Source organism: Camellia sinensis, chromosome 12 (assembly GCF_055761805.1).
Source record: "Camellia sinensis isolate YWXY chromosome 12, ASM5576180v1, whole genome shotgun sequence".
NCBI lineage: Eukaryota > Viridiplantae > Streptophyta > Magnoliopsida > Ericales > Theaceae > Camellia > Camellia sinensis.
Genome location: NC_138972.1, coordinates 51600894 through 51661841, shown reverse-complemented (window position 1 = coordinate 51661841; position 60948 = coordinate 51600894). Strand labels below are relative to the sequence as shown.

The 60948-nt window shown below is 36.3% G+C and overlaps 1 long non-coding RNA gene and 1 pseudogene across 3 annotated transcripts; one reads left to right on the top strand and one right to left on the bottom strand.

Annotated features, from left to right (window-relative positions):
• Nucleotides 1–669: 669 nt before the first annotated feature.
• Nucleotides 670–6768, bottom strand: LOC145804495 (uncharacterized). Of its 2 annotated transcripts, XR_014346300.1 has the most exons (5): nt 6630–6768; nt 6088–6168; nt 1643–1832; nt 1155–1544; nt 670–1046 (listed from the first exon to the last, which is right to left on the bottom strand). It is a non-coding gene; the product is annotated as an uncharacterized LOC145804495 (long non-coding RNA). The 2 variants fall into 2 exon arrangements; XR_014346301.1 differs by lacking the exon at nt 6088–6168 and having other exon boundaries at nt 671–1046; nt 6630–6766.
• Nucleotides 6769–30886: 24118 nt separating this feature from the next.
• LOC114323906 (uncharacterized) lies at nt 30887–42961 on the top strand (annotated as a pseudogene). Its single transcript, XR_014346298.1, has 6 exons — nt 30887–31375; nt 38050–38156; nt 40461–40569; nt 40757–40918; nt 40996–41169; nt 42730–42961. The product of XR_014346298.1 is annotated as an uncharacterized LOC114323906 (transcript).
• The last annotated feature ends 17987 nt before the right edge of the window (nt 42962–60948 follow it).

Genomic DNA, 60948 nt, shown 5'->3' with positions numbered 1-60948 from the left:
CGGGATTCGAATCGTGAATCGAATTCGCCATGTATCAAATCACGAATTGAATCGAATCGTGAATCGTAAAGATTCAGTCACTTTGTCTAAATTACATAGAAAAACATATTTATACACTTAGATATTATAAACATGAAATATTTAAACTTAAATTCATTACAACAAATAAGAGTTTTAGAGACTAAATGTTTTGGTCTCTAAAAGTGAAAATTTTGTTGCAAAAGATACTTAGGGACTAATTTCTATCATCGTGAGGATAGTCGCTAAAAAATCGTTCCAAAAAATACAAAATAGGACTTTAAGCGACAAAATTTTGAAAATGTCACTAATAAATAGACTTTCAGGGATAAAATAATTTGGTTTCAAAATGATTTATTTTTTGAGACAAAAAATTTAGTCCCAAATATATAATAATTCATTACTAATGTCCAATTTTCATTGCTAAAAATATAATGACGACATTTTTTACAACAAAAATATTTGGTACCTAAAAATTAATTTTGTATCTAAATTTTGGTCCTCAAAACCTTAATTTTTTGTAGTGATTAATGAAAATGTTATTTTACATGATGATCATGTGGACTAAATAGGTAAGATATGGGTTCGAGCCCCATTGTGATCTATGATCCTGTATTATCTTTATACATTTATGATATAATTTATGTAAATCCACATCATATACGGCAATCCACATTCATTTAATATGAATTTATGAATATATGGTCTTGAACAAAGTTCACAACTTCACAGTTCTAAACTTTTCAAAACTCTAATCTATACTTGTAACTTATGTCAAAAAGAGACCATACAGAAACAAAGAATAGATTAGACAAATTAAAAAATTCCAAAAAGCCTTCATTTATTCATTAGTCAATCTTCATCATCTCCAAGGTCAATATCGGAGTCATCCTCTTCATCATCATCTACCATACTCACTTCATCAAACCCTTCTATCTCTCCCTCTTCTCCACCTTCAATCAATTCAACTTCATCATCATCTTCAAATACATTTCTTTTTCTTCTATCGGCATTTAAATTTCATGGTCCTACATTAAAAAAAAAAAAAAAAAAAAAAGGTTATGAATGAGCAAGTAAAGGTGAAAACATAGAAACTAAATCTTTGAAATTAACTTATTTCAAATATAGAATTATACCTCTTTTTCTCTTTTTGCTACTTGTTGCTCCTTCATCATCTTCGAAGCTCTCTTGGATGTCCATCCATGAATGATCTTCGGGTAGACATGGATCCTCTTTCTCGATAACCCATTCATCATCGGATTCCATATCCGATAAATAAAGAGGATCATAAGTCTCACCCATTTCTTGTCTTTTAATTTGCCCCAACTCAAGTTGAATGTTATACTTCACAAAAACCAAAGCATTCAACCGTTGTTACTCCAACCGGTTTCTTTTCTTGGAGGGCACATGATCAAAAGTGCTACAATTTGTCTCTCACTCGGTGGCAGTACAAGTAAGGCTTAGCACTCTAATAGCTAACTTTTGAAGCTCTTTGCACTCTTCTCCATAACTTTCCCACCATAGAGCTATGATAAAATGATAAAGAGATGTTAGAGAATAATGCATGCCAACATAATTATTGTGAAATTGTAAATAAATATACAATTTCATAATCAAAATTTACCTGGTTGCTTCTTTTCGCTTGTCAAGATGGCCATGCTCATACCAAACATACCCTCGGCCTTCTTGAACTTTTCTAATTGCTCATCAACCTTTACTCTATCCTCTATATCCGGATACACATAATCTCAATGGTTCTAAAAAAACCAATTTTCACCTCCGTATCTGTAGTGAAGTTTTCTTGATAATGAAACCTAGAAAGAAAGATAACTTCATAAATAAATTTCATTACACATTTTGTAAATAAGTCACACAAATAATTAGACAAAAAGAGTAAAAAACTTACATGGGATTAAGGTAATATGCCATTACATGGGATTTACAAAATGTTTGAAGTTTGAAGCAATTTATTCCTTCGCTCTATCCATAGCTTCATAAATAAATCCCATTGCCGGCTTTGCATCACCATCCACAAGCCTCGAAATTTTCACCAAAGGGAGACAACACTTCAAGCAATACTTGACTACTTTCCAAAATCTAGCATCTCCCAAGATTGTTCCTTGTGCCTTTTTTGCATTTACAGATGTAGAATAGGTGCTTCTAGCCCCCTCTTCCGATGCAAACATAGCTCTAAGTTGGAGCTTTCTATCGTGGAAATTTTTTAAAGTAAGGAAGGCAATGACAAATCTAGTAACCGCGGGTCTTGTCAACTCCCTGTTCTTTGTAAACTTTCTAAACAAATCAAGCACAAAAGCATGCCTATAAATGTACACAGCGATTTCCTTGGCTTTAGTTATTGTATCTTTGAAAACTGTCAACTCACCTATGTCACTTAACATTAAGTCAAGGCAATGTGCCACACATGGGGACAAAAACAATTTAGTCCTCTTCTCTTCCAATAATCTGCCGGCACCCACATAGATCGATGCACTATCGGTTACCATTTGAACCACATTTTCTTTCCCAATTTCGTTTACAATATCATCAAGCATCTCAAATAATTTCATAGAATTTTTAATTGCACCGGAGGTGTCTATTGATTTAATAAACACCGTTCCACTTGGACTAAAAACAAGGAAATTACTAAGAGAGCGAGACTTTCAATCGGTCCATCCATCGGACATTATAGTGCAACTCGTCTTCTTCCATTCCTTCCATACACTTCTAAACTTGCAGTTACATGATGAATCTCTTTTTTCAAAAAAGATACTCTCACTTCATGGTAACTAGGTGGTTTGCATCCCACACCATACTCACCAACCGACTTTAACATCTTTTTAAATAAGGGGATTTTCACTAAATTAAAAGCCAATGCATGCCTATAAATGACTTTACAAATATCTCTAATCACGGGCTCCCTTTGCTTTACCATTTGATTCAACGGTTGCTACTTTGCCCTCCCCTTTGTGACATATGCATCTATTGTCCCCCTTACTTTTCCCCTCAACATTTTTTTCTTTAAAACAATCAACGTCTAACATTGTCTTTGTTTTTTCCATATTCATAATATCTTCAGAAACTTGACTACATGCACCAATATTATCATGAGTTTCGGCTAAATGATTTTTCATTCGAATCACCCCACCCCCAGTAATCTTTTCCACAATAATTACATCTCAAATGCATTCTATTGTCATCTTTGACACAGGTACAATGGTCCCACGTCGGATCCTGTTTCCCATTTTTCTTTTTTTCCTTCCATATTTTTCTTATCCACCAAAGAAAGCAAAATATTGATTTTATATGACCAAAAACACAACAAACAGCAACTCCGATAATACCACAGGACACAACAATACAGTAATAGAAAAGTTTGAAGTCAATAGCAATTTATAATACCATAAAGATTGTCTACCAGTAGCTGTGTCCTGTAGCTCAAAGTTGAAGACCAAGAAGACCACACTTTAATAAAGTTCTACAAGTTAAAGACCCAAGAAGCACCACCGAATGAAGCAAAAAGTTGAAGAGGGGCCACCAAACAGTGACAGAGCGAGCATTGTAAATAGAGAGAAAGACAAAACAATAATTTTCTAGGGCCCACCAGACCGAGCATGTGAAAACCTCAAAACATTCCCACATTTGTCGTCCTCACACGACAGGGCAAGTGGGCACCCCAATTTCCCTGCGCAGGTAATACCATATTACACAACGAGTAAATCATCCAAAACTCAATCTTTATCAAAATAAAAAGGATTTCAATATGTCTCCAATCTACCCACTAATTCCTCTTCAACTACCAACCAAGACCCATGAACAACAAGTAGTGTTTCATAAGAAAATTAGGGTTTTTCCTTCCATTCTTTCATTTTCCTTGATTCATGCTTTTTACATTATCTTTCATTAGTAAATAATCAAATATTTCACCAATTTTAGACGAAAATAACTATCACCATTAATGTCCATATATCATGAGTGCATCTGGTGGTGACCTTATGTTGATACTTTGCTCTGCTAATCTTGTGTTTGACGCACCAATGTTGACAGGTGGCCCTGCCTGCTGCCTCATTAGTGGCCTTGGCTGCTACATCATTGGTTGTGGCCTTGGCTCCAACAGTTGTCAACAATTGGCCCTTATATGGACCTCTAAGATGGCATCCATCTACCCAAATGTATGGCTTACATCTTGCTAAAAACCCTTGTTTTAAGTCCCAAGACAAACATAAATCCTATGAAACCTTTCCTTCCCTACATCATCTATATCTGGATCATCATCCACATCCTCAGTGTCATCCTCATCATCTGCAGCCTTCAACACAATGGCGGTCCCAGGATTAGTTCTTCTAATCTCTTCATAGTAGTCCCATAAGATAGCATATTACTTTTTAAATTCAATCAATCGTTGTGCCTTTTTCTTTTCCCTATACAATTGACTTCTAGATACACAAACTTTATGTTCTTTTTGCACAGTTTGTTGGAAAGAGTCGTAAAGGCCAAGTAGGGTTGGTCCTTAGTGTGTCCACATACTTACTTGACAGTCATGTTGAAGTGGCATTCTTGTTGTAATAAATCCTGCCACAGTTGTGCACAGGGTTATAGGTCTTGACTTGGAAACTCAATTGTCCTTGCATCTTAGATGCAAAAGTCATCCACTTGCATGGATCTTGACAACCAGCACTCACTCTAGTACTTTCATTCTTCACAAATTTAATCTGTTTTCACTTCTTATGGCATGCTTTTTGACAGCTTCTTTGAATAGTTTTGGTGAAGCAAAAATCATTCCAACTTTGAATTGTGGGTCAACCATGTTTGTTTTAACATTGAACTCTAAATATCTAGCCCTGTTTGGTCTATGATCATCATCTAAAGAACCACTACGACTGAGTAAGTCATCAGATGCAACCTTATTATCATCTAGGTGAACCCAGCTTCAGATTGATTTTCTTCTCTTCCAACATTTTCCTCAACATTTGTACCTGAGTCAGTCATATTCTGAGTGCCCAATTCAGCCCATTCATCATTTTTGTCAACATTGCATCAAACAACAAGTCATCATCATCATCATCATCATCATCATCATCATCATCATCACCATCACCATACTCACTATCTTCATAATCCTCAAGATCAGTGCTATCAGTGCTTGAGTTATTGTATTCATAGTCCCTCATCTCTTGATGTTCATCTCCATGCATCATAGCCTCAAACTTATCCTTAAAGCCAGTCCCCTCTAAATCAACTTCAACCCCACCTCCCACATTTTCATCCTCAAAACCAGTCCCTTCATCATCATTAACTTCAACCCCACCTCCCACATTCTCATCATCAACAGCAGCACCTTGCAAATTATCCACTCCAACCCCACTTCTTTGATCATATCTCATTCCATCACCTAGCACAGTAACTTGCAATTTTTCTTCTCTTTCATCAATTTCTTCAATCACAAGTTTAGACTGACTACTACCAACATCAAACTCAATTTTAGTTTTGCTTATCAAGTTCTGGGTGATGTTCTAGATAAATTTCACTAACCCTATTAAACTTATTCACACACTTCAACATGTCTACTACATCTTTGTCATTCCACAATGGCCTTAATCCTTGATTTAAATCCATATCAGTCACTTTAGGTGTGTTCGGTTTGTGTTTTGAAACATGTTTTTGGAAGAAAATTTCCAAAAACATGTTTGGTTACAAATTTTCTCAAAAAATTTTCCAAAATTACTTCTCTCTCTATTACACATAAATCAATCACTTTTTCTCTCTCCTCTCTCATTTTCAATCACTTTTTCTGTCACGCATATCTATTCAACTACAACAAAATATCAAATCATCTCAAACTCTCAAACTCCAAAACTATTTTCAAAATATACAACCAAACAAATCAAAAAAATTTCTATAATCTCTCCCCAAAATGTTTTTTGAAAATTTATCTCAAAACACAAACCAAACACACCCATTATATTGGTAACTTATAAACCCTACATAATCCAGTTTCTAAGAAATCATTGTTTTCTATCTCAATCATGCTCATTTTGTTAACACTACAATAGTCAAAGTAGTTTACTTTACCCCTTAGGTATGCCCTGTTTGGTTGAAGTACAAATGCCCTACCATGGTGTATCTTTATGGTGAAAAGGTCACTGTCTGGGCCTGTTAAAAAATTGCAAAAAAGAAAAAAAAAAAAAAAACAAACAAACATAAATGCCCACCAACTTGACCGTGTCCAAACAAAAAATCTCTATTATCAAAGGCAAACAAGGGGACCATGTTACCAAAAGCAATCAACTTTATATATATATATATATATATACATATTTATGGACCACATTCATCATTATTAATATATATATATACATATTTATGGAGCACATTCATCATTATTAATATATATATATATATACATATTTATGGACCACATTCATCATTATTAGTATAAATACATATATATATATATATATATATATAAAATATATATCAACACACTACATTGGGCCATGAACAATAAACAAACAAAGAAAGAAAGCAACAAAGAAAAAGCCAGTGAAGACTTACGTACAGTGCATCAAAGAAACCAACCAATTTTCAGATAAAAAATATGCAAAAACACTCACCATAATCGGGTACTTCATCTGCACTATCGCCTATTGCCATGTTGAAGGATCTCGTTCGACTGAGCAATTTTTTTGGCTGATTCTTAGTTCCCCTTTGCCCATAACTCAAATCCCCAATCTTTTGAACCCTAATTCGTCGTATTAGACAATTACTGAGAACTCCTAATCGTCTTTTGTTGACCTAGGGCTCGTGTAATGGGGGAAGACGCAAATTGTCCACTTTGCCCTTCAATCTTGTGCATGTGCGTTGCACATGAGTGGTTTTGGATGGAAAAGGTAGCTTTCATTACGAATTGGCCATTTGTGAGACAACTTCATAACTTAGGGAGTTAAAGTGCCTAATTTCAAAGTATGGAGATTAAAGTTCAACATGCGTGAAAATACAACGATCGTTTGTGTAATTTATTCTTTAATTTAAATACCACTACATATGAAATATAATCAAATATTTCATTAATTTTAACTAATATATTTTAGTACAATTTTTTTTTATTCCTTATAAATAATCTATATACATAATATATTTATTGTTTATTTTTCACCAAAAAAAAAAAAAGGGCCCACTAGGCCATGCCCGGGCCCGAGCCCAGACCCTAGGCCCTAATCTAAGTGGGCCTAGGCCTGGGCCCCACTTTTTAGCCACCAAAAAGGAGAGAGCCTGCAAGGCCTGCCACCAGCCGGCTTGAGCCCAGGCTCGAGCCTGGGTGGGCCAAGCTAAGCCATTATTACATTCCTAAGGTGCGGGTGTAAATTTGGCCCATGACCCCGTGGCCCACTCGAAGCCCATCTACAGCTTGGGTAGGTCTGGCTCAACTAGGCCTGGTTAAGACTGGGCCCGAGCCCAACTTGAGATCTTGGGCTTGGGCTTGGGCTTGGGCCGTGTGTTCTGGAGCCCGACCTGTGAGCCCGTCCCGTGGCTCAGCTCGACTCGGCTCAAAAAAATTTCCCCCACCTGGCCTGACCTGGCTCGGCCCAACCCCCAACAGCTCCTTTCTCCAACGGTCAAAATTTTGAAAATTTTCATACGGTCAAAAATTTCACCGTTATTCACACAACGGCCCATTTTATTTTAAAATTATAATTTAACCCATCTCCCTTGTCTTATAAATGCCACCCTCTCTCTCTTTTTATTTCTCACAAACAAATCTCTCTCTCACCTCTCACCTCTCTTAATTAATTTTGAAGTCTCATCCCTAAGTGGCAATTGCAATCGTGCAAGAAGAAACTTTTATCAGAAGAAACTAATTTTTATATCAAATTCGCCAATCAGTAACATTAATTATTTGAATTGAGATTTATTAGTTACTCATTGTTTTCGTTAATTATTTCTTAACATATATTACTTGTTATTATTTACTCATTATTTTAATTAATTGTTAGTTGATATATATTACTTTACTTACATTATTATGGATCCTAATATTTCTAATGTTTATGTCGATATTGATGCATATACACAATATGAATTTGTTGATTCTCCTTATATTGTACCTAATATCTCTCTTCTAACAGCAACATCATCATCTGATGGCAAGACTAGTACTATGTGGGAGCATTTTGAAAGAATATCTGTAAATAATCCTGATGGGACAACTATAATTAAAGCAAAATATAAATATTGTGCACATTTACTTGGTGTTGCATCTGCAGGAGGTACTACTCATCTAAAAAGGCATGCTAACAAACATTTACAAAGTCAACAACCTGAAATTATAACTCAAATGCAATTAGGCAGTTCATCAACTGGTAATTTGCAAACATTTTCATTGATCCTATACATGCACAAAATTCTGTAATTGATTATATTATTAAAAAGTATTTTAATCAATTTTTTTAATTTGTAGACACACCTAACATAAATACACTTAAAAAGCATAATATTTGTGAAAAAAATATTTTAAAAATTCACTAAATACCAAAAATACAAAAATAAATATAAAAATTCAATACATTTTTCGTATTTTTATATATTTATTAACCTTTTACAATATTTTTCCGCAAATATTTCACTATTTAGATACATTTAAGTAAGGTGCATCTAAAAAAGTAAAAAAATTACTCAAAATTTAAAAAATATTCACTAAAAACAAAAAAAAAATATGAAAAACAAAAAATTCAATTTCTAGAAAACTGAAACCAAACAATGATTTTTTTTTTGTTGAAAAAATTGAATTTTTTTTATGCAAAACTGAAAATTTTGTGTCTATAAAGGAGTATGATGATGGAAGATTGATGTGCAAAACTGGGGGAAAAAAAATTTTAAAAATGAAAAAATTGATAATGTTCTCAGTTTTAAAACTGGAAAAAAACTGATAATCTTCTTGGTTTTATTAGATAGTTAGATCAAATCAATAAGTAGAAGGGCAAAAACGTTTAATCTCATGTTCTGTTTTTTTCATCAGTTAGTGAAACAATTATCTGGAGCATTACTATGTGAAACTGATAATATTCTTAGTTTTAAAATTTGAGAAAAATTGATAACATTCTCAATTTTACTAAATAGGACTTATTTGTTCAAAAAATCTTAGATATGACCTGAGCTACCATAACATCTGTAAGGACTTTTAGGTAATTAACTCTAGAATATTTTGGTTCGTAAATGACCACATCATTAACATCAACTAACTCAATGATATTTTTGTAAAAAAAAAAATCTTACATTGTCAATTAGACCAATTTGACAAAAAAAATTAAAATTAAGGGTCAAAATTGAACTAATTGAAAGCGTAGAGAACAAAATGACACATGGAATAAAATGTAAGGACAATCGGGGTAATTTGCCCTTTTTAGAAAAGAGTAATATTAGGATGATCATATTTTGATATTATATTTGAGTATCATGTAACGTCACACCTTAATAAACATCAGCCACATGGCACATGTGGTTAGTATTTAAGGTAAGACCAAATAGTATGAAATGTGGTCATCCTGTGAGACCAAATAGCATTACTAAAATTTTATTTTTGATTTTTTTAAATCAAAGATTTTACAATTTGAAATTAGATAATTAAAATTTTATTTTAGATTTTTCATTTAAATATTTTCAAATGATATGTGGTTAAAATATGAATAAGAATTTGTTTTGGATTTTGCAGTAAAAGGTCTTCAAAATTTCAATTTAGAATATGGTTAAATGAGCCAATAGTTTTATGTCAAATATATTTCTTAACTTTCAAAAAAAAAAAAAAAAAAAAACACTTAAATTTAAATTTAAATTTAAATGAGTTGTAATTTAAATATAAATGTTTTAAATTTTTTAATATAATTGAATAGGCCAATAGTTATATGTCATATATGTGACATTTTAAAATATTTAATTAATCTTAATACAATACAAAAAAAAAATATTTAATTTTATAATCATATGTGTTAAAATTTAATTTAAAATTAAGAATCATTGTATTTTATTAAAAGAAAATAATATAATATAAAAGTTTTAGGGCAAATATAATTAGGGGGAAAGGTTTGCAATTCATGATAGCAGTGACCTGTGCAATTCACTGATTGCATTGCATGATTAGGGAAATGAGGCGAAAACGTGGCATGCTAAGCTAAGAAAGAAGGGAAAAACGTAGGAGTGAAAAAATGGCTCGTGGCCCGTGGGCGGTTCAAAATTAGTCCGCGGTTTAGGGTGGGCCCGGCCTGTTTAGACTCAATTGAACCCGGGCTTGAACCCAGCATGAGACCTTGGGCCTGGGCTTGGGCCATCATTTGGAAGTTCCGCTTGGCTCGGCCCACTTGGCCTTGTCCATTGGCCCGCTTAAAGCCCTCTCAAGGCCTGACCTGAGGCCCGGGCTGCCTGAGGCCTAGTGTCTTTTTTAGTGAAAAATAATAAAATTTTGGTTGAAAAAATTAAAAAAAAAACAAAAAAAAATGTCCAGGCCCGCCCAAACTTGGTCCAAGCCTGAGCCCAGGCCCAGGCCCTCCCAAGGCCCGAATACCTCGTAGGCCTAGGCCTAATTTTCTAGCCCATGGGCCGCCCTGGCTCGGCCTAAATTTTGGCGGGAGCCCACGAGACCTGACATGAGCCGAATTGAGACTAGACCCGGGCCTGGGTGGGCTAGGCCGAGCCAAATTTACACCTTAGGAAAACGTGGTATGCTGAGGTAAGGCACGTGTTGGACTTTGACACTCATGAATAGGTGAGTTTCTGCTCAAATGAAAACACGGAGAAAAATAAAACAACAAACCAAAAGTAGTCAAGGAAGTGAGCTAATGAACCGTGAAATAAGTTCTAAATTATTTTATATAAAATATATTTTGTAAATTATATTAGTTTTTTAAATATATTATTTATTTAATAAGTTTTATTTGCTTAAAAGGAAAATTTTTATGGATATAATTATTTATTAAATGTATTTTTGAGTAATTATTTTATAAGTATCACTACGAAGGTCCTATACTTTGGGAGATTTAAATAATTATTGGCCTACTGATTAGTCACTTTAGTGACCTTGTGATGGTCTCATACATTGGGAGACTTAAATAATCATTGACCCTTTGATTAACCACTTTAATGACCCTCTGACGATCTTATGTCTTGGGAAACTTAAATAACCATTGGTCATATGATTAGTCACATGACCCTCTTTTTGTCATAGATCCATTGATCATTTGTTCTATTTTGTACCGTGGTTATGATTATTCTACTTTGATTTCTACATTATATATTTGTTATTTAAAATGATTTATACCAAACTATTCATTATTTATTCTAAATAATTATTTATGATGACTTTTATACCTTTATACTCTCAATATAATATTTCTCACTCTGCCACGTATTTATAGTTGTTAAAAACTTTTAGATGATAAGGCTTAGGGAGAAGTTTTAACCTTTTGTCCATAAGTTGGAAGTAACAGGGTCAGGGCGTGGTGTAGGCACAAGGCACTTTGTAATCATATTCTAGCTTTAGCAATGCAAACAAACAAAAGCTCAAATGTATATTTTTAATAAAATATATATGTTGGTACCCTTTTATTATATTCTGTTGTGCTATTATTTTGAATTGACCTTTGATATCATGACTTGTCGCGACGCTTAACCCCTAGGTAGTGGGGTTGGGTCGTGACAACATATATTTCTTAACTTTTATAAATAAAATAACAAAAATTTAAAATTATGATTTATTTTTCATTATAATAATGTCATAAATTAAAGTTTTTTTTATATTTATTTTCACATATCAAGAAATTTGAAAGGTAAGAATTAACGAATTTAAAATATATTACCATAATAATAAAGCATCAATAATAGAGCCAATGATTTTATGACACGTGTATTTTTATATTTTCTTAATTCAAAATATTAAAAAAATAAGTTAAGTGTTTTGAGTTCATACACCTATAAATGTTTTGCTTATATAATATATTATAGAATTATACATTATAGATGATAGATATATGGAATTATAAATATATTACCATAATATTTTTATTTATCATCCTGTGAGACTAAATATTGGTGAAATATATGGGGAACTCTAGATCGGTTTGGAAAGTGACTTTTTCAGTGACTTTATGGATAAAATATGAGGTAATATATATATATATATATATATATTTGGCAATTATTTTTTGGATTTTTACAAAAAAACATGTAAAAAGTAGATAAAATAAAAAAGAATCTTTAATTTTTTTGACTTTTTTTTTTTTTAATTTAATGGTCTATTGCTAAACGAATCCTTATAATATTAAGGGAAATTCTATTTATACCACTAAATTAACTCGTTACATCCTTTTTCTTTTTACACCTTACCTAATTTTAATTTGTTCTTGTTACACTTTCAATAATACCAAACTTACCCTTATCTTTACAAACCCAAACCCTAGCCCACACCCCAACCACAGCCTTTGGCGCCACTGTTGCGGTCTTCGGCAACCAACCCCAACTCCTTGTCTACCGACGATCACCCTCTCCATTACATCCAACCATTGCAACCCCTCTCTTCCCTTCATCATCCTCTTCTTCTTTCTAGATCTGTCTCTGTCACTGTGTCACACACTTTCATAATATTGGAGGAGTGCGAAGCTGAAAAGTGCGACGAATTGAAAGTAAGAAACATGGTTGGGTCGCCATGGTGTATGAGGTAACAGTGACAGATGAAGGGAGATTAAACGAGAAGAGAGGAGAGAATAGAAGATGCGGTGACGGATGATGGCGTGAATCACCGCTGAGAGAAAGGGATTGAATCGACGATGACTACAAGAAACGACGAGAAAGGAGAAAGTACCGCGAGGGGCAATGGTGAAAGAAGGAGGTTGAATTGACGGTGAGATTTGGCATCGGAGGTGGAGGAAATGACAAAGGGGCTCATCGGGGATGGGAAGGTGGGTCGCCGAAGGTGGTTGCAATGATAGTGGCGAGTAGAGATGGTAGGAAAATGTAGATGTGCTAAGAAATTAGGGTTAGAATTTTGAGGGGTTTTTTAGTAATTTTAAAAAGGCATAAAACTAAATTAACTCGTTACATCCTTTTTCTTTTTACACCTTACCTAATTTTAATTTGTTCTTGTTACACTTTCAATAATACCAAACTTACCCTTATCTTTACAAACCCAAACCCTAGCCCACATCCCAACCACGGCCTCTGGCTCCACTGTTGCGATCTTCGGCAACCAACCCCAGCTCCTTGTCTACCGACGATCACCCTCTCCATCACATCTAGCCATTGCAACCCCTCTCTTCCCTTCATCATCCTCTTTTTCTTTCTAGATTTGTCTCTGTCACTGTGTCACGTGCTTTCATGATATTGAATAAATGCGAAGCTGAAAAGTGCGACGAATTGAAAGTAAGAAACATGGTTGGGTCGCCATAGTGTATGAGGTAACAGTGACAAATGAACGGAGATTAAATGAGAGGAGATGAGAGAATAGAAGATGCGGTGACGGACAATGGTGTGAATCACCGTTGAGAGAAATGGGTTGGAATCGACAGTGACTACAAGAAACGATGAGGAAAGAGAGAGTACTGCGAGGGGCAATGGTAAAAGAGTAGGAGGTTGAATTGACGGTGAGATTTGGCACCGAAGGTGGAGGAAATGACAAAGGGGCTCATCGGGGATGAGAAGGTGGGTTGCTGAAGGTGGTTGCAATGATAGTGGCGAGTGGAGATGGTAGGAAAATGTAGATGTGCTGAAAAATTAGGGTTAGAATTTTGAGGGGTTTTTTAGTAATTTTAAAAAGGTGTAAAAATGTAATAAATTTTTTTAAAAAAAAAAAAATTGGGTGTAATTATAGACATCCAATTTTTGACTAGCATTAGACTTGGGCGCTCTACCCAAAACTCCCAATGAAGATACAACAAGTCGCTCCAAGTAACAAGTAAGAGACGGAAAGAAAACAAATCTGCCCTACACCCATTTTAGCCAAAACGTTTTCGGGACCCTAAAACCTATTTTCAAAATATTTTTAAGGAAATTGGCACATTTTCATTCGTTTTGGCGATTCTAGGCAACAAGCTTTCCAAAACGTTTTATGCACTTTTTAAAAGAAATTAGCTTAGAAAGCCAAAATGAATGGGAAAACAAACAAAACCTTCTAAGAAAACTAGCCTGATAATATTAGCTCGGTCGGACATCTTCTTTGAAAAACGCCAAACCATTTTGACCGAAGGACGCGTGCGCGGATCTTTTTCCAGTCCACCGAAATTTTTCAAGCAACACACCGAACAACTTTGATCTGTGGACATGTCTCTAGGTTTTCTCTAACTTCACTGGGCAAATTTTTGAGGAAATCCGCTGGAGAACTCTTCACCAACCGGACAACTATTATAACCAAGCAGCTTTCTTGTGAGGTGTCCAAAGGATCTTGGAAGATGTCATCCGAATCCATAGGATCTTGTAACGACCTGGACATGCATTTGCTTAATTACTAATTCCTTTCTTTTCTCGTAGTCAAACCCATGATCATAGTCATCCGGTAGGTAAACAAGCAAAGTTTCTCAGTCCTTCCCTGAATTTCAATAACATGAGGCGGTACATTCCCACATATCCAAATATCACACAAGTCATTTATGCAATTCAGTAATTTGGCATCAGTAGATTATAGTCATTTGGCCAGTTTAATGATATGTTTGGAATTCGTTCACTAACCTCTTTACTTTAATGTTATTCACTGGGCTTTAGCTTACTGTGTATATATGTGTGTGTATAGGTGGCGACATGAAGGTTAAGCCTAGATGAACTCCGTTAGTTGAGCCACCGCTTGAAGCTTTTTTAAGTTTTGGTGCCTCCGAGTTGAGGCTAGGTCTAGAAGACCATTGTCCAGTTGGTGATTTTAATGTTGAGTTTTGTTATATGTATATATATATGTGAATGATTTTGTACAAGTTGTTATATACATAATACAAGGTGGGTAAATTAACGTTTTGTGCATGTATCATTGCATATAGATTCACAACTCAATAGACTATTTGTTGTATTTATGTTATAAGCTTATGCTAGCCCGATTATTTTGATTTGTACAGGAAAGCCTTTGGTAATCTTTGATTACCAGCCGGTTACGACGCTAAACGTATAGGGACGGGTTTGGGTCGTGACAAATCTAAAGGCATATTCCAAGCCTCAAATGCCTATAAAATAACCACCCCTCTTAAGGGAAAAGGGTTCCACTTTTCAGACTCTCTATATACTCCCTAATATTCTCTCCAATAGTTTTAATTAAATATACAAAGAGAGAGAATTTTGGGGAGAATTTTGAACTACTTTCTACCTACCTTTGCTTGGAGGATTTGGAGCTAGAAGACTTCTATTGATTAAAGGGAGCTTGGGTCAAAGTTTGTGATCAGCTCGAGCCCTATCTATAATATTCTAGAGGTAATCCCTACTTTCACTTTAATTTTAAGTTCATCTCTATCTATAATATTCTTGAGCTTAGTGTATAATATAAAAAAGTTCTGTTTTTAGGCCCTCTAAATAGTTTGTTTAGAGTGTTTTGTGGTTTGAGGTTGTTTGACCCCTCCTAAGCCTTGTAAGGCTCCATTTTATGCTATTTTGTGTAAGCTCCGAGACCTTGGTGTTTGGGCCTCTTCACCACTGAAATCTTGAGGGATTTCAGAGGTGAGGATGGTGCCTTGAGGTCCCAAGAAGGAGAGGGCCACCCCCTCTCCTTGTTGTCCTTGAAATGGACCATTTTTGGCCTCTTGAGGGAGCACCTAGCTAAGCTTCTTGTTGACCATGCCTTGGCTGTTTTTTGTGCTTATTATGTCATAATATGCTTCTGTTTTTAATTGGTTTTGGTACACCATGCATGCTTAGCATACCTACCTTGTAATGCCATGTTTAGGCCTTAACATGCCTTAAGTTGTAAACCATTGTTCAAGCATGTTTTAGGTCTAGTTTTGTGAAGCTTTTGTGCTTATTTTGCCATGTTAGAGGTCTATCCTTAGTTATTTCGGTCGGCCATGGCATGTTTAGTATAGCCCCTTTGCATTTGGCTTGTTGGCCTTAAGTGTGTGAGTGTGTAGCATGCATTACTTGCTTTATTTCAGTGGTTTGGCACCATTTGTAGCATCATTTCAGTCCCTTTAGCATGCTTGTATGCTTGCCTTGGATGTCCTTTTGATGCTTTATGAGCTTGTGTTATATGCTCCATGTTTTGGCCATTGTGCATGCTTTTGAAGCCACTTAGATGCCATCTAGAGATCCCCTTTGCATGGTCTAGGTCCGCCTTGAACCTGTTTTAAGCCCTCTTGGCCTTGTGAGGCTTGGTTGGCTTAACCATGGTTTAACCCTCCTTGACTTGCTTCTAGTACTTGGGCCATTTGCATGCTAATGTTTAGCCTATCTTGTTGCTTGGTTTGACACCATGTTCTTGCATGATTTTCAGAGCTTAATGCATGACATTAGTCCATGTTTGCATCCTCTTAAGTGTGCTTGAGAATTGCTTTTAAATGCTTGAAGTATTGGATACCCATTGCATACACGTGTGCGTGTGTGTTAGTCCTTCATTTTGGGCACTTTGGCCACTGTTTTGGGCTTAGTGAGGGCTGCCTAAGCCATGCTCGAGTCCACCCTTCGCTTGTTTGCATGTTTGCCTCGCATATTTGCTTGCATAATTGCATGAATGCATTGCATTGCCATGTTGCATCCTTAGCTCACATGCCTAGGATTGTATCCCATTTGCATGCATGCTTGGCCTCTTGAAGTGCTTGTGATAGAGGTTGAGTCCCATTGGTTTGTTCATGTGCATTGCATTCCATATCGAAAATGCACACTTGATTCCTCGGGCCATTACGCATGGAAATGCGCGATTGATGGTCCGAGAACCAAGGAGCGTATCCCTTTGAGTCACCAACATGATAAGGGACATGATTGGTGCATACATTGTTTGAATTGCATTGCCATACTCTGCCTTGTCCTCTGCTGCTGTCGATTGCAGATTCTGCAGGCATTCTCTGCCGACCGGCAGTGTTCAGTGCCGACCGGCAATCCCTCCTAGGCCGATATCTTCACCAACAGCCGGTGATCATATATCACTGCCGGTGGATATTCTACTCAGCCGGTGGTGTCTCCCAGTGTCCAGGGAAGCAATTCTGAGACTTTGACAGTCTTCAGAGGAGTATAGCAGGGAAAACAGAGGCAGCTCACGTATGGCAGTGTACTTCCGAGCAGGACCGAGCATGCATCGCATTGGGCTCTTTTCTCGAGGCGGCTTATCTGTTTTTCTTTCCTAGCTTAGTTAATTTGTTAACTAATTAGGTAATTTGTAATAATTAATTAGCTAGGATAGTTAATTCATTATTCGAACTGTATTATTCTTTCGGTCCCTTCGAGCGAGGGTAAACTTGTAATAAGTGTGGGTGAGTATGTGCATGTCTTCCAACCCCCACTTCTTTCTCCCTTTTACTTACCTGCTTTGATGGTTAGTAATAGGTCATGTTTAAATTAGCATACCTTATGCCGCGCATGCGTGCATCCATGCATTTGTCTCACACGCACCGGGCTCGGTACATCATGCTAACTGCATTTGTATTTCAATTCCAAATTGAATACGTGCATCAATTGATTGCATTTCACATGCCATGTTTAGGATAGCCGAGCCTACTCTAATTGCATCCTGTATGTGTTGCATTAGTCAATTTGACATGAACTAGGATCATGCATGTTGGGCTAACTAGTTTCTTATTTTGGCACGGAGTACGATGTAAGTATTTTCATGCTTTAGCATATCGCATGCGTGTGAATGCTATTATGGCGGCATGCTTACCATGTGGCTAGATGCTTATGTGATAAACTGTTTGAATGCCTGTGGGTGAAGGTTGGATTGTCTGAGTTGGAAACACTCGTTGAAATTCGTGTTTTAGCCTACTTGCGGGTAGCAAATTCCAAAACATTTTTCCAAAACAAACGGATATGCAATGCTTATTTCTAAATTAGGCAATCTAGTCTATACTTGTTTGCTGTGTGCATAACATAGTAATTCTAGGCTAATAATTGGTTTAAGAATACATAAAGTTTTCAAAAACGGATATCATGGTTAGTAGAGGCCGATCTACGGATCGGGCGAGAGGGGGTGCTCATAGCTGACCTTCCCCAATCGTACCCAAGTTCCCGAGCCGAGGCAACTTTGGCGATGACGGACACGTGGCCTTTGGCACCAAGTTAGGGTTTCCTAAATTCCCCCATTTTAAAATATTTAGGTGGCGACTCTGTATCTGGCAAAGCAGTCCATGTTGGCACTTCTTTTCAAAAAAATCTGTTTCTCAAAACGATTTGCCGGATTCGGACTCTTTGGCTCAGATTAAGAACCGTGACAACAAATCGAGTCCGAACTGTAGCGAGGTCCCCCCACGCGGGCGCGTTACAATGATTTTCAAAACATGGGGGTTGTTTAACATAAACTTCCTCATTTATAAAACCTTTAAGAAAGGCACTTTTTGCATCCATTTGATAAAGTTTGAAATCTCTAAAACATGCAAATGCAAGTAACATGCTAATGGCTTCTAATCTAGCAACCGGAGCAAAAGTTTCATCGAAATCAATACCTTCTTCTTGATTGTATCCTTGTGCAACAAGTCTAGCCTTGTTTCTTATAATTGTGCTGGATTCATCAAGCTTGTTTCGAAAGATCCATTTGGTACCAATAATGGTATGATCTTTATGTTTTGGCACAAGTTCCCACACTTTGTTTCTCTCAAATTGGTTAAGCTCTTCATGCATAGATATCATCCAATGTTCATCGAATTCGGCTTCTTGAAAGTTTTTAAAGTTTTTAGGCTCAATCTGTGAGAGAAAAGCCAAGTTACTTCAAATGTTTCTAAGTGAAGAGCGAGTTTCAATACCTTTTGTAGGGTCACCTAGGATTAAATCCTTAGGGTGATTATGAACAAACTTCCATTCTCTTGGCAAATCATCATTGTTTCCTCCTTCTTCTTGAGGTGGGAGAATAGGTTGTTCAATCTCTTTGTTCAACTTACATGGTTGGTTCTCTTCTTTGTAGATACTTGAATCTTCCACATTTGGTTCCAAATCTGTATTGTAACAACCCTCATTTCAACTTGGTCATACTTGCATACATCTATGTATGATCTTGTCTTGATATGTGCTTGTTTTGCCCGAATGTTGCTTGCATGCCTTGTTCTTGCCTGGTGCGTTGCCGAGGTCATCCTAAGCCTAGGCACCTTGGAACCTTTCCACACCTAGAGCCATCTTGGAATCGCTTTGTTTGACCCCCATCTTTGCCCTGGCATATTGGCCGAGATGTCACTATCTAGGCCGAGGTGTACAGCACCAAGGCCGAGATGTGTACTATCTGGGCCGAGATGTTATTATCTAGGCGTTCTAGATCCTTGACCCTTACATTAGTAATTTGTTCCTGGATTGGCATGACCTAGACCGAGGTGTGGCACATCTAGGCCGAGGTGTGGCACAGCTTAGTCAAGTGTTGTCCTTCCAAGCCGATGTCCTTGCCACTTGCTCAACGGAGTCTTGTTGTTAGCCGATGTCGTTATTTGCCGGAGTGCTCTTGCGGTTTAACTTGTTGAGGACACTTTCTCATGGTCTTGTCTAATCAGTCAGTCACCTTTTCGAGTAGAGCCAACCAGCCAGTGCCACGTGTCCCAGCAGAGGGATTAAGTCAGCGACTGTCGGGAGAAACGTATCCTTTGTATCAAATCTTGCCTTTTAGAGAGAGAAACTCTAGGAAGAAGGAGGAGAAGTTGAGCAAGAGAGAGTGAACTTCCAAGCTCGATCGTTGGAGCTTGAACCATTAGATTCGAGTTTTGAGGTTAGAATCTTAACCTACTCTTGTTGCTCTTTTTGATCATCTAGCTACATTGCACGATCAAACCTGTTCGGTACGTCATGCATTGATTTAAAGATGGCTTTAGAAAGAGAAAATGGTTTTCATATATTCTTGAAGAAAAGCCTCGTTTGATCCGAAAGTTTGCTTTAAAGCTCATGTTTTTGTGTTTGTTTGTTAAGATCCTTGAATATGGGTACCCAGGCCGATGTTTTTGAATTCATAGTATGAAATCTCAGCTTTCGTAATAGCCAGTTTTGATCTTTGCATTCGTCTTCCTCATGATTCGTGTTCTTCATGTTCTTCATGTTTATCAAGAGGGAAACCTAGATTTTCCCGACTTTGCTTTTGAATGTGGCTGTTGGGGGCCACACCTCGGCAAGGAGGTGTGGGACCTCGGCCTAGACCTAGTAGTTGCCCAGCATGTTTTCCAGAAATAAGAAGCGGTGCCTTGTTTTGATTTGGCTTAGTTTTGATGAATGCCGAGGTCATTTGCATGCATGCAAGACTTGTTTTGAGAAGTGCATTCAATAGACTTTGCCATGTGTTTGTAGGCCTTGGACTTGCCTTGACCCCGACGTTTTCAAAACTAGGTGAGTGGTATTTTTGATAAAGCTATGTTATATGTTTTGATAAAGACTTTGCTTTGCTTTGTTTTGAAAGTATTTGTTAAGCATGAATAATTGTCCCTATTTTGTATATCAAGTATTACCTCGTTTTGATGACCTTCTTGGAAAGTCCCTTGTGCTAGAGGACTCTAAACTTTCGCAGCACATCTCGTTTTGAAAGTCCCTCGTGCTGGAGGACTCTAAACTTTCGCAGCACATCTTGTCTTGAAAGTCCCTCGTGCTGGAGGACTCTAAACTTTCGCAGCACATCTTGTCTTGAAAGTCCCTTGTGCTAGAGGACTCTAAACTTTCGTAGCACCCATGTTTGAGATATCTCCCTTGCTATGTCTTGTTTTGCCACTGACGGTTTACCGCGTGGATATGTTTGCCGGGATGTTATCTTTTGTAATATGTTGATGCTAGTAAGCATCCCTTGAAGCTTGAAGATTTGTTAGATGGACGAGGTCCATCCCTTGTTATATAAAGTTTTGACTTGTATTGTTGGAAAGGACTTCGGCTATTATTCATGCAAACCCCTTTATTATTTATACCATTCACTGAGTATCCAAGCTCACCCTCTCTATATATATGTAGGTGATGAGCAAGAAGGCGATGACGCCTAAATGTGATTCGCGAGCTTATTTTGGATTTTTGTCATGCCGGTTTGACTTGTAATTATGTCGGCAGTCTTGAAAATCATGCTTCTCGGCTTGTAATATTTGTATTTCGTAAACGTCGGCTTGAGAAGCCTTTTGATCAGGATATGTGTTTTGTATGTATGTTATGTCGGCAAGGAAGATGTCGGCAATCTGGTAGATTATATTCCTTGACCGATAGTTCGTGCATTTTGTTTGTGTCGGCTTGTGAAGCCCTTGTTAAAATGTAAGATGTAATTTGTACTTTGCTTCATTTGCAACTAAGTTGTAACCCATATGAAGATGGTTTTTATTTCATTTAACTTATGCACAGCTCTTATGGACTAATCCGATTGTATGTATCGCTTCCGTACTTGTGAGCCCCATATATTTATACTCTGTTATGTGTGCATTTTGAAAGTTGGCCTTCGGTAATCTCGGATTACTAGCCATCACGGCACCGAACTACTAGGGGCGGTTTGGGGTCGTGACATATATTATCACTAACAATTTGCTTTTGAGTAGAGATGTTAGTTTCATCAAATGTCACATGTATAGATTCTTCCACAACAAGAGTTCTTTTATTAAAAACATAATAAGCTTTGCTAGTTAAGGAATAGCCAAGAAAAATTACTTCATCAGATTTTGAATCAAATTTACCTATGTTATCCTTATCATTATTATGCACAAAACATTTACAACCAAAAACATGCAAGTGACTAATGTTGGGCTTTCTATCATGCCAAAGTTCATAAGGAGTCTTTTTGAGAATAGGTCTAATTAATGCACGATTTAAAATATAGCATGCGGTGTGAACGGCTTCGGCCCAAAAATATTTAGGAAGATTATTTTCGCAAAGCATTGTTCTACTCATTTCTTCTAAAGTTCTATTCTTGCTTTCTACTACACCATTTTGTTGAGGGGTTCTAGGTGTTGAAAAATTATGTCAAATACCATGCTCATCACAAAACAATTCAAATTTCTTATTTTCAAGTTCTCTACCATGGTCGGTTCGAATATTAGTAATAAGAAAGCCTTTTTCATTTTGAATTCTACGATAGAGTTTTGTGAAAGAAGAAAAGGTCTCATCTTTGTGTACTAAAAACATAACCCATGTAAATCTTGAATAATCATCAACAATAACAAGACAATAATGTTTACCACCTAGATTAGATGTCCTTGAGGAACCAAATAAATCTATATACAGTAGTTGTAAAGGTCTAGTTGTGAAAATGTGAGATTTTGATTTAAACAATATTTTAGTTTTTTTTCCTTGTTGACAAGCACTACAAAGATGATCTTTTTCAAATTTAATTTTTGGAAATCCAATGACCAAATCCTTTCTCAAAAGTCTAGCAATTAAATCCATATGAGCATGACCAAGTCTTCTATGTCATAACCAAATATTTTCATTATTAACATATAGAGATTAACATCACTAGCATAGAGATCATTGAGATGAAAAACATAAACATTATCGTGACGATTACCAACGAATAAAGCTTTATGATCATTTGTGCTTTCAATTGTGCAATATGATTTATCAAAAATAACTCAATTACCTTTATCACATAATTGACTAATACTAAGTAGATTATGCTTAAGTCCATCAACAAGTAAAACATTTTCAATAGAAGGATTAGGAGAAATACCGATGCTACGAATACCGATGATTTTTCCTTTCTTGTTGTCTCCAAAAGTAACAAAGCCTCTATCTTTGGATCACAGTGTAGTAAAGAAGGATTTATCTCCGGTCATGTGTTTGGAACATTCACTATCAAGGTACCACTTCCCTTCTTTAGCTTTGGACTTAAAGCAAACCTACAAGATGACAATCAAGTGTTGGTTTTGGTACCCATAGTTTCTTAGGTCCTTCTTGGTTAGTTTTGTTAGATCCCTTAATAATCCAAATCTTTTTAATTCCCAAGTTTATATTATTTTTGAATGGACAAAAAGATATATAATGGCCTTTCTTTCTACAATAATGACAAGTAATATAAGAGTGAGTCATGAGAGGTGCCTTTTCAAAAATTGTATTGAGATTCTTTTGTTTTTTTATAGGGTCATATCAAATGCCCGCCTTGTCGAAAACACATCTTTGATTTCTAAGAAGCATGTTAAGATTCTCTTCCTTTTACAAAATTTTCAAGTGTTTTTGTTAAATCATCAACATTGTTTTGTAAAGTAGTTTTCTCATTAGAGATGGTGTCAAAATCACTTTTCAAAATAATTTTTTCTTTCTTTAATTCTTCTACATTAATAGATAAAGATGCAACAGATTTCTTCACCACATTATTTTTGGCACAAACTTTTCTAAATTCATCTTGTAGTTCATGGAATGCACTTTCAAGTTCTTCATAAAGAGTAGTGATCTCATATTGAGTAGAGTCTTCATCTTCAAGAGCCATGAGACACAAGTTAGCTACTTCATTTTCAATTTCATCATTTGGGCTTTCATCTTCACTTTCTCCCCAAGTTGCTACCATGGCCTTCTTGTTTCTTTTGTAGTCTTTTCCATATTTTTCAATTTTGGACAATCCATCTTCATATGTCCAGGATTTTTGCACTCATAGCAAATAATAGGTTCTTTCTTGTTATCTTTGTTGTACTCTTTCTTGAAATGTCTTCTTTCTCCATAATTATTTTTCTTGAAGTGCTTTTTGAGATTTCTACTAAACATGGCATAGCTTTCATCCTCACTGGAGTTTTCATGTTCTTCTTCATTTGATGAGGCTTTAAATGTAATTCCACTTTTCTCTTTGTTTTCAGCATCCTCATGTCCTTTCATAGTGATCTCATGAGTTATAAAGGAACCCATAAGCTCATCCAATCCAAGTGTGGAGAGATTTTTGACTTCTATAATGGCGGTGACCTTTGCTTCCCAATTCTTTGGTAAACACCTAAGAATTTTTCTCACAAACTCATTGTTAGTATAAATTTTACCAAGAGATTTCAAAGAGTATACAATTTCAGTAAATCTAGTAAACATGCTTGAAATAGATTCATCAGAGTTCATTTTAAACAATTCATAATTATGAACAAGCATATCAATACGAGATTCCTTCACTTGGTTTGTACCTTCATACGTTATCTCAAGTTTGTCCCAAATTTCTTTTGCCGAATCACAACTTGAAATTCTATTATACTCCTTAGATTCTAATCCACAAACAAGGGTGAGTTTGGCTTTAGCATTGGCTTGCAATAATTTATGATCCCTCTCATCACATTCATCTTCTGTTTTAGGTACACTAATATTGTCTACTAATTTGGTAGGAATTTTTGGACCTTTGATGACAATAATCTACATGGCATAATCAGTGGCTTGTAAGTATAGGGTCATTTTATCCTTCCAATGACTATAGTTGTTTCCGTCAAACAATGGTGGCCTATTTGTGGCTTGTCCCTCAACTAAGGTGGCCATGGATCAAAACTACCAGATGGTTAAATCTAAAACAAGTGTCTGAGCTCTGATACCAATTGCTACCCAAAAGACAACCTAAGAGGAGGGCGGTGAATTAGGCTTTTACAAATAAAAACAATAATACCCTAATAAAAATTATGACTAGCACAATAGATAAATATAGTTAATGAAATAAAAATAATTAAAACAAGTGTTCTAACAACTAGGTCAGTTAATGATTTTAGCACAGTGAAAATGTGAAATAGAGCTATGTCAATTTAAATAAAATAAAGAGATAAGGGAGAGAGAGAGACAAACAAATTTATAGTAGTTCGGCTTCAACTCGGCCTACGTTCACTCCTTAAGCTTCACTTGAGATTTTCCACTATACTCTAGCTTCATAGGGTGCTAGCAACCTTTTCACAGATGGAGCAATTCTCCACAGATTTTACACAGACTTTCTAAGTCAAGAACACTGAGTGTACTACACTCTTACAAGGTTAAAAAGAATGTGTTTTTGCTTTTACGGAAAGCTACAAGAATTATCTCTCAAAGATAGATATAAAAATGAAGCTTTGGTTTTTTTGTAAACCTCACACAGGAACGATAGGCTTAAAGCTATACGTCTCAGTATATAATTTCTGAAAGAGGATGTAAACAAAAATTGAAGAACACTACTCAGAGAATTTTTCGAGAAAAGATGAGAATGATTTTTGATCAAGGAATGTTTTCTGGGTTCTGTAACTTGTATAAGGTTTTTGTAAATTGTTCATAACAGAGGCTTTGGTATATATAATGAAACTTATAGCCGTTGTATTCATTTGAATATCTTCCACTCCATCATTACTACTTTTAACTTGTGGGAGACAAGGCTTGGATCTTGGAACAACTCTTTTAAAGAATAGCCGTTGTATTCATTTGAATATCTTTCACTCCATCATTACTACTTTTAACTTGTGGGAGACAAAATCATTACTAATTTGAATATCTTCCACTTGAACCTTTTGGCCTGCTGCTGTGTTGGGCTATTTGAACCTCTAGTTTGGGCATTATTTTTGGGTTGAAATGAACTCCTAATTTAAGCAAATATTAAATACATTTAAACAATATTTAGGATAAAAGTTTAGATGAGAAATAATGGGACAAAATAAATTTTAATTCTATTTTTCTCTTTCAAATAAATTAAAACATAATTAAATAAATCATCAAAATAAATAAGTCGAACAATAAGTTATCAAATCATTTCTTTATTTTTTTTACGTCATTTTATAAATAAAAAAAAATCAATAAGCCACTAAATAAGCTGATGATTAATAAAGTTAATACTTAAAAATTAAAAACTAGTATTGAAATTTTTTAAATTAAAAAATTATTTGATAAAAATTGAAGTATTGAACTAAAATAAGTTTTTAAATATATTTAAGATCAAATTTGAAATGTATTATTTTCAAATTGTATATTTCAATTTTTATATTGTGATGGTCGTGATAGCGGTGATGGTGATGTTATGATGATGGTAGCGGTAGAGGTAGAGGTAGAGGTAGAGGTAGCGGTAATGGTAGCGGTGGAGATGGCGGTGGCAAAGGCGGTGGCAGCAACATGGTAGTAGTGGTAGCAGTAGCGATGGTAGTGATTGTAAAATAATGGTGGTGCTTATGGCAAAATAAAAATGGTAATAAAGGTTGTGGTAGTGGAGGTTGTGGCATTGTGGTGGTAGTAGTGGTAGTGGTAGCATGGTGGTGGTGGTGGTGGTGGTAGTTGTAGTAGTAATAATTATAGTGATAATAAAACAATACCAACAATTAGGGGTGTGCGCGGTGCGGGTCGGTGCGGTTTGAGAGAAAAATAGAAACCGTATGGCGGGTGGCGGATTGATAAAAGTGTCACTAGAATTTGCCATTTTTCTTATCAAAAACCGGCGGTTCGGTTGGCAAATAATTGCGGATTTGCCTTGGCGGTTCGGGCGGATTGGCGGTTTATAAAAAATATAATTCAAATTACAAAACTTAAATCAAAGAGTAAAAAAAAGACGAGAGATATCGTGATGTTAAGCATCTTGCGAAGCTTTCTTTTGATGCAGCAAGTGTAGCAACAACATGATAATATCAACGACTATGCCATCAGTTCATTACAAGCATCTGTGGAAGCTACAATGATCAAATACAATACATAAAATTCCCCTCGAGCAGTAATGTAATACTATATTCTAAGGTATAGAACAATAAGCAAACTTAAATAAAAAAGAATTTTTAGAATCCTATAAAACATGATTTAATAGCGGTGCGGGTCGGTGCGGTTTGGAAGAAAAATAGAAACCGGCGGATTGATAAAAGTGTCACTAGAATTTGCCATTTTTCTTACCAAAAACCGGCGGTTCGATTGACAAGTAATAACGAATTTGCCTTGGCGGTGCGGTTCGGTGTGGTTTTGGCGGTTTCGGCGGTTTCGGCGGTATTATGCACACCCCTACCAACAATAATAATGGTGATTAAGGTGGTGATGGTAGTAGTAATAGTGGCAGTGGCAGTGGTGACGATGGTATAATGCTGGTAGTGGTGACCTAAGTTACATGGACTCGGGTACGGGCGTCGGGTGTAGGTGCGTATTTGAGGGTCAGACATTTCAAAATTAAAAATTGGGAATATGTGGATATGGATCCAAATTTGGATATGGGTACGGGGATACGTTAAATAGTTATTTTTTAAAATATATTTATTATATGAAGATGAGTTAAAAAATTAAGAAATAACAAATTTTGTTAACAAAATAACAAATAAAATATAAATAATAAATAAAAATTATTTTAGACATAAAATAAATTACATTATATATGATAAAATAAATTATTTTTATTTTAAACATAAAAATTATAATATTTATAATATATTATAATATACAACATTTTTTTAAGTAAATATTATATAATATGAATACTATTATATATTATTATATTAATAGATCATTTATAAACGAAAACTAGAGAAAGCGAAGGGAAAGGAAGAGAAGACGGTCAAAGAAGAGAGAGAGAGAGAGAGAGAGAGAGAGAGAGGAGAAGAGAAGAAGATAGAAGAGACAGAGAGAGAGAGGTCGAGACCAGAGGGGAATCGAAGCCCTAGGGTGGAATCGGCTTTAAGATGTTGATTTTCAGATCTCCTTCGATTCGGTCCAGTTCGCGACTAGGGTTCGTACTTCGATCATGCTTCGCGACTCGACTTGCTTCGCAAAGGTGAGTTTTAGCCCTCTCTCTATCTCTCTCAAAAACCCTTATTCTTTTTCCTCTCGTGTTAGCCGTGTCCGAGAAAACCATGCCGAATCCGATACATATCTCACACCCGCACCTGTGTCGTGTCGTGTCGACACGGGTACTCTGCTCTAAACCGGCGAGTCCATGTAACACAGGTGGTGACGATGGTATGATGGTAGTGGTGATGATAGTGGTGATTTTGTAATAGTGTATATTGATACTTGTGTTTAGTATTTATAAATTTAATCATAATTAAATAAATTTCATACGACTTAAAATTTTTTCTAAAATTTAATTTACATTTTAAAAAGTACTTAATTTAATTAATTATTATTTAATACATTCAATTTTAAATGCTGAATTTGATTATCAAACACTTTCTATTCGATGCCCGAATCATCCCTTAATATGTATATGCTTGTATAACCTGAATCATAGGGAGAAGTCCCTATAGGTTTAAGGATTGGCCACAAGGAGAAGGAACAAAGGCCTCGTTTAGTGTAATTGTAGGAAAGTGATTATAGATTATGACTTAACAAATTATAAATTATAGCTTTAAACATAAGTTGTTAACTTGTTTAGTATAGCTGTGAGATTATAGATTTAATCAGCAGAGCAGTGTTTGGTTGAATAAGTTTGTTGCTGTGTAATGTCCTTTTTGCCCTTATAAGATATAAAATTTGTGATTTCATTTATAATATATTTTTTTCATTTTATTTTATTTTATTTTCTTTTTCTCCTTATTTTCTTCTCTCTCTCTCTCTCTCTCTCTCTCTCCTTTCTTTGTTAATTTTGTTTAATTTCTTTTCATTAGTGGAAATAAATTGTATTTTTTTATTAATTTTTTTTATTACACAATACCAATTAATAATATAAAAATTGTTAAAGGAAGTTTGCCCTTATATAAGAATTAAATAATTAAATAATTTATTATAAAAATTATTCATTAAATACCAATTAATAAAATACCAATTATTCATTAAATACCAATTATTCATTAATAATTTTTTTTCATTACACAAATACCAATTAATAATGCACTTAATATTCATTAATGGAAGTTTGCCCTTACATTCATTTTCTAATTTATTAATTTTTTTAAATTACAAATCCTAATCCCACTAGCTCCCTCATTCTCTTCCTCCTATTTCCACTGCCGGTAGCCCCCTTTTTCTCTTCCTCCTCATCCCATTGTCGACAGCCGTTGATTGTCAAACCCTAGCTGTAATCACAATTAGTATGAGATCGCAGGAGAGAGAGAGAGAGAGAGAGAGAGAGAGAAAGAGAGAAGATATCGCAATCGTCACCGTCAGGCTACAAGTTGAGATCGTCACTGTCGGCGCTAGGGTTTCAGATCGATTGCAAAGAGAGATCGTAAAAGAGAGAGAGATCACGATCGTCACTTTGAGCGATCACGAAGAGAGAGATCGCAATGGTTAAGGTTTAAGCTCTGGTTCAAATCACTCACTGTGAGCAATCAGAGAACACCGGAGAGAGAGAGAGACAGAGACAGAGAGACAGGGAGAGAAAGCTTTGGTTGCCGAAAATCGCCTTGGTTCGTTGGAAATCGCCTCTCCCGTTCATGCGAGAGAGAGAGAGAGAGAGAGAGATAGAGAGAATGAGTGTTTTTGGTTTATATACATGGCACACCTGTAATAACTGGAAATTGTGAAAGGCATTTCAGTAATTGCACACCCCTCCGCATAATCTCAATTGCAGAAGCTGCTTGGAGCAGCTTCCGATTCTCAGCTTATTTTTCTCTCAAAAAAGCTCTTAGAAGTAGAAGTAGTTTTTTCAAAGCTAAAACAAACAGTCCAAAATTACTTTTTCAAAATTAAAAGTTATAAGTTAGTCCAAAAAAGTTAGACCAAACACCCTCAAAGTGTGATACAAATAATTTCAAGGTTTGGCTTGGTGAATGGGGTTGGAATTTGAGATTTACCCCTTCCATAATTTTAGATTTGGCTCTTTTCGTCAACAAAAATTCTTAGATCTATAGACTGCAAGGTTTAAAATTTCTATTTCAGAAAACTTGCTCCGCTATAAGAATTTAATCTGAGTCAATAATACTTTACCTAAAAAATAATGATAAAAAAACAAAAAAGAGAGACAAATAGACGGGTAGTTGATGGCCTGGGTGATGACTCATTCCGGAAATAAGCTTTGGGCCCCACATATGTGGATGAGCTTGCAACTGGGCCCAGACTTGTGATATGGGCCTTATATGGAAGAATTTGTTGACTTGGATTATAACAACCTTCTCCATCTGCCACGTTCCAAAAAGTGACAGGTTTTTATTATAAAAAATTATTATGAAATTTAACCTGTAATATGAATTACTTAGGCCTCTTTTTATTTTTTATTTTTTTTAATTAAAGAGGCAAACTTTATATTATAATAAAACTAGCTGTTGAGCTGCGTAATCGACGTATTATTTTTTTAAAAAAAGTATTTGATGTTATAATGTGTGTTATAAAAGAATTAAAATTAAAGTATAATTTTTATTTTTATTTTGATAATATTGGTACTATCATTCTATAAAATTATTAGTTGAATATATATATATATATATTAATTTTAGTTATATTATTTATATATTTTGATAATTTTAATTCTATCGTATTATAAAAAAGTAATTATCATATAATAATTTTGTATGATAAAAAAATCCGTGAAAGAATTAAGAAAAAAAATTGAAACACAAAATTAATATTGAGTTTGTAGATTATCTTAATTTACGATGAAAAATATATAAAAAAAATATTTATCAAATAGAATTCATATAAAATAAATAAAATTAATATAATTTAACAAATTTTATATTATAATAAAATTTAAATAATCATTTCTTTTCTTTTTCTTCCGAAATTCCCAAATATATTGTAAATTTATAAGAGAAAAATTATGGATCATAAAAAAAATTTCATGAAAATGATCATGAAAGATTTATAATTTTTAGATTAGTTTAATTAATGTGTAGTACTTTATTTTACGTGTAATTCAAACATTATAAAATTTTTATAATTATTTTCATAAATTTTTTTTCATGATATCTAATCTTGCTGTATTTATAAAACAAGTCAAAAATATCTTTGCTTTTCTCGAAACGCGTTTAGAAGATGATCGCGCAAGGGTAATCTAGGCTAGTAAATAATTCAAATCGCCCCTCGCCACTTTTTCGGGTCTTCTATCATTTCGCAGCGACTCTCCCTTCCCTATCCAAAAATACCAGAATATGTATAATAGAGAGAGAAGAGGTTGGTATTAGTATTGAAATCTTGGATATACAAAAACATCAAATGAAGCACAGAGATGGCTCTAATACCGACAACAAAGTCCAAGATCAGTAATCTTCTGAGCATCTTAACAGCAACCCACAAAACGCCCAGTTTGGCTTCTGCTTCGTACTCTAATGGCGCTGCGAGAAAGTTTCGGGTCGCTCCATTTGGAGGTTCGGGTCGGTCATTATCGTCCTCGGTAGCTCCTCTGGAGTCGGACATGGTGAGTTTGAAGGATTACGAGGAGTATAGGAAGGCTCTGTATGGTGGCATCACTCACAAGGCTCTCTTGGTTGATGCTGTTGGCACTCTTGTTCTCCCCTCTCAGCCCATGGCCCAGTCATGCATCCCCCCCCCCCCCCCCCCCCCCCTCGCTCTCTCTCAAGAATTATGTACCCATTTCATTTCTCTTTATATTTCTCTATGTTGGGTTAATTTTGATTTTGTTTTTCAATCTCCTGAACTATCATAAAATTTGTTTTGTTTTGTTTAATTTCATTCTTAAACTATTAATTTGATTTATATAGCTCTTAAAGTTTATAATTTCAGCTAATTATAAAAAAGAAAGTGTCCAAATTAATTGTGGTTAAAATCTAATTTTATTTGAGGTGAAAAATGGTCATTTCAAAATTTAAACAACTAAACTATAAACAAATTTTAAATTCACTATTTTGAAATGAAATAGAGAGATGAAGGTGAGTGTTCAAGGTGTAATGTTGAAAAGACAGTTTTAGTCCCAAATCATGTGATGTTTGTCAGTTTAGTCTCTTAAAATTTAATTTTATTATTTTTATTCTCTAAATATCAAATTACAAATATACTCTTAAGATTTGCTTAAAATGTGAATTGCTCGCTGTGGCTTGAAAAATTACAAATACTTCCGTGTTAGAATTTTTCATTTAATATAATTAATTGAAAAAGTAAAATTTCTAACTGTTCACCTATACAATAATAAAATTATTTAAATTATTAATTAAAATAAACTTTTAATATTATTAAAAACTATTAATTAATTTAATGATTTATTAATAAAATGAGATATTTTTTATGAAATTAGAAATCTTAGGGGCATAATGTAATTCTAAAACTACAAGGGCTAATTTGTAATTTAAGTAAACCTCATGTGTGTGTTTGTAATTTACCCTTAATTTTAACATCCGTTTACATTGATAACGAGAACCATATGAATAAAAACAGTTTTATTTAAGTTTCGATTTTATTATTTTGATCATCAAAATTGTCAATTTCAGTCTGTTTGGTCCTGTTTACCTTGCCATACACAACATCTTTCACATTTCTCTCTTCTTTTTGTTAGTAACTCAAACTCCAAATCATGATCATCATAAGAAATAGATTAAGAGATCATTTGGTATGGGCTAATATAATTAAAAAGTTATGAAAAAAAGTCAAAAATTCATTCTCGTTCTCCACCTTTTACACAATTTCTTTTTTTTGTAAAAAAGTAAAATGTTATTCCAAACATTTCAAATTTTTTACCTCACATTTTAGCAAAAAAAACTAAAATAATCAATTCCCAAACTAACCCTAATTAAAGTTGAGAGTAGCGGCTGATAGATGAAATTTGATTAATCTAGAAAGGTGTTATAGTCATTTAACCATTTCATTTGACGGAGGTAGCTAACAAGGGATGTCAGTGTAATTTTAAGGATTAAAGGGAGTGACATTGATATTTCAAAATAAAAAAATAAAAAATAAAAACAAAGAGGGGCCTTCGTGTAATTTACTCTAAAAGCAAAGATACAATACTTTTCTCGTTATCAATATAGACGGACGTTAAATGATATGATCAAATTGACTTAAATTGACAATTTCGAGGACAAAAATGACAAAATTGAAATTGAAGGGACTAAAATGACAAGGAACACAACACATACTTTAGAGACTAAAATTGTATTCTACTTTTATTCCTCATTATTAATGTAGACAAACGCTAGAGTTAGGACTAAATTGATTCAAATTGACAACTTTGAGGACCACCGAGTTGAATAAATTTATAATTTTACCCTTAAAACTATGACACATGTCACTTATGTACATATTTTTCATAAAAAAAAAAAATGAATAGTTGTAATTAATTATACTAAATTGAGACAAAATCATAAGTTTCAGGGTCAAAATAATGCCAACTAAAACAGGGACCAAGATGATAGGACCAAAATATAAGGAGGTGTTCATGGGTTTGGCAGTAAATTTAGAACCAACCCAATTGTACGAGCGGGAAATTATCTTCTCGTATAATCCTGTTGATCAAGTTTGCATTCCTCCAAACAATGTTGCTTTGCCACCTGAAAACACAAACGTGAACTAACCGGCGGGTGTATGCCGGAAATCCCTCCGATGCCTAAGTCAGCAACTAGACAATAGACAATAAGTTCTATGTATTCTAGAGTAAGAATTGGGATACTTGTACAAAGGTCTGGTCATGAGCTTTTATAGACTCTGCTTGGCACAATCCTAGTAGGATTCTAACTCTCCTTATAAGAGTCCTTCTAGGAATCACACACCCTACTCACTACTAACCAAGTGAGATGGTTTGCACAAGCCTAGTAGGACTTTACTCTCCTTAGCAGAGTTTTCCTAGGAGTCACACTCCTACTCACTACCAACCAAGTGAGATGGTTACCTCCTTTATATAAGCTGCTGCAACCACACCGGGCTAAGTTACCTCAGTCACACATTTAGGTAATGATGTAGATGGCGCCCGACCGAGCTATACCAAGACCGGCCGAGCTACCCCAAGCCCGACATCCTTTCTCACCAATACCTCGGCTAACCACCAGGCCCACTTATTTCGGCTAACCCCTTTACCTCGGCTGACATCTTTACCTCGGCCCATAGTTCGGTCCAAACCCGAAATATGAGATGTCTTCTTGGCCTAAGATCGAGCTACACCAGCCCTTATCTCGGCCCATTACGCGGCCCAACTCCCAAAGAAGACTCTTCCTAGCTCAGTCCAATTTGTTTGCAAATTACACTCTCAATTGCCTCTTAATTCCATCTGCGTAGCATGATTGGGATTATTTTTTCTCCAGCCGAGCTAAGAACGCCCCATTCTGCCGAGCTAAAAAGTTTGTTCGGTTTCACAGCTTGTTCGGCCCCAATAAGCCTTGTCAGTTGCTCAACATGTCTTTCCACTAATCTGGTACGGCATCATTCCCAGGATACATGGTGTGCCCCCATTATCCTTGTTCTCATGTTATAACCGTCATATACCTCCAAAATTTTGAACAACCCCTGCTTTTTTGCCTGTAACATACTTATCCTTCGAGTTTGTAATTGTACGGTGAGTCGCTCTTTCTGTGTCTCGCCGAGCAGACTTAACTCGGTTTACACTAACCCTGCCAACCTTCTTTGGCCGAGTTAACCATCTCGGTCCAAGCATTCAAAAATATGTCGGTCAAACCTGCCAGCTTGCTTTGGCTGAGGTACGCATCTTGGTTGAAGAATCCAAAAAACTTTGTTGGTCAAACCTGCCAACCTTCTTGAGTCGTGATCCTTATCTCGGTTGAAGAAAAAATGTGTTGGTCAAACCTGCCAACCACCTTTAGCCTAGATCCTGATCTCGGCTAAAGGATGCAAAAAAGTTTTTGTTGGTCAAACCTATCAACTGCCTTTAGCCTAGATCCTGATCTCGGTTAAAGGGTGCAAAAAAGTGTTGGTTTTTCCAGCAAACCTCTTCAGCCTAGATCCTGATCTCGGCTGAAGAGAACTCCGTGTTGGTTATTCCGGCCAACTTAGAGCCAAGTGTTTGGTTATTCTTGCTAAACTTCTTCAGCCTAGATCCTGATCTTGGCTGAAGAGAGCTCAACGTTGGTTATTCTTGCTAACCTAGGGCGAAGTGTTGGTTATTCCGGCCAACTTCCTGCAGCCTAGATCCTTATCTCTGCTTAGGAGAGCTAAATGTTGGTTATTCCTGCCAACCTTCTTCAGTGCGGATGCTTATCTCGGCTGAAGAAGAGCTAAATGCTGGCCAATCCTGCCAAGCTTCTTGATTGCCCCCCAGTCGGGCAAAGACTTGTTAGAAAGAGTTGGCCAATCCTGCCAACCTTCCCATTCGCCCCCAGTTGGGCAAAGACTTTTGCGTGGTCAATCCTACTTGTCAACCATGTTAACTCTGGCCAAAAAGATTTTTGTCTGGTATCCCTGTTGCGCTGGACTCTGCCTTGGTGCGCCACCCATCTTCCTCTACCCTGATGTGTTGGTGCACTCTCTCCATCAGGGCCTCCATAGTAAGGGGCGACGTCATTATCATTGAATCCCTCAACTTATTACCAGTCGGCAAACCTCGTTTGTACTGTGTGATAGCTAGGTTTGTAAGGCAATCTCCAATCTGATTAAAAGTTTCCTAATACCGGTTATTTTATGACCTCAATGTTTCTTTCTCGCCCATGTCTACGGAGAGAAGCTGTTCAATTTCCACTGGTGTCTTGGTGTTCGTTCTGAATCTGGTCACAAATGCCTCCGCTAGTTGCGCCCACGAAGCTATGCTACCTTCTGGCAACTTTTCAAACCACATTAAACCCAGGTCACCAAGGATGGAAGGAAACAAGATACACATTAGAGCCTCGTTTCGTTGATACACAGCCATAACTTGGTAAAAGTGGCTCAAGTGTATGTAGGGGTCCGACTTCCCCTCATAAGTAGTGAATTTGAGCTAGTGAAAGCCTGAGGGTAATAGTGCGTTCTTTATTATCAGAATGAACGGTGAGCTCTGCAACCTTGCTAACGCTTTGTCTGCTGGTTCATAGGCAAGGCGTGGCTTTGGAATTCCAACCTCGACACTCCCAGGTGTTCTAGGAGCCAATCGTTGTAGTGTGGAGACTCTGCGGGGGTCGCAAGCCTGAGTGTCTTCTCTCATTCGAGCCCTTTCAGTCCTCATTCTCTCAGGCCTGGAGTAGAGTGTCCTGGAAGTCTTTGATTGTGTATCGTCTGACCTGAGGCTTCTACTTTCAGTTTGTGATGGTGTGACTTGTCTGTCACGATCTTCTGAGTGGCAAGAGTGTATGTTGCCTTTGCGCTCCTCTTTTGCTGCCACCCATTTGCCTTTTATCTGGCTCTTCATAGACTTTATGTCAGCCGCCATTCTTCTTATTACTTCGTCTTGCTCCCTTACATGATCTTCGAGAACCTGAGGATCCATCTTCCGCCTCTGTCTATCAGGGCTTTGAGAGCGGTGTGGACTTAAGCCCCGTCTTTCTCTCGCTTCTCTCTGCAGATTCCTTCGCTGGGGATCTAATTCCGTCATGGATGGGATAGAAGGTAAACCTTCGCGTCTCCCACCCCCTTCCTGTGTTTGCCCATCAATAGCAGATTGCGGCAAGTCTTCATTGTGCGTCATTGCTTTCAACTAGAGAGGAAAACTTGATCAAGAGGTTTTGCTCTTTGTGAAATTCCCACAGACGGCGCCAATTGTACGAGCGCGAAATTATCTTCTCGTATAATCCTGTTGATTAAGTTTGCACTTTTCCAAACAATGTTGCTTTGCCACCTGAAAACACAAACTTGAGCTAACCAGCGGGTGTGTGCCGAAAACCCCTCCGATGCCTAAGTCAGCAACTAGACAATAGACAATAAGCTCTGTGTATTCTAGAGTAAGAATTGGGATACCTGTACAAAGGTCTGGTCATGAGCTTTTATAGACTTTCCTTGGCACAATCCTAATAGGATTCTAACTCTCCTTATAAGAGTCCTTTTAGGAATCACACACCCTACTCACTACCAACTAAGTGAGATGGTTTGCACAATCCTAGTAGAACTTTACTCTCCTTAGCAGAGTCCTCCTAGGAGTCACACTCCTACTCACTGCCAACCAAGTGAGATGGTTACCTCCTTTATATAAGCTGCTGCAACCACACCGAGCTAAGTTACCTCGGTCACACACTTAGGTAATGATGTAGATGGCGCCCGGCTGAGCTATACCAAGACCGGCCGAGCTACCCCAAGCCCGACATCCTTTCTCACCAATACCTCGGCTAACCACCAGGCCCACTTATTTCGGCTGACCCCTTTACCTCGGGCCATAGTTCGGCCCAAACCCGAAATATGAGATGTCTTCTTGGCCTAAGACCGAGCTACACCAGCCCTTATCTCGGCCCATTACACGGCCCAACTCCCAAAGAATACTCTTCCTAGCTCGGCCCAATTTGTTTACAAATTACCCTCTCACCAATCATGATCGGTTCCAAAATTTTGTATTCAGAACAAAACCAATCATGCACTAGAACCAACCCCACCCTACCCAACCCAACCAATATTAGTTCGTGTTGGTTTGGGTTAAAACCACGGTTCCACTATATTAAAAATAAGTGAATCAATCAATAATAAATAATTAAAATAAACAAGTCTTTAATATTTAAACATAATACAAATGAAAAAAATTATTTAATGCAAATCAATACAAATTAAATGCAACCCAAACTTAAACATAAGCAATATCAATAAAATCCATTAATACAACCAATACAAATTGAATAGATTACGAAATTGACTCAAACTTCTAGTTCTTCCTTTGTTCACTTAAAAATTCATGTATGCGGAAAATTATTAGGTGCAATCAAGTCCATTGTAATAGACCAATTAATATAAAAAAAAATTCGACAAAAAAATGTATATATATAAATAGGTTCGGTTGTTGGATTGGTTCGGTTTAGGCAAGGCCTAAACCAAGAACCAACACAATCCTATTGGTTTGATAATTTGAAGATCCAGAACCAAACTAACGCACTCAAAAACCAACCCAACCCAACCCAAAGAGGTCGGTTTGGTTCGGTTCTTCGGTTCACTAGTTAATTTGAACACCCCTAGGGACTACCGTCGTAACTTCCTCTAGAAAATATGACAATAGTTTAGAGGATAAAGTTGAAATTAACCTCTCTACATTCAGAATTCATATATTTGTCAATGTAACTTACTTTCTCTATATACATATATATATATATATATGCATTAAATATATCTCATTGCTTTCTCTTTCTTAATGTCTTTATGTTGCAGATCTATAGACAGATTGGTGAGAAATATGGCATTCAGTACTCAGAAACTGAGATATTAAACAGATATAGGAGGGCTTATGAGCAGCCTTGGGGTAGATCTCGACTCAGGTGATTTATTGTCCTTGACAAGTTTGAACATATCATTGCTAGTTTCTGAATTAATTTAGTTTGCATGGTTGGATATTTTGGGAGTTACATAGAGGATTAAATGTGATTTTTGATGACCCATAGTTGATTCATTTTTGTACATCAAAAGCAAGAATAATAAATTTCTTTTGTTTAAGTTATGATAATTAGAGAGGTGGGTTCTGTGTTTCAATTGCATCTAATTGTGTATTATGATTATGACCATTTTTTGCTTTATATAAGGGTATGCTTTCTTTTTCACCCACTTTAGGTTTCCTATTCTAACCATTGAAACAGAGAACTATGTAACTTGAACTTATTTATTAGCTGATTTAATACCAAACCTGTCCTTTTATTCACTAATACGGTACTAGAGTAATTAAAGCTTTTTGGGATATCCATGTTGATTGAACATGTATAGAATCATTCAATTCTGATATTTCGGAGGAGCCAGAGTTTTCTTATGGTAAGACATGGGTCACAATTTTTTATATATAGGTCTCGAAACTAATTTAATCTTTAAGTGTTGTGGGTTTTTTTTTCAGAGAAAGCAAATTTGACATTTGAGGACTTATTTATCTTTTCGTTTACTAGCTGGACTCAATTTGTCACCCTCAATAAAAGAGTCATTTACGTATTCAAAAAGTTGCTTTGTTGTTGTTTTAATATTTTTTTTTGGTGATTATAGTTAATTCATCTATATTGAGCTTGCATATAGTTGCTACACAAAATTGAACTTGTATTTCATAAACTTATCTCAAAGGTAAATAAGTGGCAAGATGAATCCGTAAGTAAATCACTCGGTATTAGCTTTGGCTTTTAGAGTACTAGTTGTCTGATTACATGGTGATAGAGCCAGTAGGATCTTTTATCAATTTGAAATCCTTCCTGGACCTTGGTTAGGTAAATCTCTTTTGTGAATCTATGTTACATGGACTTGGGTACAGGTGTCCGATGTGTGGATGTGTTTCTAGGGATCCAAATCTCAAATTTAAAGGCACACGGACTCGGCATAAAAAGGGTCATATTTATATATTTTAAATTGTTTATGTGAGATAAAATTATGTTGTTATATGTAACATTAACGTACATTGTCAAAAAGGTATTTTATGCCTTTTATGTCAGCATAAACCTTACACTTTGGATCATTTACCATGTGTATTATCAAGAAATCAAGACAAAATGACATACCTGAATCCATTGATGAATGGTTAAACGGAAGCGTGATTATCAATGAACTCTTTGTTATTGATTATGTTATTGCCTTCTAATCCTTTCCCCTTTGGTGCCTTATGTTTCTCCTTGAGAGGATTTAGGAAAAAAACAGTGTTCTTATTTTTATTTTCCACCGTGGGAAGGAATAGGGACCATAACCTTTTAAAGGTTGTAATTGGTTTTCAAAACTGAAAGGTTGTGGAAGTTCAAAAGGAATGAAAACCAATTTTAACCATTATTGGTTTTAATTTCTATTTATTGGTTTTCAAAACTGAAAGGTTGTGGAAGTTCAAAAGGAATGAAAACCAACTTTAACCAATATGTTTAATTTCTATTTCTGCCTCTCATAGAAATAGAAATTATACAACTAGTATCTACACATTAGGTCCATAACACATATACCCTTAAGCCTATTAACTAAATTGAATCACTTAAATTGTAGGCTTCTTATAAATGATAACACCACATTTAATTATGTGGTCCCATTGAGACATTATCTAACATTTAATAGCTATTATACAACAAAATATATACATAATGATAGTGTTAAATACAAATATTATTAAATATATAAGTGTTTTGATAGAAAGTATGAGACACATAGCACACACCCTTGTCAAGGTGTGTTTGATTTAGTTTTAGGAGTCCAAGTAACATAGATGTGCATGCCTCACTCATGAGGGGTATGGTAAAGTTTGAGGGGCACACGGTGAAATAAATATATGAATCACGTCATTCTATATGGCTTAAACTTTTACAATAATCGGTTTTTAATATTAGTTACTTTATTATTGCTTATCAAGATTACATCTCGCACGGACTTCCTGAAGATACATAAGATGCTATTTCTAGACTTTCTAATTGAAATTCTTCTAGGGCATTTTGTCTGTTCAACTCTCAGGACATTTTAGACATTGTTCCCCTTAATTAGTATACAATAATACAAGTAGTAAAAAAGTTTCATCCCCCTTTTCTACGAAGGTAAAAGTTTTCTCCATTAATATTTTGCTAAATATTATTTTCTTCTAATAGGAGATAACAATTTATAAAAGTGTGTTTACTAAATTGTAGATATGTTAACGATGGGAGACCATTCTGGCAATATATAGTCAGTTCTTCAACTGGCTGTTCGGATTCTCAGTACTTTGAGGAGTTGTACAATTATTATACCACTGAAAAGGTTAGCTTTAAGGCATTGATTGGTTACAATTATTTTGGGGTTATTGAATGCATTTTTTCTCCTCGTGGTATAAAAAGTGAGGTAAATACTTCCAAAATGCTAACCAAACCTTGTCTGATATATTAATTGACACTTATACTTTTACCATCTTAATTTTAATTTAATTTTCATTTGTTTCTATCCAAAGGCATGGCACCTCTATGATCCTGATGCGGAAAAAGTATTTAAGACCCTAAGGAATGCAGGTGTAAAATTGGCTGTTGTGTCAAACTTTGACACTCGATTGAGGCCTGTTTTGCGGGCCCTGAATTGTGATTACTAGTTTGATGCTGTGGCAGTATCAGCTGAAGTAAGTATTGATCTATTTATTTTTTACTTTCATTCGTCCTATGGCATTGTTCAATTTCTCTCTTTCCCCATGAACAGGTTGCAGCAGAGAAGCCAAATCCCACCATATTTATAAAAGCTTGTGAGTTGTTGGGAGTAAAGCCTGAGGATGCTGTTCATGTGGGGGATGATCGTAGAAACGATATATGGAGTGCCAGAGATGCAGGTTGTGATGCTTGGCCATGGGAAAGTGATGTACATTCCTTCAAAGAGGTATCATTAACAACTTCACTTCTATTGCTTGCTAGCAAACTACATGAGCCACATGCCTTTTTGCTATGCATCTCTCTCTCTCTCTCTCTCTCTCTCTCTCTCTCTCTCTCTTTCTCTCTCTCTGTGCATTTAGCAACTCTTTTCTTTTAACTTGTTACAGCTTCAGAATTCAATTTGCTTTTGTTGCATTTATGTATGTTAAATAGCTAAAAGACCCACAAGCCCCTGCGGGGAGATCACTCAAAACTCTAAAGCTACATGATTATTTTATTTTATTTTGGATTGGGAAAAATGGTAAAAATTTATGTGGCTATGTTATACATATATTTTTGTAGGTTATATTGGGCTAGATAGTTTTGAATAATACTGATACAAGAACTTTGATAAGGTGCAATTGTATTTCATATTCTGCTATGGAGCACAGTGATGTACTAAAATAAAAGAGGATATCTTTTCGAATGTAGTGTTGTGTTGGTGTCAGTTACATGTCCAATACATGTTCAACATATATAGGCAAATTTATCGCATGGTTATTGGGTGTTTTTACCTTGGTCTCACCAAAAGTGGGGTCAAGGGGTTAATCTTAATAAAATAAAATAAATAAATAAATAAAAGATAGGCAAATTTATGAGAATCTAGTGTGGATTTAACCCATGGCTTTGTGCTACAGTGGTATGGTCTACAATCCCTATAGTGGACATTGTGGGTTCGAGGTTCATGTGGTGTTGGGGCTGATCTTTTTTCCCTTTCTCCTTAGATTAGGCTAGTGTAGGTTCTAATGAGTGACGAAAAAAAAAAAAAAAAGAGTGTGAATTTAAGTGATTATAAACAAAACAAAATTTGGAAAATAGTTGTGAGGATACAATACATATCATGTTTTATGATGGTGAACTGTGGTGGCTAAATTTTTCAATGTGGTGAACTTTTATTTACAAGGTGTACATGGTGTGTGCTGAGATTCACAAGGCTGCTGCTAAACATTTGGGTACCATTTGGCAACGTTTACAGTTTACTATTTTTTATTTACAAAAAACATTAAGCATGCTTATATTTATTTTGGATAAAAACAGTTGAGGGAGGTGTTGGTCAAAGGTAGTTGACGGAGGAGGTCATTAGTGATGGTAGCCAATAGCAGGGTGGGTTTAGAGTGGATTTGTCATCCTCCACCCCCACCCTATATCATATCGGGGGCACGGCGAGAGAATCGCGGGGGCGGGTTAACTTTGTTGCTTTAAAAATAAAGAAGTCAATAAAAATTAAAGGTAATATAATATTATATATAATAATTTATAATTAATGAGAGTTAAAAGATGTAATATGATAAATAAATGAGTGAAAATGAATATTAAGTATAATATTTTAATATTTTAATTTTATTATTCAAAAAATAAAATTATATAAAATTGAGGCAGAGAGGAGGTAGATCAGGACGGGGGAAGTTTAAATATGTATAGTTTTCAAGTTTACTCAACTAAGTTGTCAAATAGGGATGGATACACGCATGAATTACGATGTTAAAGGCATGATACAGTGATGAACTTATTGCATTTCTTGATGTAGGTTGCTCAAAGGATAGGAGTCCGGGTCTGAACAGGACTATTCCCTTCCAACAACTTGCTTGACGACGGCTTTCTTTCATTGTATATATAGAGAGGCTTCTCATCTGTATTTCTTCGTAACTAGTTGTATATATTCTGCCTTTTTGTAATCTGTATGAGAGATATCAGAGACAAAGATATACAATTACTTTAACTTCAGAATAAATGGCAATAAAAGAATATTTTTACTGAGAGCTTTTTGTTTTTCTATTCTGCATATATATGTATATATGTTTTCACAAGATAGCTTCCGTTAGATAGATAATTAAATGTTCGCATAAGTATGTCACAAATATAAATTTTCATCACCCTTACAGGTTTGGTACAAATGAATGGGATGAAGTGGGAATGAAATGAGAGTGAGAATGAAATATAAAGTTGAATGAAATGGAATATCTATTCTCATTTCATTGTTTGGTTGCCAACATGGAATGACATAAGAATAAAATGATAATTCTCATCCTCATATTTAGTTATGCCTGTTAAACTAATTGAATGAAATAAGTTTTTATTTATTATATATTTATTTTTAATAAGGTAGCAACAAACAAGTTAAAAATTTATATAGATCATGATAGTGTTGATAGTTGTAGAAGAGATGGTGTGAGCCATGGTAGTGGTGGCGACGATGACAGCATCATCAGTGGTGATAGAAGTGATAGTAGGATGGTGGTGGTGGCGTCGGACAACGTTATAGAGTGGTAGTTCTCATGATAGTTGTGGTTGTGTGGTTTTTGTGAACGTGGTGGTAGTGGTGGTAAGATAGTGGTTGTGGCGGTGGAGAGAATGGTGGTGGTGGTGGAAGCAGTGGTAGTAGGGTAGTGGTTCTAGTAATAATGGTGGTAACGGTGGTGGTGGTTTGGTGGTTGTAGAGGTAGTGGTAGTGATTGTGGTCACAACGATGGTAAAGTGGTCGTGGTATGGCGGTGTGGTGGTTGTATGGTAGTGGTGGCAATAGGGTTAGGGGGGTGGTCGGGGTGTTGGTGATGGAAAAAGATAACTAAGGACAAATTTTTTTAGAGAAAATGTGACATTTTTGGGTGTTCCCAAACAGATATGGTCCTACCTTGTTAGGGAAGGTGGGTTTATAGCTAAAAAGCCACTATAAATTCTTATATTACTCTTTATTTAATGCATTTTTTTTTTTTTTTGGGTGTAAAAAGTTGAAAAGAAAACTATAATAACTTATTCCTAAATAGCTCCTAAATAATTATGTGTTCATAAATAGAATTTTAATTTAAAAGTTCAGCAGTATAACCAATGTAATGAAAGAAAATAAAAATCGTAGCACGTTCATCAAAATGAAACTGAATGATGATACACTGTTGCTGCTTTTGCAATTGTAGCACGTTCAGAAGTCTCACAAGTTTCTTCATTTTTTCCTTTTTGTTGCTGCTTTTGCAATTATTCTTCTTGTTACCACAACAAAGGAATACAAAAAATAAACAAATAAAATCACTTCTTCTTCTTCTTGTTGCAACATAGGAATACCGAAAAATAAAAAATCAAGCAACTTTGATTGATAAACAAATACGGAAAATGTAAACCCCCCCCCCCCCCCCCCCCCCCCTCAAAAAAAAAAAAAAATCCACCAGAACATGTTGCATAATAGAGGCAACTGCCATTTGGGGCAACATGGTGCATAAGAGCCACAACTTACTATACTTTCATGATAGAAGATTGTCTATATACCAACAGATAAAGAATCGCAACATAAAAGATACAAGTGGATTTGGGCAGAATTATTGAGGCTTCTCGAATGTTTCTCATTTATTAGGATGAATGAAAAGTTTGGCTCTAAAACGGGAGCTTCTAAATACACCCAATCACATGCACGCAAGTAGTGGCTTGGCTAAAGGAATTAGGGTGTGTATTTAGAAGTTCTCCCCTCATGGACATAGGAGATTAGTTGCTTTACCATTAGAATTTTCCAGTGGCACATGAACTTCATACTTGATTTGGCTTCTTCATTGGTGATAATTTTGGTTTCTCATCCAGCCCTTTCAATATATTATTTAGGATGAAATTTAAAAAGAACATGGCATATAAATAAGAATAATGATATGTACACTTCTTGACACCATAATTTATTTTCTTGTCAATTGTGACCAAATTTAAACTTATTATGACCTGTCGTTTCAGACCATAAATTATTTTTTTAAGTAATTATGGCCATATTTTTTTTTATTTTTTATTAGTTTTATTGTTATTGTTATTATTAATTTGGTTGATAGATTTGTGCAGAATATGGAGGAGTTAGGTAGGTGGTCAAACATAAGACATGGATGATGTTGTAGAAATCATGACATGTTGAGAAAATCATAGCCTATTGAGGAAATCATGGGTTTAGATTCTCTCTCTCTCTCTCTCTCTCTCTCTCTCTCTCTCTCTCTCTCTCTCTCTCTCTCTCTCTCTCTCATGTGACTAAACCTATAAATAGGTCAAGAAAGATACAAAGAAGACATCCAACACAACTCTCACAACGTGAATTCTAGGAGTAGTTTCTATCTAGGAGTAGTCACTTATCATTTTAGAAGTAGATCAATAGCTTGTTACTATTTCTCTGTCAATCAGTGTATTTCTTGAGTGTTTGTTCTTGTTTAAGTTCATGTGACTTGTGACAATTCCATTTAATTAATACAAATTCAGTTCCTTTGTTTCTCTATATTTCTTCTTTACTTAATTGCCTCCAAGGAAGTCCTTAATTTGTTTAAGGCATAGAACTCAACCAAGTTTGATTTGTTTTGTTTTGTAAAAACTAAGTTTTGTCTGTTGATTGGCTTATGTCGATTGACCTTAACTAAATTTTTGCTAACATAAATTGGCATGCTTGGTGGGACATTTCTAATTTGGAGTTATGGGAATGAAGAAGTAGACTGATGTATATGGAATCATGCCTTCAAGTGGCATGTTTACATCCTGTGCACCTATGGATGCAAACCGCCAATGGAGTGGCAGTGTTTCCATAGATACAAATTATCAATGGAATACCTCATATTCCATGTCTAAAGATTGTCAATGTTATGGTGGTGGTTCTACTATTTATTACCAACATAATGGCATGACAAGTGATGTAGAAAGAATGATTCGGCATTGTAAGAATGAAATTTATTAGTGCGGGAGTGAAACTTTGGCCCTAAAAGAAGAAATTAATTCTCTTTACAGACAAATATTTCAAATAATTTCATCATCTCTATATTGTTTGACGCAAACAGATTTAAATTACTTCGATGAAAAAATTCATCAACTTGAAGGCCAAATTTCCCTAATTGATGAAGAAATTTGATATTAGAGGCAAAAATTAGAAGGCATAATAATGGCTAATAAAAAATTAAAGTATGAAAATAATGTGGTTCGAAAGGTTAATATACCTATTTTTAGAGAGCCAATTATTTATGAAATGCCAAGATATGTGACTCGAGAGGTTAATGCACCTACTTTTAGAGAGCTAATTATTCATGAAGAGGCAAGATATGTGGCTCGGGGAGTTGATATACCTGTTTTTAGATAACCAAGTCGTAAAGATGAAATGACTAAGGAAGGTTTTCATAAGCTATTAATGGTCAAAAAAGAAGAACAACCCGTTCTCTAAAAAAATATTAAAAATACATCACAAAATGATGGTGAAAATTTACTTGTGAGGCATGATTTTTTGCCAAACATGACAATGAGTGGTGAGGCATTAATGGCTAAAAAGGAAAAACAACTAGATTTCTCAAAAAAATATTAAAAATACATCGTAAAATGATGGTGAAAGTTCATTTAGGGGGCATATTTTTAGCGAAACATGGCAAAGAGTGATAAGCCATTAGTGGCTAAAATAGAAAAACAACCCCTCCTCTCATAAAATATTGAGAATTAATCACAAACTAGTGATGAAGATTTACTTGGGGGGCATGATTTTAGGCCAAAGATGATTGAAAATTATGAGCAATCCACGTTTGTTGAATGTGAATTTGCTGACATTTTCAAATTGTCAAAGTTTATGAATTTTTCATGACATTCAATTAAGTGAGTTTGGAATCCAACATCCACTTTGGATTAGTGGATCACACAAAAAATTAACCTTCATGACATGGTTTGAAAAACAAAAATGGTTGAAAAATGTTATTTGTAATGAATTCTCTTTGATTAGCTAAAACATGGCTAACAAAGAAAGGTTTTATTTGAAAAAAAAATAAAGGATGTGACTCTCTATCATGTTATTCAACAAAGCCAAAGGTATACCCACCAAATTTGTTGGGATCTAGGGATCCCACCTAGGATGTCCAGAGTATACATTCATGCACCAAACAACCCATACACATAAAGAAGACAAACAAATTTAACGTGGTTCGGCTCAATGCCTACATCCATGGGAGAGTAACCAAATTTCACTATAGATGAAGAGAATACAAAGATTACAATGGAGGAGGGAACACTCATCCTCGCTCAACTCACACTCAACTCACCCTCTTACATCGACAGAGCAGCCTCTCTCACACAGAGGGCCAATCTCTTTTATTCTCTCATTTTGCTCTTTTGGTTTCCCCCCTCACTTGTCTACTCTCTCTACCTCTATTTATACAAAAATTGGAGAGCCTAAAGTCAAGCTTGCTTACCGACTAGCCACTGACGAGCCACTGACGACATTGATGGCAGCCACCAACACAATCACCCTATAATAGGATAGATTAACTAAAAACCTCCTGCTCAAATCTGCAGTTGCATTCTTTTCTTCATTTTGCAGCTTTCTTTGACTTTTAATGGCTTCCACATGCGACGTTCCTTACATGGAGTAAAAACCCAACAATCACCCCTTTCTGCTTATGTGGGGTGATGTGTCGTAACAGCAACGTTGCAAATCCTATCACGTGCAAAACTAGCATAGTCTGCATCTCCACATTGAGACGCCTGCACCCCCTAACAAAAAATACCTGGCACCCCCTCATCCGGGTGTCCATGGTAGAAGCTAGAGATAAAACACCAGAGAAATACAGAGATACAAGAGGTGTAGGGAATCCAACATCCTCAACTCTACTCACACCACCCTCTGATTATCTCTTGAAGAGGGCCCTTGCTCTATCTCACACTTCTCTTCCATTCTTCCCTGTCACGAGTGTTTTCACCTACCATGCTTGAACCTCTGTGATCAAAATATCTGGCACCCCCTAATTGGATGCCCTGCACCCACTGCTTAGGATGCCCTACACTCCCTTGAGTGCTCTATGACACTATAGCTCTTCTCTGAAGTGCGACTAACTTGCCATGCACCACTTTGCATGGTCAAAACTGGAGCAACAGAAAACTCTTCGTTTTCTTGGTCAACATTTCCGGTTTTCTTTGCTCGAAGCTTCCATCTGAACTATCAGCATTTGCCTTTTGCACTTCTAAACAACCCCCCCAGCATTTCCACATGTTTGTTGTATGTGTCCTTTGCAATCCCTGATCTCCAGTTCAGTGATGCACTTCACCTACGCATCTCTCACTTGTACTACCAAACTGACAGTTGACAGTAGCTCCTTCTACCAAAGCAGTTTCAACAGGTCTGTAAAAGTCACCAACTATGCAATACCTAGCATAGTAACTGCACCCATATTTTTCGAGTGCCCATCATGGCTTCATCTTTCCTCCTACACTCGAGCTCACCTGAGAGATCCGCAACTACTCTGTTTCATCAAGAGGTGTGTTCGCCGCCACGGAACCAAAACCAACCATTCAGTCAAAATTGAATGCCATCTGCTGTACAAAACACAAGTGCTCTTCCAAAGAATATAGTAGATTCCATTGCTCAAAAAAATATTGAGCCAATGCACAAAACATGCAGAACCAATCGAGCTAGCTCTTTTAATTTTTTGTAACTCAAGCTACACCATCGTGCCAAATTTCAATTTCATAATTGCTAACAAGTTGTCCTTGACAACTAAAAAAAAAATGGTGAGCAAATTTGTTTGAACCAATGTTTAGGAGACTAAACAAGAGATGCTTCAAATTCTCTGAAGCTTGAATTAATCACGAGAACCAACAAATACTCCAAGAACTGAAACAAGTTCCCCACCAAATAAAAACTAGACTGTGGATGCAGTCAGACTCTAACCAGTTCGAAAGTACGAACAAACTTTAGATGAACAAACAAAAAAGAAGGGCTAAAAATTTTCAAATGTCGAGCAAACTCCAGATTCCTCCATCTACAATTCCAACCGACAGATACAAGATGATACACCATCTTTACAGTTGCCAAAACTGCCCAAAGGCGCATGCATTGTAGGTGCACTATTCCAACAGTCCCTATTGACTCCATCAAGTCAACATACAATCTATCACCTCCAAATCCAATGGTAGATTGAGGGATGGATCCCAAAACATAAGATTCAAAATCAGCTTCAATCTTCAATGAACAATAACGATCACACTGCTTCCATAGAAGCAAACACACAGAGTCTAAATCGTCACTCAAATTGCTAATAGTTGATGCCTTTGAATATGGAACAGATTGCAAAAATGACAATCACAAGAGGAAGAAACGATCAAGTCTCATGAACCAATGGATCTAATCAAACACAATCATAGATCCCAAATGTGATAGTGAATCTCAACAAAACACGACTTCAAAAAAGTCACCAATAATCCATGAAAGACCGCCAGAACAATGTCTCCAATAGACATTGCAAAAAAGAACGCCAAAGCTCCACCAAGATTTGAAGTAGATTGCCACAACTTCTCCTTCAAATTGACAAATGCGGACACTAAGGCTTCACCATATGCAGGTATTTCAACAATGATCAATGAAGGATCTCTAACACCTCCACAGAGGCTAATGCTAATAAAGTACTACTATTTGGACTTCTCATACATGCCAAATCTTCATAGTACACTCAGCCAATACCGGTTCTCTCTACCTCCTAGAGAGATCCCAATGAACTATGAAGTTCTACAACTGACCCGAGAGTCTCCAAATGAAATGAGAACTTCTAACTCTGAAGGGTCTTCAAATTGGCTTCAAATGGGTGAACAGAATTTATCACCCCAATTACCTATATGGGTGATACAATGCCGTTGTACAAACACGCCTCCATTCCATCAAGCATTTGGAGTGACACTACACCTCCTACTTGAAATGTCTTCAACCGCCATATATAATCCTGCATGAATCCCATCTCTATCACCAGGTACTTGCATCATCCAATAGAATACATATGGTTTCCCTATTGAGGTGACTCCACCCAAACTCTCTGGATGCCCGTCGTGACTTCATTTCCACGAACCAAATTCAAGACAAAGCAAGAGATCTGTCTCTCATTGGGTTTGCACTACCGCGTCTTATCCGTCTCAATTTCACTGTCTAGAGCTTTCTTTTGTGAACTGGTTGCTGCTTCCAGGCCAAAATCCTACACATTGCGCCTCTGTACAACTCTGTTGCATACTCTTGCACTGTTGTACGTTTGCACCTTGTATAATACTCTTACGTACCCATCTATGCTCTTGTAGCTATGTGCTCTCATGCCTTGTGCGTGCACTTCTGCAGTTGTTGCTCTTCCACGTTCAAATACCACTAGTACTACTTCTATTCTTGTTTGATAGTAGCTCCAACTGCCATAACATTCCCCTAAGCCTGTATTGGTTGCCAATCATCTGTCTGCCGATGAAGTGATTTTCTCTTGATTGAACCAAATCTCCTGATAACCTGGACTCAATAACCAAGAAAGTTTCCAAGAAAGACTGATGGGGTCACAATTGGTCCTACTTAAGAACTAGTCTCTTTAGACAGTATAGGTGTCTTTTTGACAAAATTTTCCTAGACATTGTTGATCTTGAGATAATGTTGTGCAATCCTTTAATCGCTCCTGACCAATCATGATCTCCCTTAATCTGCCACTTGATCAAGCATGATCTCCTTTGGTCTCCAATGATCTATCTCCTAATCTACATCTGTTTGTCCAATTTGATCAAAATCTCACCATTTTGATCTCTTCAGTGAATTCGTAGCATTTCAGAACATCCGACAACCTCCTTCTAGTTGTTGAAGATGACGAACTCACACTTTTGGAAATCTTTAAAAACTATTCAGAATTTCACCATTCTAACACTGCGGTTATGTCTGGAATGGTCCATTTAGCTAGGACCATCGATGCATTTCCAGGGGGCTCACTGAAAATACTCCCCAAAACCTAGGGAAAAATTGTAATTTATGAAAAAACTGGGCCCTCCTGCAATTTCTAGAACCACCAGGGAATATTCAATTTTCTCTTAGAATACTCCTTCTGCTGACATCATCTTCGTGTTAGCATTACGTCAGCTTATTGTGTCAGCGATGACATCATCTTTGCGTCATGCTAACATCATCACCCCATGGACCCTTCTTGGGCCAGATCTGGGTCGGGTACTTTTTTGGACTAGATCCGGGTGATGTTATTCGGGTCGGATCTGCATTGGGTCCCTCCTAGACTGGATATGCTTACGTCATCTGTTATGTCAATGTTATGTCATCCTCTATAAAAAAATATTTTCCAGAATGAAGCCTGGTTGTTTTGAACCCTTGACCTCAGACCTTGCCTATGTTTAGAGAATACAGTCATGCACCAAACAACCCACACACATAAAGAAGACAAACAAATTTAACGTGGTTCAGCTCAATGCCTACGTCCACGGGAGAGTAACCAAATTTCACTATAGATGGAGAAAATACAAAGATTACAATAAAGGAGAAGGGAGCACATATCCTCACTCAACTCACCCTCTCAAACCGAGGGAGCACCCTCTCTCACACAGAGGGCTAATCTCTCTTAGTCTCTCATTTTGCTTTTTTGGTTTCCCCACTCACTAGTTTGCTCTCTCTACCTCTATTTGTACACAAATTGGAAAGCCTAAAGTCAAGCTTGCCTACCGACTAGCCATTGACGAGCCACCAACAACATTGATGGCAGCCACAAACACAATCACCCTATAATAAGATAGCTCAACTGAAGATCTCCAGCTCAAATCTACAGTTGCTAGATTTGTGAAGAATACGAAGGAATTAGGAAAGTGGTCAAACAGGAGACATGGATGATATTCAGAAATCATGGCTTGTTGAGAAAATCATAGCCTATTAAGAAAATCCTGAGTTTAGATTACCTCTCTCTCTCTCTCTCTCTCTCTCTCATGTAGTTGAGCTTATAAATAAGCCAAGAGAGATACAAAGAAGATATCCAACACAACTCACACAATATGAATTCTTGGAGTAGTTTCTATCTAGGAGTAGTCACTCTGCATTTTAGGAGTAGATCAGTGATAACTTGTTACTATTACTCTGTCGATCAGTGTATTTCTCGAATGTTTGTTCTTGGTTAAGTTCATGTGATTTGTGGCAAGTGACAATTTCATTTGATTAACACAAATACAGTTCATTTGTTTCTCTATATTTCTTCTTTACTTAATTGCTTCCAAAGAAACACTTAATCAGTTTAAGGTATAGAACTCAACCACAAGCTTGACCTATTTTGTTTTGTAAAAACTGAATTTTGTCTGTTGATTGGCTTCTATCGATTGTCCTTAATTAAATTTTGGCTAACTGTAATAACCCTCACCACTGTTTACCGATAAACTACTGATTTCTGCTAAACTGAGACTGATTATGATTGGTAACTGAATTGATTGAAGTACTGAACTGACTGACTGAAATCTGGAACTGAATTGATTCAGTATATCTGTTGACTGTTTGATTATCTGTTCATGTCTTTGTGTTTAAATTGCGAATTGAAGGCCTTATCGGCGGCCGAATCTGAAATTAATTGATGATTTGTGTTAATTAGAATTTATAGAATTTTATGGCATATTTATCTGAAAATCGATTTGGTATGATTAAATTAGATTAAATGGTAAAGAATTATAAGAGTTGGACTTATTACTTAAATGCTATCTAGTGGGGCCTTTGTTTATTAATATGTTGAGCCTTATTATACTTAGATACAACATTTGTTCAGCCACATTTGAGAAGCAAACTAACTAGAGAGAGAGAATAGGGAGTTAGAGTGTTTTCATCTTGAATTTGCTTGAAAGCTTAGGAGATTTGGAAGATAATTGCAAAAAATTGAGCTTCCATTCTTGTGTTTGGAGACCTAAGGTAAAGTAACTACCCTCTTGTTTGTGAATTCAATTGATTCTTGCATGGTTTAGAGCAAAGTTGAAGTCTAGAGCCAAGTTATGGCTCTTAATTGTTGAATTTTAGTATATATCATGCATGCATGCCTAGATTGATGAGTTTTAAGTTGTTTTCATGGAATTTGGTACATGCATGTCCATATTTTGAGAGTAGACCATGGATTCATCTTGTCTTTGTAAGAATTGGCTCATTAGAGCATGAAATTGAAGCTTTGAATTGTTTTAAATTCATGCATGTCATGTTTGAATTATGTTCATGAAAATTGGTTTGAAATGAGTTTGAATTGATCTTCCTTTGGGGCTTTGATTTTACAATTGAGCTTGAAATCATGTTAAGTTATGGGTTTATAAGAGTTTTCCAGAAAATTGGCCCAAGAGGATCGAAATTTATGCATTAAAACTTGGTTTTGGACTTGAATGTGCAATCTGGATTTTCCCAGATTTTTTACTCCCGCTCGAGCGGGGGAAGTTGCGCTCGAGCGGAGAATTCGTGCTCCCAGCACTTTACACTGTTTTGATGTCCGCTCGAGCGGAAGAATTGACGCTCGAGCGGAACCTTGTGTCTCACGCTCGAGCAGCTTTCGAGCGCCCATCGAGCGTGATTTTCATACATCCAGTACTTTTGCCCTGTTTTGCAGAACGCTCGAGCGGGAAAGTCTACGCTCGAGCGGATACCTTTGTCTGCATTTACGCTCGAGCGGGGAAACCCACGCTCGAGCGGGACCTCTGTTTTATGAAAATTTTGAAAATGTTTTCTGAATGCATCTTTGCATCCTCATCCCATCCTAGGCATTCTTAAGCCTAGTTTAAGGCATCTTAATGAGGATATAGATGTAGAACCATACCGAGCCTAATTAGGGATTAAGTTATTATTTTTTCCCAACTGTGTAGCTTAGTGTGTGTTCAATCTGTAACTGTGTAGGGTTGGCATCTGGGGACGCGCTCTAGCTTAACTGTAGCCCAGAACTCTGTAAGTAACAACTGTGTAAAGATATGTTCAAAAATGATTATCTTCTGAACAATTGAACTGTACTGTTTCTGAATTGTTACTGTTAACTGAATGAATGTATGTCCTCTATTCTAAACTGTATTGTGGCATCCATAGCAACTACTGTTTACTGTTACTGCTACTGTTACAGAGATCTCTGTCGGTTCCCATGTTGGAACCACTACTGTTTACTGATATGATGGCCATCATTTACTGTTCGGTCTTTTAAGACCTACTGTTTACTGTACTGCTATGCTAACGGATGTACCACATATGACTGTTATGACTGAATGACTGATATACTGAATCAACTGACTGTTTTCAATACTGAAATAACATTCATTCTTAACCTCTTTACGCATTATGTTATTCATTGGGCTTTAGCTCACTGTTTATATATATATATGTACGTGTTCAGGCACCAGACTGGAGCTAGGAGCGTGTGTTAGACCCCCCTCCCCTTTTTTGTCGAGCCAACTACTGTGCCTCACTGCGAGGTTCCGAGCCTGCCAAGCCATGGCTTAGTGGTGTTTTAATTTCCCCGTCTGTCTTAGTATCTATTTTGTATAACTGTATAGACTGAATGTTTTTGTACTGTACTGTTTAATTGGGATTAGGTCCTTGTTCTGATCGACTATAAATGTTGTACATACTGTTCTGTACTGTGTATATATATATATGTATGAAAAATCTTTTGCATACAGAATCACAGCTCATTGGACATTGTTTATTTACTGTAATGGCTTCCGTCATGCCCCTGTACTCTGTTTTACTGTTCTACTGTTAAGCAGGCCTTCGGTAATCTCGGATTACTGGCCGGTTACAGTACTAAACCCATAGGAGCGGGTTTGGGTCGTGACAGAGTGGTATTAGAGCGATACTTAACCACGAGTTATGCCGCACACACGTGTCCAAATGAGCTATAGGGTGTCCTAGAAAAGCAATTAGGGCATCACATGAGCATGAAAAGTGTGTGTGGACATAACATGTTTAAAGTATGCAACTTCCTATGTTTATTATTACCATGTTGCATATAGTGAAAGTGAAATGGATAATGCAAATGAAACTAAATCATCCGAAGCCAGAATGGCAAGACTGGAAAGAACTGTAGAACTGCTAACTGAAGCCTTAAGGCAACAGCAACAACAGAACCAACAGCCCCCACATCCTCCTCCGGTACAACCGGAACAGAATGTTAATGATGGGGATATAATTGCTCTCACCCAGAAGTTCAGCAAAATGAAACCGCCATCCTTTCAGGGAGGCCTTGAACCGCTAAAGGCTGAAGCTTGGGTTCTTGAGACAGAAAAATTGTTTGAAGTTTTTCCATGTTATGAAGCACACAAAGTGCTATTGGCCGCCTTTACACTACAGGAAGAGGCCAGAAGGTGGTGGATGTTAATCCGTGACACCAATACTGTTATGACTTGGGCTCAATTCAAGGAGTCTTTCTTCGAAAAGTATTTCCCTCAGTGTGTCAGGGATAGAAAGGTGACTGAGTTTGAACAACTGAAACAAGGCACTATGTCGGTGGCAGAATATGAGACAAAATTTACTGAACTTGCTCGTTATGCACCGCACATGGTTGATACTGATTACAAGAAGGCCAGGAAGTTTGACGGCGGCCTTAATGTTGCAATACTGGACAGAATAAATGTTCTAAAGCTACCGAACTATGTAAATGTTCTTGACCGAGCACTAATGGCTGAGTCGAACATCGAGGCACTAAAACAAACTGAAACACCAGCGTCTGAATGGCGTGGTAAAAGGCAAGGTTTTAAATTCAATAAAGGCAAGAATAACACATTGAACAAGAAACAGAATACAGGGTCAACAACTAGCCCCAGCCAAGGGAGTGGTTCTATACCGCCCTGTTCTGAGTGTGGCAAGAAGCACAAGGGGGTTTGTTATAAAATATCTGGAGCTTGTTACAGGTGTGGCAAGGTGGGCCACATGGTCAAAGATTGCCCTTCCCCTGCTTCGGGCAATAGTAAAGCTGCACCAAGCGTAGCAGCATCAACTGTAGCACCAAAACCTAACCCTAAAGCTACCAGGAAAGAGCCTATGAGGCAAGGCCGAGCGTTCGCACTAGTACCGAGAGATGTGCAAAATACTGAAACCGTTGTGTCAGGTATTCTCTCTATTTGTACTCAAAATGCATATGTTCTGATTGATTCGGGGTCTACACACTCATATGTATCGCATGTTTTTTCGCGAAAATTAAGTAGACCATTAGAACCCATGAATTACTTGTTAGCTGTATCTTCACCTGTCGGGGGATCTGTAACTTGTGCTTATATGTACCCTGCATGTGAAATTATTGTTGGGGATATGCATCTGTATATTGACTTACTGCCTCTGAACATAGATCATTTTGATGTTATATTGGGGATGGACTGGTTAACGAAATATCATGCTACCATAGACTGTGTGACGAAACAAGTAGTTTTCCGTCCACCGGGTTTACCTGAATTTGTGTTTAATGGGGTTAGAGTAGTACCTCCTCCATATCTGATTTCCTCCATGAAAGCCTTTAAACTGATTAAGAGGGGTGTAAGGGATATCTGTGTTCTGTATTGACTGTACCTATTAATGATAAAACTGATGTGAACTGTATTCCTATAGTCAGAGAATTCCCAGATATTTTTCCAGATGATCTACCAGGGGATTTGATTGACAGGGAGATTGAGTTCACGGTTGATGTGATTTGGGTACACAGCCAGTATCTAAAGCTCCTTGCAGAATGGCTCCAACTGAACTGAAAGAATTGAAAGTGCAACTGCAAGAACTGTTAGACAAAACGTTCATCAGGCCTAGTACTTCACCGTAGGGTGCACCTGTCTTGTTTGTGAAAAATAAATATCCATTATCGCGTATTGATGACTTATTTGATCAGTTACAAGGTGCTCAAGTTTTCTCTAAGATTGACCTCAAATCCGGGTATCATCAATTGAAGGTTAAACCAGAGGACATTGACAAAACTGCTTTTCGTACGAGGTATGGACATTATGAATTTTTACTTATGCCTTTCGGAGTTACCAATGCACCTGCTGCATTTATGGACCTCATGAATAGAATCTTTAAACCATTCCTCGATAACTTTATTGTTGTATTCATCGATGACATTCTGATTTATTCTAAGACTAGAGAAGAACATGAACATCATCTGAGACTTGCCCTACAGACCCTAAGAGAACAGAAACTCTATGCTAAACTGTCTAAATGTGAATTTTGGCTTGATCATATTATGTTTTTGGGACATGTTATTAGCAAGAATGGAATTTCAGTTGATCCACAGAAAGTTGAAGCAGTAGTGGACTGGCCTAGACCAACAAATGTTACAGAAGTCCGAAGCTTTTTGGCATTAGCTGGATATTACAGAAGATTTGTCAAAGATTTCTCCAAAATTGCCTTACCGTTGACTCAATTAACTCAGAATGGGATATCATTTGACTGGACTGACCAAAGAGAATCAGTTTTCCAAGAGTTGAAAACTCAACTAGTGACTGCACCGGTTCTGACCTTACCTTCAGGTACGGATGGTTTTACCATTTTTAGTGATGCTTCTCATAAGGGTTTGGGGTGTGTTTTAATGCAGAATGGGAGAGTAATTGCCTATGCTTCCCGACAACTGAGACCGCACGAAAAGAACTACCCGACCCATGATCTGGAACTTGCTGCAGTAGTATTTGCACTGAAAATCTGGCGTCACTACCTTTATGGGGCGACATGTGAAGTATATACTGACCACAAGAGTTTGAAATATTTCTTCACACAGAAAGAACTGAACATGAGACAACGGAGATGGCTAGAACTGATTATAGATTATGACCTACAGATTTTGTACCATTCGGGAAAAGCCAACACCGTTGCCGATGCATTGAGTCAGAAATCGATTGGGAACTTAGCATGTTTGCTTACCGGGCAGAAAGAATTGCTTTGCGACCTTGAAAAATCTGAAATTGAAATTGTTTTGCGAGAACAAGGTGGAACCTTAGCTGCTATTTCTACTCAACCAGCACTGATTGAAGAAATTAAAAAGAAACAGCAACAGGATGACTTCTTGAAGAAGATCATCGAAGAACGGGAATCTAAACCGAAACCGGACTTCAAATTTAAAAACAATGTACTGAAATTTCAGGGAAGACTATGCGTACCGAATGATTCTGAACTGATAAGAAGAGTTCTGTAAGAAGGCCACAATTCAAAACTGTCTATCCACCCAGGGAACACGAAAATGTACCAAGATTTGAAATTGAATTTCTGGTGGCCGGGAATGAAGAAAGAAATTGCTGATTTCGTATCGAAATGTCTTCATTGCCAACAAGTCAAAGCCGAACATCAACAACCCGCAGGCTTACTACAGCCCTTACCTATACCGGAGTGGAAATGGGAACATATCACCATGGATTTCCTTGTCGGTTTACCTCGCTCCAGTAAAGGTATGGACTCAATTTGGGTTATAGTTGATAAACTGACTAAATCTGCTCACTTCTTACCTGTCAAAACAATTTATAATGCGGACAAATTGGCTATACTCTATATTGATGAAATTGTTAGACTGCATGGAGTGTCTATGTCCATTGTTTCTGATAGGGACTCGAAGTTTACATCGAGATTTTGGCAAAGCTTACAGACTGCATTGGGTACTGAACTGAGACTGAGTAGTACCTATCATCCTCAGACAGATGGCCAGTCAGAAAGAACCATCCAGACTCTGGAGGATTTACTGAGAATGTGTGTTCTTGATTTTCAGGGAAACTGGGAAAGCCATTTGCCTTTAGCTGAATTCGCCTACAATAACAACCTATGATATACTAACCGTTTCTATTTCTACAATGACTGCTGAAACAGCTTTTAGTGCAGTTTGAACGTGTGTTGAGCGATTACGACAATAGACTTTCACCAAACATGGTTGGGGTACTTATGATATCGAGAGATCATATGCATGCGCTTACAAGAAGACAATATTGTAATGAACATGAGATAATTCAAGCCGATTTAGATAATATATCATTGGGCACCGTGGATGAATTGTCCAACTCCTTCGATGGTTGATCAACATTTTTTTTTCACTATTTAATTTCGTAACGTTTTTATTAAATTATTGAGGTGGAGTATAATACAAATGATTGATAGGCTAGTAGGTGCTAATCTAATTGGAATGTACTTGACTTATAGTGACGTAATTTCTCTATCATCATCAATAATCTATATTTATTTTATGTAATGATATAAATTTATAATATTTCATTTCATTTTAAAATAAAAATTATTCTTAAAATGTTATCATTTTTTTTTTCCGTCGAGATGTTTAATATATTTTGTTTTGTAGTCTTAAAAAAAATGGCCTGTCAGACCCAAGCCTAGACTCGAGGCCCAAATCTGAATTGACTTGAACTTGGGCCTAGGTTGAGAATTTTCTCACGTGGACTTAGGCTTGGGCTAAGCCGAGATTTTTCTCAATAATTTTTCCGCAATGTGACGCGCATGTGACTTTTGAACACCAACTCAATCGTCGGAAAGTCGCCTTCTATGGGGCTCTCCACATGCAAAGACACGCATGGTGACTTAGCCCATTCTTAGAAATTTGACTCATTACTAATTATTTAATAATTTTAAGGCATATTTGATTGGATGGATTAGAGTATGAGATTGAGATTATTAATCCGTAGGCCTAATTATCCTATATTTGTTTTAACATTTTGGTTTAGGATTATTAATCCAATGGATAATTAATCCAACAAATTTGTAAGATTATTAGTAATGGGGTAGGGTGAGATTATTAATTCAATGGATAATTTATCCTATTAGTCCAATTGGATAGTGAATATTACGCTAATTTGATAAGATTATTAATACCTCACTATTAATCTTGTAAATTAAACATGACACTAAAGTATTATGAAATATTATTTACATGATTTTTTAAATCAATTAGATAGTTAAAAATTTTAAAATTTATTAGAGATCAGCTTATTTTTGTGGACATATGACATTAGATTCAATAATTTTTTTTAAAAAATAATTAGATAATGATACGATTAATGAAAGTATTTCATAAAATTAATAAATTATTATTTTAAAAAAATTATAAAAAAATTGTGCAGTTTTTATTTTTCTAAAAAAAAATATTACTAGTGATCCTAAACTAAAAATTCTTTTTAATTATTAATATTTGTAAAATTTATCATTAATTTATAAATATTTTTTAAAAGGGTAAATTAGACTAACACCCCCTAAAATTTTCACAAATCACAGTGCCGCCCCTTTTATTTTGAAATATCATTGAACTCCCCTAACTTGGAAAATGTGTAACAGTTGGATCCATCTATTGGTAAACTGTTAGTTAGCAGAAAATGCTAAAATCAGTATAAATAACATATGAAAGATAAAATAGAGAGAAGATGGAGAGGAAGAAGAATAGAAACTAACGATGAGAAAAAAAGAAAAAATAGTGAGAAGATGGAGAAGAGAGAAATCATACATTTTTGTTTGTTGTTTCTGGAAGGGTAATCGATAAGCTTCATTGATCTTTCTGCCTCTACTTAATTAGTTGGGTAAGTTATCATTTTTGTTTTATGTTCACTGTTCACGTCCGTTTGTTTCGATAAAAATTATATTTTGGAAAAAAAAAATTACAGAAAGTATTTTTTTATAAAAACTTTTTCTAACAATTATTTTTTGTGAAATATTTTTTATATTTGGTTGCATTCTTGAAATTAATGTAATAATAGTTGTATTAGTAGCGGTAGCAACGGTAGCGATAGGGTGGAGGTTAAAGTTGCACTGTTGGAGGTGGTGGTAGCGGTAGCGATAGCGATAATCGTGTTGGTGGTGGCGGCAGTGGCAGCGGTGGCAATTGCGATGACGGTGGCATTAATAGTGTGGGGGTGATAGTAGCAATAAAACCGCGGTGGTAGTGGCAATGGCTGTGGAGCGGTGGCGACAACGGTGGTAATGGTGGTTGCGGCCGCAGTGTTGGTGGAGATGATGGTAGTGACAGTAATATAATAGTGGCTCTAAGAAAATTTTGTTTCAGAAAACATTTTTCACCTTTTAAAAGTGCATAAT